At 41.9% G+C, this 72,089-nt stretch overlaps 1 protein-coding gene across 1 annotated transcript; it reads right to left on the bottom strand.

Annotated features, from left to right (window-relative positions):
- Positions 1-32,868: 32,868 nt before the first annotated feature.
- LOC147881161 (HVA22-like protein k) lies at positions 32,869-59,498 on the bottom strand. Its single transcript, XM_087370004.1, has 8 exons — positions 59,362-59,498; positions 45,857-45,915; positions 45,398-45,495; positions 37,653-37,704; positions 37,250-37,313; positions 33,526-33,621; positions 33,298-33,370; positions 32,869-33,185 (listed from the first exon to the last, which is right to left on the bottom strand). Exons 1-8 carry the CDS (start codon positions 59,392-59,394, stop codon positions 33,073-33,075), a joined length of 588 nt encoding a protein of 195 aa, XP_087226130.1. The 5' UTR covers positions 59,395-59,498; the 3' UTR covers positions 32,869-33,072.
- Positions 59,499-72,089: the final 12,591 nt, after the last annotated feature.

Here is a 72,089-nt window from a genome sequence, read left to right as displayed (position 1 = left end):
TCTAGATTATGAATCCATGTCTCATTCGTGGTCTCGTACTGATTTTTCAAGACCGTCCATGCCTCCTCCGTTGTGGTGACATGTTGAATTGATGCCACGACAGAATCACTAACACTGCAGACAATATAACACATCGCATTTGCATTTCTTCTTGTCCACGCGAGAATCTCATCTGCAGTTGGTACTATTTGTTGTCCTGCATTGGCTGGATTCGCGGTCTCGAAACTGGCCTCACGTCCACCCCAGTAGTAGTGTCCCAAAGCTCATATGCGCTTAGGATGGTCTTCATCTTGAACTTCCATAGAGGATAGTTAGAGCCATCCAACTTTCTGCTTTCGCCAAACAATGGGATTCGCAATCTTATGGGCTGGGCCATCTCTCACAATCTGCTCGCAAACAGAAACACACTACCAAATCTTCTTGCTAGAATCCACGCTCTGATATCATGTAAGAAAATAATACGTCTGTGCTCAACAGATAACAGGATCTCATACGTAAGAGAGAAAACAAGATAGTATGGAGAATCAAAAATTTGATTACTATAGAACTGATATAATAGATGGCGCTGCCTCCCAGCCATGCGCTCCTGTGAAAGAAGCTTCGATGGCATGCTGGAAATAGTAGAAGACGGAGGCTGAATGCTAGGGAATAAGGGTTGTTGTAGCCAGTGATGAAATGGGCTTCACGAGCTTGCTCTTATATAGCCACCAGTCATAGTCGGTTAGGCTCAATGGGGTGGCCGACCTAGTCCACCCAAAACGGTCGACTGGGGGTCGGTCCCAAAATAGGCCACCGACCATATGATAGAACCAGTGCACAAAAACAGAGCAACAAACCTATGGTCGCCGTTCGATCCACAGCCATTCGAGATCATCTGAGGCTCCAAACGGGCCCCACAACCTGAGAGTGGGCTGCCTTGGGAAATGCTCTATCTACCCTCAGTGCGGTCAGTCAAGGGATGCCTTCCCGCACTTGCATGTAGCCTAGTTGGCGGTGTGCCAACTCTATCTGAAGCCGTCCAGCCATCAGGCCACACATGGCCCCCATCTGGTGTCCAAACTAGGGCCTACCGGATAACTGAGCTACTCAAATGCCTTTTCCTCGTATGGGGGGCTTACAAGTAGAGTTAGCTGGTTCCCACGTAGTTACACGAGAGTGGATCATTCACATCTAACATGTGTGTATACTACAATGGCTATAGTTGGAGTTTCTTTTACTTGGCAAGATCGCATATCTAATGAGGAAAAGCAACAATTCAAAAGCAACCTTTTTAAAGCAAGATTTTGAGGCATAATTTTTTGAAAGGGTTAAAGACTCTAAAGCAAATTTTTGAAAATTTTGTTTGGGAAATTTCATTGTAGGTAGTGCAGTCGAGTCAGGTGGCATCTTGCCAACTTTCCACACCACAAGTACATCCCCTCCACTACCTACACATCAAGTTGGTGATGTTGATTTATTTCTCAAATATATTTCTAAAGCTTATAGAGTAGATCTATTAAAAGACTTCTTAAATTTAAGAGTAGAAATAGTCTCTTGATAGGAAACTTGAGTTTTTGGTCAGTATTGGTCAAGGAAATAATAGAGTTAAGATTAGACAGAGGGGATATTTCTTTTATATATGCACAACCTTTTAATTTTATAGGGAAACTTTACACTATTGTGGGATTTGAGAGTGCTCTCAGTAGAAGCAAGAACGGAAGAGGGAGAGAGAGAGAAACAAAGAGCCACACAAGTTTTGGTGGGTGCAGAACCACCCTAATCTTCTTTTTCATTCATTTATATATGTGTTTGAGTATTGTACATAACCGGGGTAAAGGCACAGTGACCTTTAACCCCCACAACCTCCCACTTAAAGGACAATGTGCCTTTAAGGGAGAACAACCAGTGAGCATACTATCCAATGCCCATCAATACATGACAATACTCAAACGACTGACTAGGTAGACTCTTCGTCAGCATATCTGCAAGGTTATCATCTGTATAAACCTTGAAAAGCTCTATGTGCTTGTCCTCAAGTACCTCCCTGATGAAATGGTACTTGACCTCAATGTGTTTGGTCTTTGCATGAAAGACCGGATTTCGTGCTAGCTAAATAGCACTCATGGAATCACTATGCAATGTCGGTACACCTGTATGAATCCCCAAATCTCCCACTAGCTGATCAAGCCATATAGCCTCCTTGTAACCCTTTGTGGCTGCAACATACTCAGCCTCTGTGGTAGACAAAGCAATGCACTTCTGTGTGCAAGACATCCACGACACTGCACCACCTGTAAAGGTGAACACATAACCAAAAGTGGATCTCCTACTATCCACATGCCTTACATAGTTTGAATCTATGTACCCAAGTACACGCATGTCTCCTCTACCAAAGCAGATGCACATCTCCTTGGTACCCTTCATGTACCTCATGATGCACTTAACTGCCTCCCAATGCCTCTTTCCTGGATTAGCCATATACCAGCTAACAACTCCCACTACAAATGCAATGTCTGGTCTAGTAGCTATCATAGCATACATAAGACTCCCTACTGCTGATGCATAAGGAACCTTGGCCATCATGGCCCTTTCCTCATCTGATTTGGGACTATCTGTATGACTCAGTTTCACATATGGAGGCAATGGAGTACTCACTGCCTTCCCCCCCTCCATATTGAAATGCTGCAATACTTTTGTAACATACTCTTTTTGTGAAAGCCAAAGGAGTTTCCTACTCCTATCACGTGTGATGCGCACACCAAGAATATGACCTGCAAGTCCCAAGTCCTTCATATCAAAGACCTCATGCAACTTGGCCTTTAATACATCTAGCTCATAAGTATTCTTGCTAGCCAATAGCATATCATCCACATATAGTGCCAAGATTATAAGGCTATTACCCTTAGCCCTTTTAGTATAGAGGCAATGATCAATTTCACTCCTTCTAAAACCCTAGGATCGAATGAAGGCATCAAACTTCTGATACCATTCTCTAGGCGCTTGCTTAAGACCATAGAGACTCTTCTTCAGCTTGCAAACTAAATGCTCTTTGCCCTTTTCTTCAAAGCCTTCTGGCTGCACCATGTAAATTTCCTCATGCAAATCCCCATGCAAGAAAGCTGTCTTGATGTCCATCTGCATAAGCTCCATATCCTCTGATGCCACTAGTCCAAGCTTGCATCTAAGTGTGGTCATCTTCACAACTGGAGAGAATATCTCATCAAAGTCCACACCATTCTCTTGCTTGAACCCTTTAGCGACCAAACGGGCCTTGTACCTAGGCACATCATCACCTGTGACCTTCATTTTGTAGACCCATTTACATGGCAATGCTTTCTTTCCATGTGGCAAAGAAACCAAGTCCCAAGTCTTATTCTTCATAAGTGAACTCATCTTTGATTGCATAGCATACTCCCACTTGCGTTGATCCTCGTGCATCATAACCTCTCTGTAGCAAGAAGGCTCCCCGTAATCATTAAGCATCACATATTCTACCCCTGGAACAAACCTATTAGGCGGTCTAGACACTCTAGATGATCTTCTCAAGGGCATTTCAGCTTGCTGTCCCACTTGCATATATGTCACATTTGGCTCATCATTTCCACCAATAGATGATCCATCATCTACCCTTGATTGTATACATGTGGGAGTACTTGGTTGCTGTCTATCAACATATGCAGGTGGATTCACATCCTGGAAAGTGTTTCTCCTCATTTCCACATCCCTCATGGGTGCCTTATGCATCTTGTTCTCATTGAAGACTACATCATGTCTACATATGATCTTCTTTGCTTCTGGATCCCAGAGACGATAGCCCAGAAAGATGCATTTCCTAGTCTTAAGATCTAGCTTCTTTCGAAGCTCTTTTGGCACATGTGCATATGCCTCACACCCAAATATATGCAAATGAGAGTAAGAGGGCTTCTTGCCACTCCATGCCTCTTCAGGAATACCACCATCCAAACTCTTACTAGGTGATCTATTGATCACATGCACTGCAGTCTTCATTGCCTCAACCCAAAAACCACTAGAAAGACTTGCATTGGAAAGCATGCATTGCAACCTTTCTTGAATGCTACGGTTCATCTTTTCTGTAACTAGATTTTGCTCTGGAGTACGAGGGGATGTGAGCTCCCTCTTAATCCCACATGTATCACACAAATGTTGAAAGTCATGAGAGAGATACTCTCCACCATTGTCAGTTCGTAGGCATTTAAGCATTCTACCTGACTGATTCTCAACCAAGGCCAGCCATTTTTGAAATACCTGGAACACATCACTCTTCCGAGCTATAGCATAAGCCCACACTTTCCTAGTTGCATCATCAATGAATGTCACATAGTATTCAACCCCACCTAATGACCGTGTAGGCATGGGACCACATACGTCTGAATGCACCAAATCAAGATTTTCAAACTCTTTCTTTCCCCTTCTTTTATGGGCTGATTTAGTCTGCTTCCCATAGAGACAGTGCTCACAAAATTCAAAATCAAAGAAACTCAAATGCAGTACATAACCCAAACAGCATAAGAGTTTCATCCCATTTTGGCTCATATGGCCCAATAGGCAATGCCATAAATAAGTGCTTGGCTACTCGGTTATTGCAACAACATGATCAAATACCCCTGATACATGTAAGGGATACAAAGTCCCACACTTGGCCACCCTAGCCAAAAGCATAGAGCCCTTCTGAATTTTCCAACTCTGAAAGCCAAAAGTGGTGTGAAAACTAGCATCATCTAATTGACCCACTGAAATAAGACTCTTGGTCAACTTAGGCACATGTCTCACATGTTTCAAAATAAATGCAGACCCATTTGCAAAAGAAAACTTTATGTCACCTGTTCCAACTATGTCACATGCATAGTCATTTCCAAGATGCACACAACCTGTCTTTCCATTGTCATAAGTGGAGAACCATTCCCTATGGGGAATAACATGGAATGAAGCACCAGAATCCAAAATCCAATCCTGGGAATATGCATCATCTGAAGTGGTAAGCAACTCTACAGATAAACTAGACATGAAGAGAACATAATTGTCACTATCATGTGTAACTGCATTGATCTCGTCAATCTTCACTTTTCCTTTGTCCTCCCTTGGACTCTCTTCCTTCTTATTTGCACCCCAATTTGCATTCTTTTTTTTTATCCTTTTGCTCTCTTTTCAGCTTGTAGCAATCCTTTTTCATATGACCCTTCTTGCCACAGTGGTAACACTCAATGTTCCGTGCCCTGGATTTGCTATGAGACTTCCCTCTTTCTTGGGACTTCCCCTAAACTGTGATCTGCCCCTTTGCACATTAAGGCTGGACCCTTCTTGTTGCCATCCATAGACTTCGATCTAATCTCCTCGGCCAACAAGCTACCCACAACATCATCAAATTTTAGTACTCCACTAGGTGCAAAGTTACTAACAGCTGTACGGAAGGTATCGCATGAGGATGGCAATGAACATAAGAGAAATATTGCCTTAGTCTCCGCATCAAAATTCATCTTCTGAGCCTGAAGCTGGCTGAAAATAATATTGAATTCATTCAAGTGAGAAGCAATGGAGACCCCTTCCTTCATCTGCAGCTCAAACAACCTCTTCATGAGGTAAACTTTATTAGAGGCAGTTTCCTTTTCATAAGTGGCACACAGTTTCTTCCATAAATCTTCCATAGTCTGCTCATTTACTACTGTGAAATAAACTGACTCTGCAAGATGAAGTCTAATAGTAGATTTTGCTAATGCATCCAACTCATTCCAATCATCCTCAGACATATTTGCAGGCTTAGCTTCAATCCCTACCAAGGGTTTAATCTACTTCTTTTGAATAAGCACATCCCTTATTTGTTCTTTCCACAAAGAAAAGTTTGTCCCATCAAACTTTTTAATGCTAAAAAACTCCTTTTCAGACATGGAAGAGGATACCATGATGCAAATGAAACAAAATCCCAAATGCTAGTATCTGCAAGAGAGAATCACACCAAATACCAAGTGCACCCAAATGTGTATGCCACAATAGAGTGAAATATCACCAAAACTCATGTCTCAAAGCATCTGACTCATGTGCATATACTATGCATCCATATGAGCAAATCTGGCCTAAAAGAAAATGCCAACTGCAATGGCAATCCAAAATGCATCAGTGCATCACCTGCAATGTGTCAAAGCTATCCCTCAGCATAAAATAGCATCCATGTGCAAAGTGTCCATAAAAATAGCATCCCACAAGGCAATTTGGGCCTATCAGTGCATCCAATAAGAACCGCAATGCATCCAAATGGCCTGTAAATCATCCACTGCATCCCAATGCACACCACAAATGAGCGCACACTGCTCAAACTGCAACCAAAGTGATTTGCATAAGGTATGCTCAAGAAATCATAGTCCTATGATAATGACTGCTACTGAAATAGAACTTGAGAAGCGTCAAAACATGGGTGCCATTGCATAATCGAACTCAACAAGAAAATTTGCAAATATCTCTCTTCTGTCGGAACTCCAAAATCCCAACCGATGAGTGAGAAATGGGAGTCAACACTTATCCATTGCCGTGTGGCATAAATCTAAGGTTTCAAAACCTTAGAATGAAAAATGCATAACAAAGAGACGAAATTGAATACACAGAGATCTATAACTCTGAAAATCCTCCACCGAATCACGTAAGAACTGACAGGTGGGGGTTTTTAGGCATCTAAAACGCAATGGGATAGACGGTTTTGGAAACCGTGGTCTCAATCACTGGGTCCAATACACAGATTGAAAAACGTTTTTGGAAACAGAGCTGTTTATAAACTCCATCGGAGTGCGAATGAGAGCAACATAGAAGTTTTAGGACCTCCTGAGTCCACTGGAACTGACAAATCTGCAAATGGTTGCTCCAAACTTGAGTTTCAACACCCAAGCAGAAAAACGCAGAAATTGACACAGTGAGTCAGATTTCCAATGAAATGATCCCAGATTCAAGAATGAAGGTGTTTCCAAGCTCTTGAAGTGAAGTGGACACCAAAAGCGAGTAATAGTTGCCTCTACAAGTTAACATGGAGTCTCTATCATCGAACGGAACAGGGACAAGATCAAAAAACGACTTTTTTTTTTAAAACACTTAACAGTCTCTCAAAACCACTTTGCAAAACCAAAATGACTTTTCCAAAGGTTCCTCCAAGGTCTCTACACACTTGGATGCAAGTAAAGTCACCCACAAAGCTTCCCACAGAGCTTCTCCTTCCTCCCACAGAGCTGCTGAGCTTCAAGCATTCAGGCACGCTCAGCTAGATCACCCTGGCTCTGATACCAGTTGAGAGTGCTCTCAACGGAAGCAAGAATGGAAGAGGGAGAGAGAGAAATAGAGAGTCACACAAGTTTTGGTGGGTGTAGAACCTGTAGAACCACCCTAATCTTTTTTTCATTCATTTATATATGTGTTAGAGTATTGTACATAACCAGGGTAAAGGCATAGTGACCTTTAACCCCCATAGGATTAGCTGATAATAATTGGAGAAAAAAGACTCTTCAAGAACAAAGGGAGGGAAGGCTATTCCAAATTTATGCATGGTGTTATTAGACTGTTCACTTTGAAAATTATGCAAGCATTGAATCACATAAATTGATTAAACAAGGGATCTAAGGTGAAAGAGAACTTTGGATGTTAGACATGCATGAATTCCCAACAAGGATGAATAGCTACTCTCTTTCTCTCTCACAATGTGTGTGTGTGCCTATGTACTATGATGGCTATAGTTAGAGTTTCTTTTCCTTGGCAAGATCGTATGTCTATTGAGGAAAATAGATTTCTAAAGCTTTGAGTAGATTTATTAAAAGGCTTCTCAAATTTAGCAGTTTAAATAGTCTCTTGATAGGACACTTAGTTTTGGTCAAGGAAATAATAGAGTTAAGATTAGGCAAAGGGGATATTTCTTTGATATATGCACAATGTTTTGATCTTATAGGGAAACTTTGCACTTTTGTGGGACTAGCTAATAATGATTGGAGAAAAAAGAGTCTTAAAGAAGACAGGGAGGGAAGGCTATCTCAAATTTATGTGTGGTGATATTAGAGTGTTCACTTGGAAAATTATGCAACCATTAAATCACATAAACCATAAAACAAGGGCTCTTAGGTGAAAGAGAAGTTTGAATGTTAAACGTGCATGAATTCCCAACAAGGATGAATAGGTACTCTCTTTCTCTATCTCGAGTCTCAATGTGTGCATGTGTCTACATACTATGATGGCTATAGTTAGAGTTTATATTCCTTGGCAAGATCGTACGTCTATTTAGGAAAAGCTAAAATTCAAAAGGTGGTCATTGATTTTATACAGCCTACACACCAGATTGAATGAAAGTTCAGTGTTGAAAGCAAAAATTATTTTAAAATCTCCTAAAGAAAAAAAGTTCAAAGCACTTTTTTAAAAAAAGTATTCTGATAGAGGATCTTAAAGGCTTCTCAAGCTCAAGTTCTTTTCTTTATGGGTACCAATGAACACACACACACACACACACACACACACACACACACACACACACACACACACACATACACACACACACATTCTTGATAGGTAGGGGACCTTAGAACTAACCAAATGAAAGTTGTGTTGAAAGTCAATAGAGTAAATTTTAAAAAGGCTTTCAAATAATCTCTTGGATTTATTTTACAAATCCATTCTTCATGGGTAGGGGACCTTAAAGTGTTGAAATTTTACATTGTGCAAACTTTTAAAGAACTCTTTTCTTGAAGGGTAGAGGTCACAACACACATTTTAATATGCATGCACACATGTATCAATGACACGCACACAATTGTAGGTGCTTCTATCCAAGCACTCCCTTTGTGAACTAAAGCATGCTTTTGGGCCTTCCTTCCCTAGCGATTATATGTTGGCATAATGCATAGTGCCCAGAGTATTTGTATATTAGGCTCAACATAAAATTGTTGACACACACCTATTAGTGCAGTCACTCTCTTTATCTCTCTCAATGTGTGTGTGTGTGTGTGTGTGTACTACAATAGTTGTAGTTAGAGTTTCTTTTACTTGGAAAGATCATATGTCTTATGAGAAAAAGTAACGATTCGAAAGCTAGTCATCATGTTTTTACAGTTTACACACACACGCACGAATAGCTATGCCTACATGCATACATAATTTTTTAAAGGCTTCTCAAATTATCTCTTGAATTTGTTGTGTGTGTGTGTGTACTATGATGGCTATAAATGGAGTTTCTTTTAAGGCATACTTTTTCCAAAGATGGAAAGAGTTTAAAGCAGTATGTTTAAAAATGGTCCATAGTTGGGCTTCTTGCGAGGACGCTATGAAAAACAACGATTTGTTGATTTGGAGCTTGCTAATCACTCCCATATTATGTCGTAGAGGTTTGCACTAGAAGGTCTGTAATGACTCAGAGCGATTAGGCATGGCGATTAGTCACCTAGTATATTCGTTAAGCCACCAAAGTAAAAGAGAGCCTCGGGCATCGCAACACTTTGCATAGTGTAGATACAACATTTTGCATCTCCTTTCCACTGATTGTTTACGAGTTCTCCCACAAAGGTGAGTCGAGAACGTTGAGATCGGTTTACCTCTTCCTATATCCAAGCTTAGAGACCTTCAAAAACTCTGCTGGCCTAACTACAAGAGAAAACTCTACTTAGAGCTCTCCGCTTCGATTTGCTTAGAGCTCTCCCCTTGCCTGACTTTCGATTTACTGACTACAAGAGAAAACTTTGCTTAGAGCTCTCCACTTGGGTAGACCATACTACTGTCTTAGGCCTTATTCTGCCTCCTATGAGGCTTGTGATAATAAGATAGGCCTGGGAGAATTTTACAAACTAAGTTTATTTGGTGGTGTAGTGGCACTCGGGCTATATGAAATCAGATATCCAGGTTTGGATCATTCGTGCTAGTAACATTCCGAGTAACTACAAAGTTGATGCATGATTTGTGAGATAATCCTTGAAGTTTTCTTTTTCTACAACTTCCTTAGGCATAATAGGTTTCATTTATACATAAATATTCAATTTCTTATATTATTGCTCATCACATGGTCGCACTAACATTATTGCTCATCCCCCTCATGATCAGTGTTTTGCTAGAGGTGCATTAATTCGAGCCTCATGATTTGTAGCAACAATGGGTACCACCACCTTGTCACACATTATTGCCCATCCCTCATATGATCAGTGTTTGCTAGAGGCAATTGATTCGAGCCTCAATATTTGTGACAACATTGGGTTCACCTCCAATTCGATTTAGTGACAACATCGGGTTCACCTCCAATTCGATTTTGTGACAATATTGGGTTCACTTCCAATTCGATTTAATGAGCATCCTTCTCTACTCTTTAGTTCTACTCATCTCCCTTATGATTGATGTTTTGCTCGAGGTGTTTCAACTCAAGCCTCAGGATTGTGGTAGAAAAGGTGAAAGACAAAAGTGATCGACAATTGCCATAATCATCCTTTCCCATGACTCTCTCTCCCTCTCTCTCTCTCTCTCTCTCACCCCCCCCCCAACACACACATGCACACTTACAAAATATTAATATAATATATTATATTATATTATATTATATAAAATCTCTCTCTCTCTCTCTCTCTCTCTCTCTCTCTCTCTCTCTCTCTTTTATATCTCTCTCTAAAAACCACACACACACACACACATACACCTTCCTTAGGCACAATAGGTTTCATTTATACATAAATATATAATTTTGTACATGATTACTCATCACCTAGTCACACTAACATTATTGCTCATCCCCCTCATGATCAATGTTTTGCTAGAAGTGTGTTGATTTTAGCCGCATGATTTGTAGCAACAATGGGTACCACCACCTTGTCACACATTGTTGCCCATCCCTCATATGATCAGTGTTTGCTAGAGGCAGTTGATTCGAGCCTCAAGATTTGTGACAACTTTGGGCTCACCTCCAATTCAATTTAGTGAATGTCCTCCTCTACTTAGTTTTGCTCATCTCCCTCATGATTGATGTTTTGCTCGAGGTATGTCAACTCAAGCCTTAGGATTGTGGTAGAATGGGTGAAAGACAAAAGTGATCCGACAGTTGCCAAAATCATCCTTTCCCATGACTCTCTCTCTCTCTCTCTACCCCCCCCACACACACATGCACACACACAAACATATTCATATAATATAAGTTAATATATAATATATAATATTATATTAGATAGAATCTCTCTCTCTCTCTCTTTGACATCTTTCTTTAAACAACACACATCGTGACTCGTGCATGTGTGCATGTATTTATATATGTATATATGTATGTATGTATGTATATGTGTGTGTGTGTGTGTGTGTGTGTGTGTGTGTGTGTGTGTGTGTGTGTGTGTGTGTGTGTGTGTGTGTGTGTGTGTGTGTGTGTGTGTGTGTATGTGTGTGTGTGTGTGTGTGTGCGCGTGCGTGTGTGTGTGTGTGTGTGTGTGTGTATGTATGTATGTATGTATATATATATATATATATGTATGTATGTATGTATGTATGTATGTATGTATGTATGTATGTATGTATGTATGTATGTATGTATGTATGTATATATATATATATATATATATATATATATATATATGTGTATGTATATATGTATATATATATATATATATATGTATGTATATATGTATGTGTGTGTGTGTGTGTGTGTGTGTGTGTGTGTGTGTGTGTGTGTGTGTGTGTATGTAGGTAGGTACGTACGTACTTACGTATGTGTGTATGTGTGTGTGTGGAAAAAAAAAGGAGATTTTATATTATCTTTGAGTAAAACGTTGTAACCTTGGAAAGGTCTAACAGCTTACAAAAAAATAAAAGTAGAAGATAGACAAGATGCATCCTCAGGATTTCATGTGTAAACAAGATGGAACTTGAAAAGAAAAACTGGTGGCCTCTTACATTGAGTCCTGCACTATGCACAGGAGTAGTAGCAACAGCAAATAGTAGGAACACCCTATGCAGGATCACGAGATATCTCTTAAAAAATATGAGACCAAGGCTATGATGAGGGGGTAGCAGCTTCTTGACTTTCGTAGATGGGTGTTGTGTGGAAGGGCTGGCAACAATAGAGATGGGGTCAGCTGAGGGAGGCCTCCTTTGGAGAAAATGGGGCAGCTTGTCATGTTCTTCAAAGATAAAACACCTACTCTTGTGTTTTGAAATGGTAGCATTCAACCTTGTGTGTTCCAAATTGTAAGCCTCTATCTAAAATTCAAGTCTTCTTTTTTCCTGTCCCTCCAGGAAGCAAACAAGGCTTCAGTACACAGTTCTTTATAATTAAACTGAAAATTATTTCTAGAGATCCAGATACACCATAGAGCATGTGTCCTTATTTGTAACCAAGTCTCATGCCTGGTTTTGCATGCATCCCCTAGTAGTATAGCTTTCCAATTAATTGGCTCTCCACATTCTATCTAGATGAACTTCCAAACTCTTTTGGCATGAGGACAAGCTACAAACAAGTAAAAAATATCCTCCAAAGGGCCAAGGCATTTTTTACACTTCCCATCTCCCTTCCCTATTCTAAGTCCTCAGGCATTTGTCCATATTGCATTGTGTAGAATGAGCCAGGAGAGACTAGACATCTTCTCTGGCACCTGTTTAACCTAGAGTTTGTCAAATCTTTCATACCATTTACCTCTACTATCCTGCAGATTCCATCTAGCATTAAGAGTTCTAAAAAGACCATCCATATCAGTAGATGGGGTGGGTATAGGAAGGATAGAAGAGCTTCCTACCCAACTAAATTCTTTATGGAAGATTAAAACAAAACTCCCCTTCCATCTGACATCTACTTGCCATAGTTCCAACCCACTCAAAATAAGGGCTTGGCTTTGATTAGATAAAGCAAATTCCCTTTTGATCTCATGCCATGTCTTCCATCTGAACTGATCTCTATTCCACAACTAGCCCCATGTGTGCAATCCTTTCTTAAAAAGGGTGTTTGCCAAAGTAAACTGATCCATCAGTTAATTGAGAGTTCCTAAAAATTACTGAAACCCAAATTGAGTCATTAACCATAAAAGCACCTTTGCCAGGGAATTGTAAAAAAGCTTTTATATCCTCAAAAGCTCCCCAAATGGATTGCCACATTGAGCTCCCTTTGACTTTGCAGGGTTCAGGATTACATACACCATAAACTAGGGGATAATTTGTCTACTTGGGAGCTTCCTACCCAACTAAATTCTTTAGGTTCCCTTCTGATCTCATGCCAAGCCTTCTATCTGAACAGATCTCTATTCCAAAACTAGCCCCATGTGTGCAATCCTTTCTTAAAAAGGGTGTTTGCCAAAGTAAATTGATCATCTGTTAACTGAGAGTTCCTAAAAATTGCTGAAACCCAAATTGAGTCATTAGCCATAAAAGCACCTTTGCCAAGGAATTGTAAAAAAGCTTTTATATCCTCAAAAGCTCCCTAAATGGATTGCCACAGTGAGCTCCCTTTGGCTTTGTAGGGTTCAGGATTACAGATAGTAAAACTAGGGGATAATTCTTCCACTTGGGAGCCCCAAATGGCCTAATGTGTTTCATATTTCTTAGGTCAAGCTCAATCACACTCTGGGTTTAAAATATCTTTAATTACCCAAGTAGCTTAGAGCTTTTTGGCTATAATTGAGATATCTCTATCACTCCTAGCCCTCCGTTTTTTCTAGGTTTAGTACACTAGCTCTAAGATATCTAAAGATATCTTGGAGCTACCTCCCCACATGTGTGTGTGTGTGTGTGTGTGTAAATATAAATATATATGTAATTATTTTTTTATTTTTATAAATATATGTTTATAACTAAATAAACAGTAAATAAAAAAATATTTTATAATCTCCTCTCTCTCTCTCTCTCTCTCTCTCTCTCTCTCTCTCTCTCTCTCTCTCTCTCTCTCTCTCTCTCTCTCTCTCTCTCTCTCTCTCTCTCTCTCCTAGGCCTAGTATCCTGATTCTTATCCCTCGTGCCACCCTTGTTGACTCGCTAACCTGGCCGTGCCACCCTCATTGACCTACTGACGTAGTTTCACTTCCCTTGATGACTTGGCTCTGCACTTGCCCGATCTACCATATGTGATTTCTACTGCATGTTGTGTTGTCTACCTCTGCCCTTGCCCTGCTTAGCCTACACTCATTTGCTCCTAGCCTACACTCATCCCTAGTCTATGACAGTTTGGGGACGAGTGTAGGCTAAGCAATGATAATTTGCTCCTAGCCTACGCTCGTCCCTAGTCTATGCCTCCCCAATCCGTGCTGGATACATGGTGCAAAGCCTACCCTTGTCCGTGCCTTCATGCATTTACTTGACATTGGGCCAGTAGCCGCTTCCCACCCACAACCACGGTGCATTTATTCACCCAAGTAGTCTACTTCCTACAAACTATAGGGCTTCCACATTGCGCCATGTGGCATCAAGTCCCATTTGGTCTACTCTGCAGCTCTTCCATGTCATGCCGTGTGGTGGTAGATCTCGCCCCATGCATTTCTCATAGCTTTTTCCATGCCCCCCCCTCTCCTCCTCTATCTAAACCTCCAAATAACTGCCACATTGGTAGGTTTGGTAAAGATTGCCACATGTCAACTACTTGTGCCTCCCATCATCCTTAATATATAGTACAAGTAGCATGTCCCATCTACGACAGGTTAGAGACCCACTTCGTTGGGTCTCAGGTTTGGGATCCTTAGGTTACTTGAAGTTCAAGGACTAAAATTTCAGCTTTTAAATTGCAAATCCTTGTATTTGAATGCTTTTACAAAATTATCGAATTGGATCGTTAGCATTGCCTTTAGTGAGGGAAAATATTTTCAGTAACATTGCATCTCTCTCTCTCTCTCTCTCTCTCTCTCTCTCTCTCTCTCTCTCTCTCTCTCTCTCTCTCTCTCTCTGTGTGAAAGTTTACAAATCTCAACATTTGTATGCTTGCAAATTTTTAAGCCAAATCCCAATGAATCCCTAACAATGCCTCTATTTGGATAAAAAATATTTTATACCAATACTCTCTCTCTCTCTCTCTCTCTCTCTCTCTCTCTCTCTCTCTCTATATATATATATATATATATATATATATATAGATTGTGTGTGTATGTACACAGGCACGCACACGTGTGTGTGTGTTTGGAATCACCCACTATATGATGATCTCTTATACCAACAACATAACAACTAAACTTTCACAAACACAACAAACATACTAATATCTAAATGCAAGCAACATACTTTAACAAAAAATGTGTTCTATGAATAAGTATACTTCAAACAATACATCTGAGAGTAATGTATGAATATTCCAGAATATAATATGTGCATAAGTTTCCCAGAGACGAAAAAGGGTCCCTATGGGCTCCATGTGGGGAGGCTCTTGACTTTCTCAATATTTTAAGAGTCTTGAGCATCTTTTGATGGGACACATGGCAAGAGTAGCCAAAAAGGACATGGATGGTGACATATGGGCTTATGTGATTGATGGGGAAAGGAATCTACAAGCAAAATTTATAAATGGATGAAGGAGGGTAACAAAATCTCTATAAAAGGAGCCCTCCTCTCCCTTGTTCAACATCTCTCTTTCACCATTGAGCCTCTGGTCTCCTCAAGCTCTTCCATGAGCTCTCTCTCTCTCTCTCTCTCTCTCTCTCTCTCTCTCTCTCTCTCTCGCTCTCTCTCTCTCTCTCTCTTATAGATATCCTCTTATGTAGACTCTTGAATCCATCTCTCTCTAGTTTATTCTCTTTCTATGACTAGTCTCGGAGCTCCCGCTCCCTCTTGTATGTATGAAACCTCTTTTTCTCCCTTGCATGTATAGTATATGGAGTTGCATTTGAATAGAGTCTCATTCTATCTGAAATCAAGGTCACTTCAGATTACCTCCCTTGAGTCCTCTCCTTCCACTGTTCTTTTCTTCCTTTCAAAGTCTTCAAAGTGCTTCTTACTCGGCTGCTCATTGTGCGCACATGGTCCACCCATTTCCCAAGCCATGAAGGGCATTCTTTTGCCTCTCCTAGGCGACCTCTATGGGCTTTGGATCGTTGATAAAGTCTATGCATGGAGGGAGTATTCTCCCAAGTCGGCACTAGTAGAAGGACTGTGTGGTTTTCATGATTGTTTGACCCCCTATTAGTTTTTTGCTCATAACTTTTTGCTCGGTGGTCCGATTTTGATGAAAGTCATATTAGTGCAAAGCTCTCTTTAAGGCACATTACGTTGTGTTATTATATCTTGTATTTGATTCAAACCCAAAAAGTTATGAGTCCATGTGTTAGACAGTCTGTGTTTATGATAATTTTTACTCCCGTCCAGTAAACTGCCCATATCTTTCTGACCACTTCTCTGTTTCCTACGAAACTTATATCAGACGAAGCCCATGTCAAGGCACATCTCTAAATGTGTTTGAATATTCAATATCATGTCTTTGCTGGAAGTTATGGGCCTCTGTGTCTGTTGATAATTTGCAGAGTGTTTTGAGCTACTTATAGAGGTCTCTATGAAGGTGGGGCAATGTTTCCCCGGAACCCCGACCCATCCGACCCAATCAGCCCCTTCAAACTCCTTGATATATATTAGTTCATGTCATGTTGAGCTATAAGATCTTCTTTCAATAATGTATCGCTCTTCTCTTTGGTGGAGACTGGCTCGCTGAGATTATGGCCTCCGCTGATCCTTTTCATCTCCCTATGCTTGAGTACAACATCACTTGGGATGTTACCATCTTCATTCTCATCTAAGGGAGGAAAGTATGGTGTGGTCTCTTGGCATAAAAGCTTCTTTTTAATGTCCCTTTTCCAGTGATAAATATTTCTCTCACTCAATTCAAAAGTAGTAGGAAGTAAAGAGGTGCATGAAGTTTATTACCCCCAACTTCATGTCACATCTTTTGGTGGAGACACGGGGTACATTTGGTATTGGATTCATCCCACCTTACTAAATGATCTCGGATGTAATGGATTACATGTTGTGCCTAGTATAGGCATGTGTTTTTTTATGTGATAAAGAGGATGCCTGGAAGAACTCTGTTAGAAGAGATTTGCAACCCGTTTAAGAGAACTAGAAGATTGTGAAGGTGATGCTCAAGCTATTTGCATGATCATCATGATCATATACTTTATGTTTGCACTCTTGAATATGTTACTGAATCGAGAATGCCATCAGCAAGCACAATGATAGATTGGGGATTTTTTCATGCACTAGCAACTTGGTGTGAAGAAGAGTTGAGTCTTTGGGTGGTTTTTGACTATAACAGTGGAGTGGTGATTCTCCATGCTTTCAACTTCTTTTGCTATGCAAATGATGAAGAGTATAATATCTTGAAGCTGCTATGTGCAGTTCCAATTGTGAGAAGGGTGATTATTGAATGCATGTTTACACAATGTTTTCAAGGTGCAAGTTGGTCACTTATTTTTAAAAATTTGATTGACGATCACATTGTGGAGGGTTTTCAACAAGTGGTTATGCATAATAAGTTGGTCTTGGTATACTAAGGCTCTATGGGATCTTGTTTGGATCTTGCTTGGGATATTATTTAGATCTTGCTGTTTCCTTTTTGTGTTTCATCATGGTGAAGATTCCAGTGTTTCGAGGGACCCAAGGGGAAGACTCAGAGTCTTATCTTTGAGATTTTGTTCGAGGATGCCGGCTTTCTGGATGGTCCATGAAGGATCGGATGGAGATTTTGCCTAATTTTCTTAAAGGTGTAGCCTTGAGTTGGAATGACGCCTTGCCGGACTCTACCAAGGAGGACTAGGACCAAGTTATGGCTAATGAAGTAGAGATTTAGGATAGTGGAGTCACCAAATACTTTGACGTTGCAGTTAGACCAATACTATGAAGGAGAGGGTGAGATGGTCTCTGTGTTGGCAATCCATTGATATGAAACTTTATGGACAAAGTATGAAAGGGCAGCTTTGTGAGTTATGGCATCTGCATCATCAGCACCTCAAAGTCTCTTAGGGATGGAGCACTTAAAGATGAGCAAATTTTTGATGGCTTTGGAGCCTCATCTTTGCTCAAAAGTAATGAGTAAAGATCCAACAACATACGTGGAGGCACTTCGCATTGCGACCAAGAAAGAAGCTTCTCTACAGATTGAATACTCTTTTGTGTCTTCAACAACTTCAACTTCTAAGGTGGAGGTGATGGGCACTCCTTAGGTACCAAAGTCCTCTGAGTTAGATCATAATATCTCCCAATTGATGGTAGAGTATGTTGATTTGAAATTGCATTTGGTTAATGCACGATAACTTAGAGCACCCAAGAGTGAGGATAGGCCTTGAGATAAGAGTAGGGTCACTTGCTAGGAATGTAATGAAAAAGGTCACTATCGCCCTGAGTATCCTAGATTGAGAAAGAAAGAAGAAAAACAAGTATCCTTGATAGAAGCTTCTTCAAGGATGAGGAAAGAGAGGTAATGATGGCTAAACGGGGTTGTGGTAAAGCAAAAGAAGAAGAAAACAAGGAAGAAGTAGATGAGGAACATCAAGAAGAGGAATGCTATAGTAAGAAAAAGAAGGCATCTAGAAGGAGAATTAGCCAGTCAGACTTTCCTTTAGGACAAGGCATTGGAAGCTATGACTTATTGTCTGACCTTAAAGAAAAGGAAGCTCATATCACCTTTGGATAATTACTTGCTTTGTCTCCAAAACTATAGAAAGAATGGGGAAAGCTAGCAAGCACAAGGGTGTCAAAGAAGAAAAAGAAGAAAAGTGCCAACCCTATTGTCCAAAAGGTAGATATAGATGTTGGGGATGATGTGCCTGTGGTTGATGTGATCACTGATGGTCAAGTGATTTCTAATGTTTACATTGATGGAGGTGCATCGATTAATGTCATGAGTGAGAAGACCATGATAGATGCTGATTTAAAATACTCTAGTACTGCCTCTCCTTATCACATCAAATTGGCCTGACAACTCTAGGGTAAAGATCTTGGGAGTTGTGAAGAATCTAGAAGTGGATGTATGTGGAATTTTTGTGCCGACTACTTTTCAGGTGATCCCCACCAACCCAGATGCACGCGTCTATCCATTGATTTTGGGAAGGCCTTGGCTACGCAAGGTGAAGGCTATTCAAAAGTGGGATACTAGAGAATTGATTTTGTAGGGAAATGATAAGAAGGTGTGCTACAACATCAGAAGCCACAAACATGAAGTTTTCAAGGAGGAGTCTTCAACATCAGAGAGTTCGAGCTCTGACTTTAACCGATGAAGAAGAAGAGACAAGGTGCAGCTCTGAGGAGACTAGCTCAGAGGGTGAGGTGGAAGGAGTGGCCTTTGGTCTTTTCCTTAGTGCTGATTGGGATGAGTTAGGAGGGAACAAGGTGGTGGTACAAGAAGATCCTATAGAGACACTTCATGTGGAGGATGTGGAGCACACTAAATGACACCAACACAATGAAGAGCTTCTTGGTGATTCTCTATCAAGTAGTGAGAAGCTCTAGTACTTGGATATGCTAGATGATTTCCCATATCTCTTTGTAATAAGCTATTCATAGGTTCGACCAGTCTTTCTTGTGGAGCACAAGATTGAGTTGAAGCCAGAAAGCAAGCCAATTGTGCAATGCTTATGGCGATTGGGGGTGATCCAAGCTAAGGCACTAAAGAAAAAGGTAACACAACTACTTCAGGCTGGATTCATCTTTCCTATTGATGATTCAAAATGGATATCTCCTGTAGTTGTCACACTAAAGAAAGGAAATAAGTGGCAGGTTTGTGTGGACTTTTGTTCTTTGAATGCATGCACTAAGAGGGATCATTTTCCTTTGCCATTCCAAGATGAAATACTAGACCAAGTAGCAGGGCATGAGATGTATTCTGTATGTGATGGGTATTTTGGATACTTTCAAATTTGCATTCGGGAGGAAGATCAAAAGAAGACATCATTTGTCACACCTTGGGGAGTTTTTGCTTATAGAGTGATGCCTTTTGGGTTGACCAATGCACTAGCTACATTTCAAAGGTTCATGAGTCAAGTGCTTAAGCCTTACTTGGCAAAATTCATAAGGGTGTTTTTGGACAATTTTTGCATTTATTCTCGACGCATAGATCATATGGAGAAGTCAAATATGGCCTTAGCCAAGATTGATGTAGCAAAAGGGTGTCTAAATCCTAGCAAGTGTCATTTGGCTCAAACAAAAGGAGTCTTGATGGGGCATATTGTGTCTGAAGAAGGCTTGCGAAATGGATTCTGATAAGGTTCAAGAAATTATGTCATTGCCAAGTCCTGACAGTTGGTGTTCGCAAGATTCTAGGAAAGAGCAAGTATAATCAACGCTTTTGTGAGACGATTTCATAGAGATAGTGCATCCCATGAACTTGTTGACAAGAAAAGGAGTTTCTTTCCAATGGGGTGTGGAGCAACAAGAGTCTTTTTAGCAACTTAAGGCGGTCATGAGTAAGGGCCCAATATTGAAGCCCCCTAATTGGTTTCAAGACTTTTATGTAAATCCAAGTGTATCTTTGCATTTAGTTGGTGCTGTATTGCTACAAAAAGGAGAGGCAGGTAGAATGCAACCCATCTATTATGCTAGCCGACAGCTTACAAAGGTGGAAACAAGGTATGAAGAAATGGAGCAGTAAGCTCTCTCTTTGGTGTTTCCAGTCATAAAATTTCGCTCCTATTTATTACCTCGACCATTTTTCTTTCTTACCTCTCATTCTATATTAGCATATCTAGTTCACAAGCCTAATCTTGGGGGAAGATTTGCAAAATGGTTGTCAGAGCTTCAAGAGTCCTCTTTCTCTTTTGTCACTGAAAATACCACTAGGTCCACTATGGCAAATTTGCTCACAAGACAAGAGGATGTAAGAGAAGAAAAGAAATATAAGGAGGACATTAATGATGAAAGGGAGACACCACCAATAGCTTTTGTCTTGTATTTTGATGGGGCTTTTAGTCCCTCATGCCAACAAAGAGTCGGGGGGATGGTCTTGATGAATTCTGAATGTCAAGATGTATGGCAACAGGACAAAAGCTTCCAGTTATCACAACTAATAATGCAACTAAGTATAATTCTTTGATTCCTGGTTTGGAGGGTTGTATTCAAAGTCAAGTTAAAGAATTGGAAGTAATAGGAGATTCTCAGCTTATTATATAAAGCAAATGCAAGGGTTTTACAAGACAAGAGTTCCTCATTTGAAGGAGCTTATAACCAGAAGGCTATGGCACTATGTAGTCAATTTGATTTTTGTAAGTTTATTCATATAAACAGAAAAGAAAATCAAAGGGCAGATGAGTTAGCTACTCAAGCCATTGCAGTACAACATGGGAGGGTGGTTTCTTTGGTAGACATTGGATGGCAAGAACTACAAAATGTTCAGCAATATGTGGAAGAAGGCATGTTTCCTCAAGGGTTAACTCCACAACAAAAGTAGAGATTGGTAAGAAAGGCTTGCCCCTATACTATTGTTGATGACTTTCTTTATAAATTGGGAAAAGATAAGGTGCTCCATCGGTTGGTCCATCCCATGGAAACTAGGAGAATCCTAGAAATGTGTCATAAATTATTCGGTCATTTTGCTTCAGTAAGCACAGCTAGGAGAATTCTTAATGTAGGTTACTTTTGGCCATGCCTCCATGAGGATGTATATGAATGGTGTCGAAGTTGTACAGTATGCCAAAAGTTTGGAAGGAGACAATTAATTCCTAGGCCCTTGAAGCCTATTCCAGCATATGGACCTTTTGAGAGGTGGGGGTTGGATTTTGTCGAACCACTCCCTCACTCATCTCAAGGCAAGCATTATTTATTGGTGGCCACATATTATGCGACTCGGTGGGTAGAGGCCAAAGCCACAGTCAATAGCAAGCCAAGCATAGTTGCAAATTTTCTCTTTGATCAAATTTGTTCACGCTTTGGTTGTCCCTTGGAAATTCTCACTGATGGAGGAACCTCATTTAGAAATAAATTAATTGAAGATATGGTGCATAAGCTAAAGATAAATCATAGCATGTCCACGCCATACTATCCATGGATTATTGTGCAATTCAATGGGAAAGCTTGTAGACATAAAGAAAAGGCACTGGGATAGGCACTTGGCAGAAGTTTTATGGGCTTATAGAACCACACACAAGCTAGCTATTGGGTTTACACCATTCTAATTAGTGTATGGGATAGAAGCCATTTTGCCCATTGAATTGGAGATACATAGTCTTTGCACTCCTGTTGCAAGAATAGAAGGACAAGAGGATGCCTATGCTCAATGCTTGTTTTAGCTAGAAGCCTTGGATGAATGCAGATTACAGGCCTTACAAAGCTTGAAAGCTTCTCAAAAAAGGCACAAGGCCCATTTTGGCACCAAATTATGCAAGAAGAAGGATATTGCAGAAGAAGATTTGATAGCCATTTGGACAAGCGACTAGACAAAAAGTTTATTGACCAATGTGAGGGACCATATTGAGTCAAGAATAAGTTCACCAATGGAACCTATCAGCTTGACGATTTTGATAGCATGGTGATACTCGGACACACCAATGAGTATTGCCTTAAATTCTTCTATGCTTGACCACCTTGAGGGCAAGCAAACCCTCTCTATTACTAGAGAAGATCTCCTAGGTGGAAAAAATGTGACGCCAAAAATTAATATATTTTATTTTGCATTGGTATTGTTTTTCTCTATGTTTGAGAAGAGTTTTAGTATCAAGTGATAGCCTAGCGGCTCTCACTTAGCAATTATTTTTATTTTCTAAGATATTGTATGGGATTGAGAGGATGAGTGGAATGGATCATTGTAAATACCATGTGTATGAATGATAAATACCTTGGTATGGGTTGAGAGCTATTTGTGTATGGGATATTATGGGGTTTTAGAAAATACGAAGAGTGAGTCATATAAAGAGGTGGGTCTCATGTTCATGTGTTCCAATAATATAAGAGAGATCACATGCCAAGCATGTGGAAGGCATGTGGAGGAGTGTGTAAGAGTGTGGAGTCAAGAGGAATCCTTTCTAGAATTCCTATGTGGAATAAGGAGGATGTGGACATATGGAAAAGAAAGGGTCCCTATGGGCTCCATGTGGGGAGACCCTTGACTATCTCAATTTTTAAATAGACTTAAGCATCTTTTTATGGGACACATGGCAAGAGTAGCCAAAAAGGACATGGATGGTGACATATGGGCTTACATGATTGATGGGGAAAGGAATCTATAGGCATCAATTCTAAATGGGTGAATGAGGGTGACAAATTCTCTATAAAAGGAGCCCTCCTCTCCCTTGTTCAACATCTCTCTTCCACCATTGAGCCTCACTGCTGTAGCTCTAGTCTCCTCAAGCCTCTTCCATGAGCTCTCTCTCTCTCTCTCTCTCTCTCTCTCTCTTATAGATATCCTCTTATGTACACTCTTGAGTCCATATCTCTCTAGTTTATTCTCTTTCTATGAGTAGTCTCAGAGCTCCTGCTTCCTCTTGTATGTATGAAACCTCTTTTTCTCCCTTGTGTGTATAGTATATGGAGTTGCATTTGAGTAGAGTCTCACTCTATTCGAAATGAAGGTCACTTCAGATTACCTACCATGAGTCTTCTTTCCTTCCATTGTTCTTTTATTCCTTTTAAAGTCTTCAAAGTGCTTCTTACTCGGCCACTCATTGTGCGCACATGGTCCACCCATTTCCTGAGCCACGAAGGGCACTCTTTCCTCTCTCCTAAGTGACCTCTATGGGCTCTGGATCGTTGATAAAGTCTATGCATGGAGGGAGTATTCTCCCAAGTCGACACTAGTAGGAGTGTGGTTTTCATGACTATTTGACCCCTTGTCAGTGTTTTGCTCATAACTTTTTGATCGGTGGTCCGATTTTGACGAAAGTTATATCAGTGTAAAGCTCTCTTTAAGACAATTACATTGTGTTATTATATTTTGTATTTGATTCAAACCCAAAAAGTTATGAGTCTCTGTGTTAGATAGTCTATGTTTATGATAGTTTTTGTATTTGATTCAAACCCAAAAAGTTATGAGTCTCTGTGTTAGATAGTCTATGTTTATGATAGTTTTTACCCCTGTCCAGTAAACTGCCCATATCTTTCCAACCGCTTCTCTGTTTCTTTTATGAAACTTATATCAGAGTGAACCCATTTCAAGGAGCATGTTTAAATGTGTTTGAATCTTTAATATCATGTCTTTGCTGGAAGTTATAGGCCTCTGTGTTTGTTGATAGTTTGCAGAGTGTTTTGAGCTACGTGTAGAGGTCTCTATGAAGGAGGTACAATGTTTCCCTGAAACCTACCCATCCGACCCAATCAGACCCTTCAAACTCCTTGATATATATCAGTTCATGTCATGTTGAGCTGCAAGATCTTCTTTCAACAATGTATCGCTCTTCTCTTTGGTGCAGACTGGATCACTGAGATTATGGCCTCCACTGATGCTTTCCATCTCCCTATGCTTCAGTACAACATCACTTGGGATGTTACCGTCTTCATTCTCATTTAAGAGAGGAAAGTATAGTGTGGTCTCTTGGCATAAAGGCTTCTTTTTAATGTCCCTTTCCTAGTGATAGAAAACTGGTTGCCCTTCATGAAACCGATATCATGGTTATGGATGCTAAACCCATCTCCTATTTTCTATAAATAAATAATCATGAAGAAAAGGTCCACGATATTCTTATGGACACTCAACGAGTTGATAACCCCAAAAAATGCCATTATATCCAAGGGGATTTTTGTGTGTGTGTGTGTGTGTGTGTGTGTGTGTGTGTGTGTGTGTGTGTGTGTGTGTGTGTGTGTGTGTGTGTGTGTGTGTGTGTGTGTGTGTGTGTGTGTGTGTGTGTGTGTGTGTATTTTCAGATAGAGATGTCGAAAAGAGAGAGAGAGTTTTTCAAAGAGAGATGTTGGAGAGAGAGAGAGAGAGAGAGTCATGGGAAACGATGATCATGGCAACTGTCAGTCACTTTTGCCTTACACCTCTTCTACCACAATCCTAAGGCTTGAGCTGACACACCTTTAGCAAAATATCAATCATGAGGGAGATGAATAGAACTATGTCGAAGCAGAGGAGGACACCCACTAAATTAAATCAGAGGTGAACCCAAAGCTATCATAAATCTTGAGGCTTGTATTAACATGCCTTAGCAAATAGGGATCATATGAGGAATGAGCGCTAACGTTAGAAAATGTGTGACAAGGTGATGGTACCCATAGCTACCACAAAACTTGAGGCTCAAATTTAAACACATCTAGCAAAACACAGATCATGAGGGGGATGAGCAATAATGTCAATGTGATGAGCAATAATGTAAGAAAATGTATACATATATATAAATGAAACCCATTGTGTCTAAGGAAGTCTAAAATTATGAAAGGTTGTCAAGAAGTAGATACAGACCTCTAAAATTTATGGTGTGGTGACATGACACATCACTAATTTTACATCCTTTTAATTGATTGAGTCAATACCCGCTCGAGGCATGTTTGGTATTTCACTTGAAGGCATTACAACAATGCAGCCACAACCAATGGAGGCTATATGGTTTTGAGCTTAGAATTGCCCTCCCCCATGGATAAGCCAAATTTGATAAGCTAGGCTAAATCAAGCATGGTGAGGGAGTGAAAATACAAGATCTATATCGATATTTATGGAAATGCAATGTGCTAGATGATGAAGGCACTTACAATTGGGAATGTGTTGGTGGTGTAGGATATTAGCATATAAGGCTTGCCAACAACACGAGCTCTGACCATGACACATTTGATTCATGAATATGGTGATGTGGGCAGAATTTCACTTCTTACCATTGGGCATAACAAATCTCTCTCTCTCTCTCTCTCTTTCTCTCTCTCTCTCTCACTCTCTCTCTCTCTCTTTCTCTCTCTCTCTTTGTGTGTGGAGAAAACCCATCTATCTAAAAATGAAGGTTGACCATCTACACATCATCTATAATGTCTTGTAACCAAGATTGAGTGTGTTAACCTCTTTTGCTAGCTGTGATCCTCCTACTATTTGAATGTTTGAGTAAAATACAATACCAGCAATAGATAGATGAGCCCAAAAAATTTGTTGGGTTTCTTTAAATTAGGGTTTGGATTGTTGAAATTTGCACTTGGCAACTATGGAAAAATGTACAATTTTTTCAATTAAGTGGAACCTAATCTCAATCCAATATGCCCTAAAGAAATATTAAATTCAAAAAGCACGATGCATGGGTAAATTAGTGAAGCCACTTTTCCTTTTCCAAGGAGTAGATCCTCATGTAGTTGCTTGATTCAATGCCCACTTGAGGTGGATCTAATGTCCACATGATGAAATTAAAACAGAGTAGCCATGACAATAATCTAGGCGACAAATATTTGAGCTTAGAACTGCCCTTTCCTAGGGGATAATCCAGCCCTATTAGACTAGGATAAATCAAGCATTGTAAAGGAGAGAGAACCCATAGTTGCCACAAATCTTGAGGCTCGAATCAACACACCTCTAGCAAAACACCAATCATGAGGGAAATGAGCAATAACATCAAAAAATGTGTGAGCAGGGTTTAAGGCAATAATGTAAGAAAATGAACATTTATGTATAAATGGAACCATTTTGCCTAAGGAAGTCTAAAATGAAGAAAGATTGTCAAGGAGTAGATATATTCTATTTGATGACAAGCCCCTAGAATTTATGATATGGTGAGAGGACACATCACTAAGTTTACATCCTTTTAATTACTTGAGTCGATACCCACCCTAAGTGTGTAATTGCCCTTCCCTAAAGAGTAAGCCAACATTGATAAGCTAGGCTAAATCAAGCATGGCAAGGGAGCGAAAATACAAGATTTATACCAATATTTATGGAAATGCAATATACTGGATGATGAAGGCAATTACAATTAGGAATGTGTTGTTGGTGTAGGAGATTAGGATACAAGGCTTGCCAACAACATGAGCTCTGACCATGACACATTTTACTCATGAATATGGTCATATGGGCATAATTTCACCTTTACCATCGGGCATAGTCTAAGCCTCTCTCTCTCTCTCTCTCTCTCTCTCTCTCTCTCTCTCTCTCTCGCTCTCTCTCTCTCTCTCTCTCTCTCTCTCTCTCTCTCTCTCTCTCAAATCCCATCTATCTAAAAATTTAATGTTGACCATCTATACATCTCCTATAGTGTCTTGTAATGAAAATTGACTGCGCTAGCATCTTCTACTAGCTATGATCCTCCTCTTATTTGAATGTTTGAGCAAAATAAAATATCTATAGGAAGATGGGCCCCAAAAAATTACTAGGTTTCTTCAAATTAGGATTTGAACTATTTAGCAACTATGGAAAAACTCACAATTGGTGGAACCCAATCTCAATTCAATGTGCATAAGGAAGTATAAAATTTTAAAAGCATGATGCATGGTAAATTAATTAAGCTATTTTTTCTCTACCAAGGAATAGCTCCTTATGTAGTTGCTTGATTCAATATCCACTTTGGAAGATCCAGTTTTCCACATGATGAAATTAAAATAGAGTAGCTGCGACAATAATCTTGGCTACAAAGTTTTTTATCTTAGAACTGCCCTATCCTAGGTGACAATCCCACATTATTAGACTAGGCTAAATCAAGCATTGTAAAGGAGAGAGAACCCATGATCTAGGAAAAATTTATGGAAATGTAGTATATGAGATGATGGAAGCACCTACATTTGATGATCCCACCTTGAGACCCAACAAAGCCGGTCTGTACCCACCATCAAAGATGGTTCATGCTACTCGTCTTCATAATATGCCCCACTTGGCCTATCCTGTGATGTGTCTTGCACCTCCAAATAGCATGCATATAGATTATTGCACGGTTGGAAATTAGGCATAGAACTATAAACACACCAATTGATTATAACAAGCATTGCAAGAGGAGGCATGCAAAGAGGCATGGGAAACATATGTCCAAAAGCATTGCTCCTCCTCTAATAATGCCAATTACCATGGATTACTATGTTTGTAGTCCCATATCTAGTTTTTTGTTGTTAAATAACCTCTATGTACGTTGTTCAGAAAGCACAAGAAACATTATGGGATAAGCAAAAAGGCATTATATTAATAGAGAGGGAAAATACTTTACATTTAAGCTATGGTTGCATCTATATATTCATTCAAACTTGTCGGGGAAAGCATGCTTCACCAAAAGAGATAATCTCTCAAACCAATTGCTATCTCGATCGTGGTTTAGGAAATACATTTTCCTTGGTTTTAAGAACTAGCACGGTGGTTGCACAAGGATATACATATGTGGCATGCCAATGGACATATGTGGCATGTCTATATGGCCCATGCCCCTAGAGGGGACCCCTCAAGGGCCATATCAACATAAAAGAGGACCCTTAATAGAATACAAGATAAGATACACAAATGGACCACCACTAGACTAGCGCAATAAGATTAGTGAACTTGCTAAGGAGGATAAAACCAAACAAGGAAATCCATGAGAGAGAAGACACAAGATGTGGCAACACTCAATAATATATTCCAATGTGCGTAATAAGCTTCTTATATATAGAGAGCCTTTTGAATAGTCAAACCATGTGGGATCCTCTCATCCACATCTCTCCTTGTGGATATCCTTAATCCACATCTCCACATCATGTAGTCCACATCCTAGGTTGGCTACTTTGATTCTTTCCTATACCAAACCTTAGCCTCTAATTATGTGCTCATGGCACCACAACTCTCAACACCTCCCCTTGGTGCCATAATCCTTTGGCTATTGCAAGGTGGTCAGATGTGAGTTACAAGATCAAATCCTCCCCTAGGTGCTTGTACATAGCTACTCTCATGTGGTCAGGTTTGATTTACAAAATATAGGCAAGGTTGGCAAGGTTTTTGTTTCTCAATACATGTTGTTCCTGTCATTCTGCTCATGGCTTGATGATGACTCCACGTAGTTGACTTGCAGGTTCTTCAATCTGCAATCTTCTTCCTTGTGTCCTAGCTTCTTGCAATGGTGACACTTTGGTTTGTTCTTTATTCTGCAGTCACTTTGATAGTGAGCCATCCTTTTGCAATGGTAGCACTTTGTTGATGTTTTACTGAATAGTGCTTGTTCTTCATTATAGCTGTTGCGTGTTGATGTCAATGTCGATGTCGATGCCTTTAACACTCTTTCTTTTTCAAGAAGAGAGGATATACATTCCTCAAACTTTGGATCTGGCAAATTTTTTAAAGTGGCTGTTAGTGCACTGAGGTACTGCAAGGGGTCGATGAGGAAGACTGGCAATACAAGAATACTAGCTAAGAATAGAGAATTTTCAAGCTATATGCACATGAGCAATGGTAGAGAATGAAGCTAACCTATTATTCTATTGCAGCACCTATGTACACATTAGAATGAAGTTCTATTACAACCTCTTATTCTCTACAATATTTTTGAGTGTCTCGTAAGGAAATAATCATCGAAAACTTAAAGATTTAGAAAACAAACAGCGTGAGTGTTTCACGGATTTCATAATCTAGCACGGCTATTTAGTGTCCCAACAAGAGATTAATACGATAAGGAGCATGTGAATCCCACAAGAGATTGGTGACTCTGCCCCTTGAAGAGATCACACCTAGCATTCTATCAAGCAACCCCTAGCAACCACCAATAGATTGAGGCCAACGTCCATCAAACGCTTGCACATAAGCACAAAAAATATAGCATGGACACACCCAGATGTACCACAAGGCATGCAAGCCCATGATTGCGCCCATACTATACATGCACACTATCATGTGCACGGATTGTATCTCACATGTGCTTAGGCGCACATGACTAGCTTTCATAGCCTGGGGAGGCTAGAGACTAGGTAGGCGATTCTCAGGTTGGGTTGCAAGGGCAATGGACAAGTTAAGAGTTCTATTTTTAGCAGCCCTGGTCCAGACCCTATACAAGGGGCCCAGGGGTTCAAGTTTCATTCACGCAAGTCAAAGAAGGTCTAGCTCTTCCTTGCTAGTCTAGATCCTGGATCGTGTTGCGGACGTGCACCTACTTTCTAGCGTAGCTCAGATTCCCAACGCAATCCTGAGGCCCTATGGGTGCCTTTTGGTGGTATGGGATGCCAGGAGATTGTGGATTGGTTGGATGTAGATGTTCGTACTAGCAACTCACCGTGTGGCTCAAGGGGGATCCTCTAATTCTATGGGTCATGGACCCATGAGCATCATGGTTGGGTGGTGAGCATGCCTGCACCTCTCTTTGTGGTTCTATGATCAGTGGTTTGTGTTGGTATGCAAGTTCAGATTTCTAGGAGCGATCGTGGTTGTGTCACTTGGTATCAGAGCCCTTCCTGGATGGCGAATTCTAGAGGTAATTGCAAATTTTGTTTGGATCTTTTGGGTAAGTGTAAATTTCGTTTTTCGCACAAGAGCACTGGAAAAGCAATTGTTTCGTCAAGAGGTGGGGAAGTTGAGATCTCCATGTGAGGCAGGATGCGTTTGGGTGAATTAGTGGCTAATTGGGAAGTTAATTAGGATTTCAGTGGAGAGACATGCAAAATTGTAGAAGAAGGGCAAGCGAAATTTATTGGGAACATTTGGAAGCTGATTTTTATTGGTAGGAGACGTTTGATAGGGAGAAGAGCACTCGAGTGAGGATTTCTTTTACGAAATCTCAAAGGTGCGTGGACATGCTTACACTTAGACCGAGAGATGAGGAAAATCTTTGTGAGTTGATGGAGAAGGCAAAAAGCAACTTTGCTTTCCTGCCAAGAAAACCCTAAAAGAAAGCCACTAGATTTGGCTAGCCATGCTTTCTAAAAGCTAGGGCACCAATTGAAATAAAAGCCTATGGCTTTTTTGTTAAAGGGGGAAACCTTATTTTGTTGGCAACCACATGCGCCAAAGCATTTCCTAGCTTGGAATTCCGCTTGCATATATCTCCCTACCTCTCGCCATCCCATCGCACCAATTGCGCCTTATCTTCTACAATCTGTTGCTGCTAGTTGGCCGTACACTTCACCGTTTGGCAGAAGTCTTGGAGTTTGTTAGACCCGAGGCTGATCCACTAGCAAAGAGTGGCACTTGGCGCAAAAATTTTGGTGTAGTTTCCAAGGATTCGACCAGTCGAGTGATTCTATAGCAGTTTGCCTTCACTTTCTACGCCATATCAACTCTCTTTATTCTGAATCCCTTCCACGTCTTGCAATTTACATTTTCTTTTCCCTTTTGGATATTTCTTTATCGGTTTACCTCATGGCTGATGCAAGGAATCTCCATAAGGCGGACCAAAACATAACTAATTCCAATCAAGCCTCCCCTATGTCTAAACGGGATATGGAAGTGGACAACTATGATGTTTGTGAGGATCTCGTAACAAAGGACGCTTTCAACCAATTCCTCAAGGATTGGATGAAAAGTTTGCGCTCCTAAATTCAAACCATGACTAGTTGTTCCAACAAATTGTTGCCATGCAGTCCCAGCTTCAGACCCTCACCCGCATGGATGCGATTACTTCTGTTCTTGGCACAAATATTGCCCTGGCACAATTCTTGGGGGAGCAAAAGGATCACAAGAAAGAGGTTGTCGATACCTAGCTTCATAAATGGAAGGTCCACTTCAATTTTCATCCATGCCACACGACAAGCCCATTCAGTCAGCAGTTGGATATCTAGCCGAAAAGGCTCTACTCTGGTGGAAAGAATTTAGGCCTCAACCATCCACCTGGGTTGAGTTCAAAGAAACCTTTAGAACTAGGTTTCTAAAAATGGAAGATGATTATGACATCATGGCCAAGTTTAAGGCCTTGGAAGATGATTATGACATCATGACCAAACAAAGCCTCATTTTTGAGACCTATCTCTAGAAATTATGTGACCTTCAAACCAACGCTACAAAGATGGATCTTATGACCCTTTCGGGTTTTTTTGTGGCCAGCTTACCCAATTCCTATAGGTTAAGTTGAGAACAATAAGATCTCAACACTAAAGGAGGCCACACATTTCGCGTAGTTACTCGTCAAGAACTTATAGAGGTTGAAGATTTAACCTTTATACTGCACGAGCCTAAGAGAATTCTTGGCCTTCGTGAACATCAAGCTAGAAAAAGGACAATCACGGAGTAGAAGATTAAGTGGAAGGATCGTGTTGAGGAGGATTCTACATGGTAGACATTGACTAACCTTCAGAGAGAGTTTCCGGACTTTCTTTTGAACTCAGGAGTGAGTTCTTAGAGGAAGGGGAGTATGTCATGTGCACGGATTGTATCTGACTGTGCTTGGGGAGTCTAGTGGCTAGGCAAGTGATTCTCAAGTTGGGTTGCAAGGGCAATAGACGAGTTAGAGTTCCAACTATTTTTAGCGGCCAACCTGGATCGAGTTGCGGACGCACACCTGCTTTCTAGCGTAGCCTGGATTCCCAACACAGTCCTAAGGCCCTATGGGCGCCTTCTTGTGGTATGGGACGCCACAAGTTGTGGACTGGTTGGATGTAGATGTTTGTACCAGCAGCCCAGCCTGTGGTCTGGAACCTGGATCGAGTTGCGGACGCACACCTGCTTTCTAGCGTAGCCTGGATTCCCAACACGGTCCTAAGGCCCTATGGGCCGTAGTCCTGAGGCCCTATGGGCACCTTCTTGTGGTATGGGACGCCACAAGTTGTGGACTGGTTGGATGTAGATGTTTGTACCAGCAGCCCAGCCTGTGGGATGCTTGGATTCTACAAGTCCTAGACTCGTGAGCATCACGGTTGGGTGGTGAGCATGCTTGCGCCTCTCTTTGTGGTTCTATGATCGGTGATTGTGCTTGTGTGCAGGTCCGGATTTCCAAGAGCGATCATGGTCGTGTCACACCCCCCACAGAGCGCACATGCATGCACACTAAAATGCAAGCAGCAAAAGAAAAGAGAAGCCCTTTCGGACATTAACACAGAGTAGTCGAGTCATGCTTTGTGGAAGCACTCTGAAATTGGAGGCTTGTCTTGTACGATCTATTAACATCTCCTAGTTTTGCAGTACGTAAAAGCGGGGAATATAATACAGGTTTAACTCTCCAAAAAATTTGGAAAAAGTTGAAAAACTTTTGTTACTTCCTCTAAAGGCTACATCTGTTGATGATCGATATACATATGTTTATTAACGAAGATATTGCCTAGAAGGCTGACAACCATCTGTAGAAAAGTACCATTTCTGCCTCTGTTTTTTGCCCCTATGGAAATTAGCTAATTTTTCAGGCCATGTCTTCCTCCCCTGTCCACAGAGAAGTGGGACTGACTCTATTCACGATCAGACGCATTGTGCATTGAGCTTGTACTGCTTGTTCCGGAGCCAGGAATGCCCCCATCAGGACTTTTTAGAGATCGGCAGACATCTCCTGCTGCTGTGAAGACTGTTAAAACAAGAACAACCTTTCAGTTGAGGACAAGCATCTTGATGTTGCACCATTATATAGTCACCTTATGGATGGTTTCCAAAATGTGAGGAGGACAACAGGAGCTTACCATACTGAGCCAGCTTGTGGATCACTACTTTGATGAAGTTTAACTCTTGCCCGTGGGCAACAAAAAAATTGTTCTGCACACTCAAATGATCAGGCAAACACTGAGATACAATTGAATTCTAAAACGGTAAGTGTTTTTTCGCGAGTATGTTATATTACACACTGTTACTTCACGGAAAAATTTATGTTAGCATTACTGCCAGGTTGAAATGATAAATGATAAACCTACTATATCACTGCGAGTTCCAATCACAATGGCATCCAGGACAGCTTGATATCTTAGCAGAAGTGGACGCAGACACCTTGTCAGAATATGGCGGGCTCCCTGGAAATTGAACAGAAGTTATGCATTTCCGGGAAATGCACAGCAACACTATATTTTCGTAGGAACATAGAAAGCACTTGGACTGCTCAAAATCACAAATCATTCAACATATAACTTAAAATCAGGAAACTGCTTTATGTATGATCTAAAGTTTATGATATAGAGAAAAGTATTGCAAAACCATACATTAACAGAACTCTAAAATGTACTACTTCTGAAGGACATGGCACTAGAGGGGTTGACCAACACATATGCTGTGCCCTGCACAGGCAAAAACATGGCTATTTTGTGTATTTTGTTGCTATGTAGTGTTTCTGTTAGGCTTTCCTTTCCCGGTCCTTACATTAATAATAATGGGTCTAGAGAATTCCGAAAGTTGTAAAATGCCAAAATAGAGTAAGACTTCTGGGGTCTCACTACGTACAAATGTCAAAAATAGCATGTTTAGATGCGAAAATCTTTGCCCCAAAAAAAATCACAGGGAGAAGGGACCAGGTTTTATTTCTTCTTCTTTTTTTGGGGGGGGGAGGGGGGTGGTTGTTGTTTCGAGAGGGCGAGGGGGAGGATTGTTTAAATGTGAGAACTGATCTGAATAAGATCTCTGACATAAAACTCCAATTTCAGGACTGGTCCTTTTCTGAACTGCTCCATTTGAAAGACCTTTTTCTTTATTGACTTTCTCTCCATACATATAGTGAGCCCTCCTAGCCAATGCCATAGATTCCTCAGGATTAGTCACATGCTCAAGTTCATCATCTGAATCAGGGGTTGTTCCAAGGATAGTGGGTCTCTTCTCTTCTTGAAGCTGGCTTCTCTTAAGACGATCAAAGCCTTTGTTGATAATCGCAGATAGATGTTGCAGCCTTTGATCCATTCTTTGATTGTTGAGCTTGATTTCATTACTCAATTCCCTGAATTCCTGAAGCATAGGGCCCCAACAACTTTGAATTAACTGCTCCTGACTTGATTGAATCTGATCTTTGATGGATAGCTTCCATCGAACCCTGATCGTTGCCCTCAGGCTCTTTCCTTCGAAGTGAAGCTTCAGCCTGCTTCAGTCTTAAACTGATGGCTGATTACTCTTTCAGATATTATGTAGGTACTCTAAAATAAATTGGGGTTGCTTTTGCACTCCTTGGGAGCTGCCATGCGCCCTCCTAAAGAAGATGTACTAGAGGGTTTCTTGTGTCCCATAGACCTTTTGGTAACCAGTGGACGTTAATAGATTTTCTTTCTTTCTTTCTTTCTCTGCTATACCGATCCCAATCCCAACAATGCAATACCACCAGCTCTAGCTAAATCTTCAAATGCTTCATCTCCGTGAATCATTCAATACTTGCCTTCTGGACTGGTTTCCAGACTTCTTTGTAGGCATGAGGAATACAAAACTCACTCCACAATTCAAAAATTTCCCAAACCTTAGAACATATACTGGTTTCAAAAAAGCGTTAAGCAGAGAATAGAACAAAGAAGTCCCAAAATTGCTGGAGATCAGCTGGGATTTAGAGAAATTATCAGTTGCACCTAGCAGAAAGCGGTTTTGCTCCAAATTTGGGGCAAATCAGCTCCGATTGCACTGTCCCACTTAGTAGGTCTTGTCACTGAATTTGGGGCAAATCTCCACGAAATCGCAGCACATTTGTGATTCTGGCTTTCAGCTTTCAAGGACCAAATATGGCTCCAATTCCAAGAATTTTTGCAATGATCACTTAGGGCTTTGATGCAGTAGGTCATCCCGATCACAATGATGCAGGAAACATTCAAACCTGATAACATTGAATTTTCTACCTATTTATGGGCTGGCACGTGGCATCCATAGATTGGAACATCTTTCCATGACAGAAATTTGCATAGATGTGTGCCATTGGGCTCACAGACATGTGCTCCAAATTTCAGACAAAATGGATTGATTTTCCCACATTTTCTCACGAACTGATACCAATGAAATAGAACCAGCCCTAACTCTGGCTCTCTCTTTATTCTTTCAGAGCAGTAGATAACCTCAGACTAAACAAACTCAAGCATTAGAGCAGAAATAACCGAATCAAGCAGGGAGTTCCACCCTAGCATGAGGCCTAGGCTAGAGCAGCAGCTTTATTCTTTAGTTTAGTATAGAGTTGCAATTCTGAAGTAAACAGGGAGTACCTCTTCAGAATTGGGGAAAATGTAAGTCATGGACTGGACCTACCGCAGAGACTCGTGACGGGCTGCATGAGGACAAATGTGTTAATTCCTTATTGAATTGCAGCTTGAGGAACGAGCTCTGCTGTAAAAATCATACGTTGGTGATAGATGATCAGTTGTGTACAAATGGAAAAGTGCCACGTGGCAAGTCCGACATAGCCTAGATTATGCTGCACTGACCATACAGCCAATTAACTAGCCAAACTAAACTGGCCCCTTTGTTACACTAAGAGGATTATCAGCCACTCTGGGACTGAGACTCGGCCCAGACTCATACACGAGGCAGCAGTGGGAAATCTTCCACGATGGGCAGTTTGAGAGGGCACACCTATATCCCGAGGGAGTGTGCATGTACACACACACACACACACACACAGTGATTCTATTAAAGTTTGTTGGAAACCCAATAGCATCTATAAGACAAAAAAAAAGTCTCGGTTAGAACTGCAGCTCCAAAAACAGAAGAGACCATCTTGGGTAGGAATCAGCACCACGCTACTCCACAACCTAACCATGCAAAGCCTTGACCTGTACAAGAGAGGGAAGCACAAGAAGGCAACCCCAAACAGGGTGTCCTTCAACAGAGGATAGGCTGTATCACGAGATATAACACATGACGTAGGGAGCTCACCACCTAACCATAGGTCCTAATGCAAGAACCACCCCCGAACCTGAGGGCTGGTCTGCCCCCATGGGGAGACAGCCCACTTGGCAGTAAGTTACCTGTATTCCATACACAAGAGCCCGCAACCAAGAGCTCAATACTCCTACGCCCATGAGCTCTACACTTGGAAAAGCACGCCACTCCTAGGCCCATCAAGTCTACACTTGGGAGAGACACTATCCAAGAACCCAGAACAATGACTCCTCTGCTCATATTTACTTTGTGTATACGTAAGCCTACTGTCCAAGAAAAGCCCATCCCCTTGGGAAGTGGACCTCATCCATGCTAGCTCTGGTCTAAGCCTTGGATATTACCAAACCCTAGCTAGACTATGCTCATATCCCTAGAGTAGTACGGATTCTAAATACATCTGCCCTCAACACTAAGCCTAACGCTTGCAGGATTGGACGGACGGTCCCTAGCTTTTCAAGGGTTAACTTGTCTAATACTTAATACACCTGCGCTTATACATAGTTAGCTAGGGATGTAGCAAACAGCTGCTCCGAACCACATGAAAATTACAACCAGAACAATTAAAATAGATGAGTATGTCTAAATGAGAGAGCATGTGTGCATGCATGCGAGTGCGTGCATGGATGGTTGGTGAGAGAGAGAGAGTTATTTCTTTGTATGATAATATGAGTCTCCTCAATAAACAATATAATATGTTTGAATTATCTACAGGAGCTATCAGCAATAAAATTTGACGTCCACCTAGAAGCTGGAAACCTTCCTTGATACATTGGAAAAAGAAAAATATCAAAACGTCTACAAACTTACACCACTAAGGGGAAGCTGAAGCCAGACCAAGAACAAAAGCTTGGCATGATAATACCCTGGTAACCTACAGAACGAACAAGGTATAAGGATGCTGCGTTCATCCATGCATCAAATTTACAAAGAAGCTCCACAAATGGCCGAAGCAAAGCCCAAACTTGACACAGTAATTTTATAGCTCAAGAAATGTCAAAGCTCCAATAAACAAACTCCAACCTGCATGATGGAAATTAAAGACAGATTCAAGCTTTCTCAAGCATAAAACTAGAGCATTATCAGGATGAACTACGGCATTCACAAATGGCCTTGCAAGATTCAAATGCGGCAACATCAGGTCATTATACAAATTGCTTCCAAGTCAGAATAATCACTAAGAAAATCACATAGAAGGTAAGCATTCAATTACCAGGACAAAATTTTGTCTGAAAAGGTCTCCGCAGCATTAAAACATCCATATACTGCACCAGAATAGATCCTTGAAAATCTCTCTCTCTCTCTCTCTCTCTCTCTCTCTCTCTCTCTCTCTCTCTCACCATGAACCTCCATTTCTATTCTCTCATTTATTTAGTATTATCTAAGTGCACACAAGTAGCAAGAGATAGACTATCCTCACTCTCTCTCCTGCTCACTAACTGCAAACTGCAAGATGATGCACTCAATACACAAAGTGATGCTGTGGATGTGAGTGAGAGAATCAGAGGAAGAGAATATAACTGAAATGTATGAATGCCAAATGGGGGAATACAACTGTATGGAGGGGCTGAAACCAGACTACCTACAGGAGGTGAATCCTCACTAGATCCCTGTAGAAGCTGAGGCGCCCTGCTGGTCTGCTGCGGGGAAGCCTGACTACTGCTGCACTGAAGGCTTGGAAGGCCTGGGGTGGGGGATGAGAAATGAAGGCCAAAGGGCCTGCTTTTATAGGCCCCCCTTGGGTCTCAAACTGAACGACCAGGCATATTTCTGCCCACTGACCAGACTGCTCTTGTTCATCGACCTCCTGCTACTAAGACCTGCTGATGTAATCACTGATGTGACACTCTGCTGACATGGTGCCCTGCTTGATGTACGATTTGCTGATCTGGCTACTGCTTGTGTGGCAGTCCACGTGGCTGCTGCATGCTGACTGGGCAGCCTACATGGCAGTCTTCCCCTTCTGCTGAAACTCGAACTAGTATATGAAAGTGGCCTGGTTTGTGGTATACCTGGCTGAAAAATCCTGATCTGGATACCTGATTCATGAATCCAGAAATGTTTGCTAAGCGCATGAATCCCAATCTGCAGGTACTAAATTCCTGAATCGTGTGCTAACTTCTGGTAAGGATATTTGTTGTAGGTTAGTACTCCAAGATGATACCCCGTGTGGTTTTCCTCCGTGCATATAGGTGATAGGGACTGAGGAAGACTGGGTTTGAGAGAGGCATCCTGGTCTTGGTGTAACCATGTTGCCTATCCTAGTACTGTATCATGTTGTAATATTGTGTCTTGCTGGCGCCGGTCTCGAACCCCTTGAATGTTTGATATCAAAGGTCGAGACAGAACACCCTTAATCCAATACATGATCTTGAACCCATGGTCTAGGATTTTGACATCCAAGCCTTGGTGCTGATATTTTGGTCGGACTTTGAACTGGTGCCACCATCGTGCTCCCAAGATGATGTCCGCTGCTTGAGTAGGTGCGACCCTGAGTGGCCAACTGTATACCCACTGTTGAAACAATTGGTGTGGCTCCTCCAATCGTAAGCTTCTAGTAATGCGGACAATCTTCCTTAACATGGCCCGGCACATGACAATGGAAGCATCGGTTCTCTTTGGCATAGAGTGCTCATGTCGCTTTATCCAAGTACCCGCCATAGCCATTCCTATCCTTCGCCATCCAGCTCTTCTTCTACTGCCCATGCCCACCATCGCCTGTGTGGTATCCTGGGACGTCTTACTGTTGACCTACTTGGATCCTTGAACCTTGTGCATGAACTCAAAATTCTGAGCAAGCTCATAAGCACACTCATAATCCCGTGGCCTAACACTTCTCACATACCACTAGATGTCTATACGCAGCCCATGGAGAAATTGGCTCAGCTTCTGACTATCCTCCAACTGCAAGTAAATTTATTGGCATAATGATTCACAGACTCGGTGTCCCCTTGGCATAGCTTGTAGAATTGACTCTGGACCTTGTCCGAGTACTGCGGTGGCAAGAACCGTGATCGAAGATCTTTCACGAAATCCGTCCAACTATAGAAAGGTGTCTCCTCATCTACATCATAGTGGTCCTTCTGCCACTTAAGCCACTACATGACCGCCTCGCCTGTGAGGTGCATGGAGGTTAGGATGAACCATTCGTTGTCCTTTGTAGGCATCATTGAAAAATAGCATTCAAACTGATTGAGCCACCGAGTCAACAATAAAGGTTCCTGCTTACCATCGTACCATGTGAAGTGGAGCTTCCCCAAGGAGGACTTGGCCGGAGGCGGACGTCACCCCCGCTGGTCCGAGTACAGAAATGAGAAGCTGCCGGTCTCGTTCTTCCTCCTCTTCTCGAGCGGTACATTCTCGAAGCTCCTTGGCCCCCTGAGCCTCGCGGTCCCGGACTTCCTTGGCTTCCCGACCCTCTAGATTGTGTTCGTCTTTTGCTTCCCGAGCTGCCCTTTCATCTTCTTGAGCTTCCTGATCGCATTCTTCTTTTGTTTCGCAAGCCTCCATATCGCGTTCTTCTTTTGCTTCCCGAGCCTCCCGATCATGTTCTTCTTTTGCCTCTCGAGCTAGCCTTTCGCGCTCTCAGGTGACCTGCTCACTATCTTCCCGCATCTCTTGAAGCTGGGTCATGCAGGTGAAGAGAGCCTCGGAATTTTGTTGTTGCATCTGCATCATAACCTACAACATGGCTGTCGTGGGAGACATGAAAGTGTCTGTAGGTACTAGGATTCTCCGGTTTTGGGGTGGTGGTGGTGGTTGAGGCACTGAACCCTCCCCCCTGTGTTTGACTGCTCACTCGTGCTCATGGTGTCCTTACCGGACCTTGTCAGGACCATAAACGATGGGGAGCTGTCCCTCCCTGACTTGAACCTCTTGATTCCTGGGAAAAAAAAATTTCCCCTCTTTACTGCACGCTTTGGTGTAAAGACCTCTCGGTGAAGACCGGATCTAGCCCGATGCATGATGGAGTAAGGGAGGCAGCGGCTAATGGAGTATGGTACTACCACTAGTCCTGGGAAAAAAAAATCCCCCTCTTTACTACACGCTTTGGTGTAAAGACCTATACACATACGATATGATTCATCCTTCTTCTTAACCAATAACACAGGAAATGGAGAACTGCTTGGTCGAATCAGGCCTTTTTGCAACATATCTTCAATTTGTTTTTCTACCTCCTCCATTTCTATCATGTTCAACCTGTATGGGGCTCTACATGGAGGAGAAGCTCCTGGCTCTAAGTCTATGGCATGATCATCTTCTCTCTCCATAGGCAATTCGAATGAGTCATCTCTTGAAAATCGATCCTCATAAGCTCTAAGGAACTCATTTCTCTTCTGATCTTCTTTTGAGATATGAAGATCTCGTGAATCCCGTACTACACGTCCCGATCCCCTACGATCCTTATGTTTTCATCCTTATGTAAAAAGCAACAATGATGAGTATGAGGATGAATAGCAGGGTTAAAATCATACCGCCATGGTTTACCTAGAATCATGTCAACGTCTTGTAAAGGGGCTACTAGAAAATCCCTTCGATCTCTATATTTTTGTATACGAAAAGGAATATTCCATACTATGGATGTATCTTCTTCATTGTGTCCCCTAAAAGCTCCTGAAAGCGACATGTTTTTTACAGGTTCTGGTTTAAGATGGAGTAATTTTGCCAATCTATCACTTACTAAGTCATAATTACATCCATCATCTAGGAGAACCACTATTCTCTGTCCATTCACAAATCCATACACCTTAAAAAGATCATGAGGCCCAAAGGTATTGGCTGAATGGACAGCATTCACTATTGGCTCAATAGTCACAGTAGATTTCGAGGGTGACAAGGTAGAAGCCTCATTGTCCTTCTTGGATGCCTTGGCTTTCCCTTTTACCGAATTCGTCTTGGCAATCTTAGCCAAGAGAACGGGACACTTATGCCATACGTGCCCTGGCTTATGTTTCTTACACCCGAAACATTTTCCTTCCTTAATCAACTTCCTCTTCTCTTCGTCAGTCATAGAAGGAAATGGCACCCATCCACGACGTGATTGGCTGTTCACATTCCTTACAAGAGCTTTACCCTTCCCTTTATTATTCTTAAACCGGTTTGGTTTCCTAAAAGTGGGTATATTGTTGGTCTTAGATGATGACCCATCCTCCTTATTGAAGGGTTTACGAGGATTCAATTTCCTCTCGGCTATTTCAGCCAGCTTAGTGAGGTCCTTAAGCATGGTCGGGTTAAACATTTCAACCTCGTACCTTACTTTTGGGCTTAAAGCTGCTAAATACTTCTTTCTCCTATCTTCCTCACTCTTTTCGGATAACTCTAGAGAGAGTTTCCAAAATTTAGTTGTAAAATCAGCATTACTCTCATTATCAAACTGCCTAAACCTCTCCCAACGAAAGGTTAGGTTCTCTTCATGCCTCGGTGGCATGAAAGTGGCTTTCAGTTGCTCCACGAATTTAGCCCATTCATGAATAGGCTCTTTTCCTGTTTGTGACAAGGACCACCACATTAGAGCATCCTTCTGCAGATGCAATGTGGCAAGAGCAAGCTTCAAGCTCATGTATGACTACTGAGGTTGTCCCTGTAGTGTGCTAGTCTCAAGCTCCTCGATGACTACTGAGGTTTTTGAAACTGTTGTCGAGCCACTTGGTGCAGCTCAAGCTCTGGTAATGCGGGCAATCTTCCTTAATATGGTCTAGCACATGACAATGGAAGCATTGGTTCTGTTTGGCATAGAGTGCTCGTGTCGCATTATCCAAGTACTCGCCATTCCCACCATCACCTGGTGTGGAATCCTGGGACTTCTTACCGTTGACCTACTTGGATCCTTGACCCTTGTGCATGAACTCAAAATTCTGAGCAAGCTCGTAAGCATACTCATAAAATATCATGGCCCAAAACTTCTCACATACCACTGGATGTCTGTACACAGCCCATGGAGAAATTTGCTCATCTTCTGATTGTCCTCCATCTGCAATTGTATAAACACTTGAGTAAATTTATTGACATAATGATTCACTGACTCAATGTCCCCTGGCGTAGCTCGTAGAATTGATTGTGGTGGCAAGAACTGTGATCAAAGATCTTTCACGAATTCCGTCCAGCTATAGAAAGGTGTCTCCTCATCTGCATCATAGTGGTCCTTCTGCCACTTGAGCCACCAGGTGACAGCCTCACCTGTGAGGTGCATGGATGCTAGGATGCACCGTTCGTTGTCCTTCGTAGACATCATTGAAAAATGCTTTTAAACTGATTAAGCCACGAAGTCAACACTAAGGGTTCTTCTTACCATCGTACCATGTGAAGTGGAGCTTCCCCCGAATGGCTTAGCCGGAGGTGGAATTCGTTCCATTTCTCCACCCGTTGGTCGGAGTAGAGAAATGAGAAGCTGCCGGTCCCATTCTTCCTTCTCTTCTCGAGCAATATGTTCTCGGAGCTCCTTGGCCACCTCAACCTCACGGTCTCGAAGTTCCTTCGCTTCCTGAGCCTCTTGATTGTATTCATCTTTTGCTTCCCGAGATTCGTGGTCCGTTCTTCTTTTGCTTCTCAAGCCTCTCGATTGCATTCTTCTTTTGCTTCCCGAGCCTCCCGATTGCAATCTTCTTTTGCCTCCCGAGCTAGCCTTTTGCACTCTCTGGTGGTCTGCTCACAATTCTGTGGTGGCGGTGGTTGAGGCACTGAACTCTCCCCCCTGTGTTGGACTGCTCACTGGTACTCATGGTGTCCTTACCCGATCTTGTCTAGACCATAAACGATGGGGGCTGTCCCTAACTGACCTGAACCTCTTGATTCTTGGAAAAAAGATTCCCCCTCTTTACTGCACGCCGTAAGGTGTAAAGACCTACCGGTGAAGACGAGATCTGGCACAATGCGCTATGGAGTAAGGGAGGGAGCGGCTAATGGAGTATGGTACTACCACTAGTCCGAGGTAGGGACGAAATACAAAAGAATAGATACCCCTACACAGCCCTCTGTCTCAGGAAAGAATCTGAAGCTCTGATACCAATGTAGCGGCAGATAGACTATCCTCACTTCTCTCCTGCTCACTAACTGCAAACTGCAAGATGATGCACTCAATATGTGAGTGAGAGAATCAGAGGGAGAGAATATAACTGAAATGTATGAATGCCCAAAGGGCTGAATACAACTGTATGGAGGGGCTGAAAACCTCAGCTGCAAAACTGGAACGAAACTAGACTACCTAGAGGAGGTGAATCCTCACTAGATCCCTGAAGAGGCTGAGGTGCCCTGCTGGTCTGCTGCAGGGAAGCCTGACTACTGCTGCACTGAAGGCTTCGAAGGCCTGAGGTGGGCGATGAGAAATGAAGGCCAAGGGGGCTGCTTTTATAGACCCCCCTTGGGCTTCAAAGTGACCGACCAGGCATATTTCTGCCCACCGACCAGACTGCTCTTGTTCACCGACCTGCTGCTGCTGACGTGGCAGCCGACTTGCTGATGTCAACGCTGATGTGGTGCTCTGCTGATGTGGCACCATGCTGACGCCACTGCTCTACGATTTGCTGATCTGGCTGCTGCTTGTGTGGCAATCCACGTGGCAGCCGGCTGTCGTGGCTGCCTGCATGGCAGTCCACGTGGCTGCTGCTGCGTGCTGACTGGGCAGTCCATGTGGCAGTCCAGCATGCCACGGGCTGAGGATGCCCGTGACAACACATTTACTCATCACCTCTGTCGGCAAGACTTCAGAGACCGCATGGCCATCTTCTTCAACAAGTTTGAGAGAGAATTCGAAGAGGGCACAGCAAGACACTGGAGAACATAATCCTACTTTGTGGATTTCAAGTAAACATCTTGACATCATACCTCGTGTCCCCTAATCAAGATATTGCAAGAGTTACAGCTGTTAGGGGAGACTATCTGGGCAGTAATACCTTATGAGAGAGTATTGCGCCGAGACTGTACAGCAGCAGGATGGTATCGTTAGAACCACAGGGGTCAAACAAGGTTGGCCTTACTCTCACACAAATCAAGGAGCTGTCCAAGTTTATTGACACTCTTGACGCAAAGGAGTGACTTTTGCCTAAACAGTGTTGCCAATCTGCTTTACCATCTGCTGATGGCTTCAGATAGTATCTTTATGCCCTCCAAGATTTATCTAATCAAAGAGATTCGAAGGTCAAACTTGGTATAACCAAGATTACATCTTTGACAATTTCAAGCGCACAGACATTTTCATACAGCACGGAGAACCTGTTGAGATGGTCTCGTCCTTAGCTCCTTCATATCGACAGCCACACGATAGATTTACCAAGGAGACTGTTTTTCTGTTACCACACTACGGTGTGTGTACTAGAGAGTGATGATGTTAGATGTATTCTATATGTATGCCGGTCAATAGCATTCCTGAGTATCAAGGCAAAACAATCAACCTATATTTTTCTCTAGCACCCTCCTATTGGCCACAAATCTTTATCATAATACCGACCCAAGGGGGGGCGGCAGGGGGGGGGGGGATATCTCTATAGCTTTATGCTTGTCACCATGACCACATGAATGTAATGCTATCTGCATTGTGGGTTGATATACAAAAGTCGCACAATTTGCTCCAACAAAATTAGTCAAATAGGACTTTTAATAAGCTTAAAATTTGCTTCACGTTTGCTGTGCACTATATGATTCCCAAAGACCCTATTACCAAGGGGTCTACTTGGGTAGTATGGCCATACAAAGAGAGAGATTAAAAAAGTATATGATTCCGATATTTACCCTCAGGCATTAATTATCTGAAGAGAAGATAATCTATTAATTCCAGTACGGTGTATCCAGAAAGGACCAGAACGTATTTCGATGTAGCACTCATTATCCAAGGGGAAGATGAAATGAAGGAAGTAGCATACACGGCATTAATTCCAGTAAGGCCTATCCAGAAGGGATCGGAAAGTATTTACCCTCATATATAGCATCAATTATCCAAGGGGAAGATAGCTTATAGCATCAAACCTGTCCAATAAAGCAGCCAGTGCTCTTGCTCCACAGTATCCTTCAGCTCAATAGCCTTGAATGAGGAGTAAACTGGAAAAGCTAATCCACCTACAACACTGCTAAAACATAAATGCAGAAGAAAAAGCTTTAACATTCACAATTAACCCATTTGCAAACACAGCAGTATTGTTCTGAAGGAGCAAGTCTGATAGGCAAGCAAATACAGAGCCTAAGAGGTATATTGACCTAAATTTGACACAAATACATTAACCTTCCTATTTGTAGAAACAAAGAGAATCTTTGTGGAAAACAAAATTAGAAAATTTCGTATGCACGCACTGATTTACATAGTTTCGCTATTCTTGCCAGCTACAACACTAAAAACAACCATCTTCAAAATAGGTCAACTTCGACTGCCTTAATGAACAAGGATGACAGTTTTTTGTAAGCGGTAGGGTAAAAATTTTGAAAACATACCATGCTGATCGAGCGAGAACTCTCGATCCTAATGGAGAGAAAAGCAAACGAATAGCTATCTACATCAAAAAAATGCCAAGTATTAGATGAATACAAAAATGTTTACAGTCGTGGAATGTGCCCAATCAAAAATCAGTCCCGCAAAGCACTCAATCTCTAGATAAATTGAGGAAGGGCCCAAGTGCATATACAAAATCCAAACTCGAGATGAACGTTTTGAATCTTGCAAGGTAAAATTATCAGCTGCATCACATAACAGGGACATCCCATTCACAGCAACAATGCTTGACAGCCAATCCAACCCATGAATGAACATATCCACATATCCATACCACTACAACCATGGGTATCCATGTATACAAAGGTCTGACAGAGCTCTATACTCTGACTTGAATACATTCATAATATAACAAACCTCAGCAACTACTACTTGAGCATAGCTAGCTTGCACAAGAAACTAATACGAAACCATTCTGATAGCATTTTATATTATTCGCTCCAAACTGCATACAATATGGATCACCATGGGCCGGCTCAAGACCTCACCCCATAATTGCAAATTGAAGCTGGACGCAAGGTTACAACCACATGGCACCATAGGAACTTGTTGACACTGCACTCTATGACACATGTGAGGTACAGACAAAGATCACAACATGCATGAAATCTGGGGGAGATATTGTTGTCTTTTCACTCATGGATACGAGGATATGAGTAGTCATTGACTACCCCGACCAAAGGTGCGCAGCACTTTTCATACATGAGGTCACGCAACTCAGATCAAAACTGATGCAGGGCATGGCCCCTAACAACACGTCACTGACAGCTTCTTCACAAGTAAGAAGTGACTAGGAAACAGTGAGACCAGAACCTTGAGTCTCCAACACACCAAGTCAATAGGAGACTGGACAGGCTGGGACAGGTGGTGTAGAATTGTGCCTGTCGTGGTGCAGGTCCAGGCCAGAAAGGAGCGTGGAAACAGGTCAGGGCCTGGGCCAGTGTCTGCCTGCCACGGGCCTGCAAGGTCTCAAGAAAAGTCTCCCCCACAGGTCGGTTTTACAGACCAGGGGATGGCTGGCTGGGTCAGTCCAAACAGGCTTCCAGTCGGCCAGTTATTGGGGGCTCTCAGCCCTTATAAAAAAAGGGGAGCCCTTGGGGCTCATTCCACCGCAGCAGCAATCCAAGAGCAGTTTGGGGCAGCAGAGAAGCACATATCTGGGCCTACATCCAGGAGGTCCAGTGAGAGCTGAAGTGCTGCAGACGTAGCTGAGGAAGGGGCTGCAGCCAAGGCTGTCTTCCAGGGCAGCAAGCTGCAGGAATCAAGGCACAGTGACAAAGTCTATTGAAGCTCGACGAAGAGCACATGATCTAGAAGTGCCACGGAGGTAAGAGGACAACATTTTGGTTGGGATAGAGGACCACACTCTGGTGGGACTCTAGACCTGTTTTTTATTGTGTCCATTGGACGGAAATATATCTTTTGTTGGTTCTATATCTCTCATGGAGCATTTTCTATTTACTAGCTTGTACATGTATGTCGAGCACACAAAGTAAAGAAGTTTTGGATTCCACTCCTAACACCACTGTGTGAGCTCCTGGGCTATTTTATCTATCTTCCGCTTCGTATACCCAATGTTATGGTTACTTCTAACAGTGCAAACTGCACACAACAGCCGCCTCCTTGGTAGGTAGAGCACACTATACCAGCAAAATAACAGCCCCCTCAACATCTCAAAGCCTTCACAAGTTTCGCCTCAATTCTACACTCCCTTGGTCCGTGGCCAACCTAGTCATCTGATATCATGTGAGAGTGGTGCAGTGCAGAAGCATACATGAGAGAGAGAGAGAGAGAGAGAGAGAGAGAGAGAGAGAGAGTAAACACAAGAATGAGGCAATGGCAACTATATGTACAGCGAGGGAATCATTCAACAAAGGAGGAGAGATGCTCCAGAGATACTACAGAAAGGAGGAGAGCAGGGCTATTTATAGCCTGCCAAGTGGCCGACCCAAGGGGTCAGTAAAGCAACCAGCTCTAGTTGGTTGGCCTGACCTGCAGGTCAGTTGACCCGACTAGGGTTAGGCCCTGGAATGGCCTCCATGTGGCCCTCTAACTTGGGCCTCCGTATAGCCTTGGACAAGGCCTCTACCCACAGGGAAACCTATCCTGAATAGGGCAGGCACACCCACAAATAAGCCCTCACTCACTACGAGATGCACATTACTCCAATAGTTAGATGAACTCAAGGGTACTTAATACAAACATGCAAGTTATCTAGTCTAGCATTGAAACTTAGACACAAAGGCATGACATTTTTAAGACGTTTAGTCAATCCCTAAAAATGACTTCCCCCAATAATGACTTTCACAGAATGTAAGGGGAGCGCTCTCTCTCTCTCTCTCTCTCTCTCTCTCTTTTTCTCTTTGTGACACGTTTAGGATACGTCTGCAAATTCTAAACTTTTTAGCTAAGGGTTTTTAGACGTTTAGTCAATCCCTAAAAATGATGTCCCCTCCCTCCCTTCCAATACAATATGGACACTCCGTTTTCTCCCCTCATGAGGTCAACCATTTCATTGGCAAGGATTTCTTACAGCTACACACATTCCAAACTTGGGTGTGACCGAGCAAGCTTCCAGTAAAGCTCAGCTTCTACAGGGATCATTGCTTGCATATTACATAGGAGGGGTTCATTGACCCACCAGGATACACGCAGATCCACTTACCCCACTCACTGAGGATCTCTATTGGGCAGTTTCGGGTCTCTTCACATAGACTTCGTATCAAGAGCGGCTTGCAAGAGGGCCTACCCACGGAGAGGTGCATATGCACATTGTGTGACACACATGAGGTTGAGACGGAGAAGCATTTCATCTTCAGGTGCCCTGTTTACTATGAGGTTCGAGGGCACCTCTACTGACAATTCGGGAACCCTGGGGTTTTGTCTCATTTTCTCTCCTATCCAGACCAGAGATGCCTGGCCACTTTCATTCATGAGGCAGTCAGGCACCGCGAGAGGCTACTTCGATCACGGAGACAGGAGCAGACCTCTCTCTTGACAGACCCCTCATAGAGCTCCATCACGAAGTTCTTGCCAGACCACATGCACCCCCATAGGGCGAGACCTCGACATGATCGTGACCCATAGCCAACGACTCGACAGCTCAAACAGAGGGTTGACACACAGATTGCACTTGGTGATATCCCCTCTCTGTTCAGAGTCGGAGCCCGACTGACATGGGTTATTGTAGCCCTTGTTAGACGCAGAGTTATGACCAGGAGACGTCACAGGGCCACACCTGTGAGCGGCCAACAGCACCCTATCGTCGCGTTCATGCTGCCTCGCCCACCTTGATGTCCTTATGATGATGTTGATGTTGATGTTGATGTTGATGATGATGAAGATGAAGATGACACTGCTGAGATTGATATGTAGTCGACCACTGACATGACTATGTTGTACTTAGTACTTAGTACTACTATTTTGCATTTGCATTGGTGTGGATGCTCGTTTAGTAGCTCCACCCTCACAGCTTTCATAAACTTTCTTCCTTTCTTACTTTTCTTTCTCTCTCGAGCAATTTCACGGTCGCCCACTAGTGGCTCCACCCCTTAGCTCATAGTATCTGTTTCTTTCAATCTCATAGACCCTTTGGTCTTCCAAAGACTTAATAAAGTCTCTCTCTCTCTCTCTCTCTCTCTCTCTCTCTCTCTCTCTCTCTCTCTCTCTCTCTCTCTTCCAGCCAGACCATATAGACCCCCCCTATGGGTCCTAGGCATGATCGAGACCCAAAGCTAGTGGCACGGCAGCTCAAGCAAAGGGTTGTTGCACAGATTACACTTGGGGACATTCCCTCAATGTCCGAAGTGGGTGTGAGACCCGCACAGATTCATGTCGCCCTTGTTAAGTGTAGAGCCATGACCACGAGACAGCAGAGGATTGCACCCACAGGGAGCTGGCAGCATTCTATATCTGATTTCATGCTATCCCTCCCTCCCTCGAGGAGGGAAGGGACCACGCTGACCTTGGAGCACATTTCACTTTGTATTATGATGATAGATGCTCCACTGCTAATAATGATGGTGATGTTGTAGTTGACTACTTTTTATGTGACTATGTAGGATACCGTTTTTTGGATGAGTTTTTCCCTTTTGTGTCACTGTGTCCCATAGGCCCGCGATGTTAGAGACTCACTGTGCCCACCTGTGAGCCCCCGTTTTGAGGGGACAAGGGGCAGTGAGAGGTAGGAGGGATGGGAAAGAGAGACCCAGACAGACATCATAGGCAACCAGCACACAGGCTGGTTGCTGTCTGCAAACTGCAGAAATTAAGGGGGGGGGGCCTGTGCCTCCCTGGAAGCATCAAACAGTCTCATGGACTGGCTGCACAGGGCTCCCTTTTATAGGGGCCTGTGGCAGGGCCAGTCGGCCCAACCAGGGCCACCGACCAGGGCCGACCCTGGTCGGATTTCCAGATTGTTCTGGTTGGCCACCAGTCAGGGGACCGACCCTGCTGGTCGGCCAGTCCAGAAGGCCTGGGCAGTGCCTATAAAAGGTCCACACATTCCAGCATCCAGTGCAGGACAGAAAGCCTCAGTCATAGGCTGTGATGTGCACTCAGAGCTGGTCTCTTCTGACAGAGAGAGTTCCTTCAGTTCTCCTCAGCACTTGGCTGAGTTTTGTATTGCTCCCCTGGAGCCAGTTTTCTGCCCACCATCCGGTGGATGAATATATTCTCTCTCTGTCTAAGTTATCTCTGAGTGAGTGTTTATTGCATCTATGATCAGTTATCTGAGTTGAGTGTCAAGAAGAGCGGGAGAGATCTTGGCTGGAGGTTTGAGTGATTCATTCCTTTCTATTTTTCAACATGGTATCAGAGCTATAGGCTCTCGACTCTTCCTCATCAAAGCATTCTCTGAAGGAAGGAGTCCCTTGGCAGTAAGGCGACTCTGTTTTCAGCTCAGGTCAGTTCATTTATTTCTGTTGCAGTTATTCAGTTCTGCTATTCACCAAGATGGATCAGCGTTCAGAAGCCTCTACATCCATTGCTCGTCCTTCCTCCTTCTCCAGTCATCTTCCTTCTTCATTTATCCCCAATTTCGGTGAAGCTGGAAAGCTCGATGGAACGAACTTTCCAATCTGGAAAGTCAAGATCCGAAGCCATCTGTTGGCACGGAGGTTGTGGAAGATTGTGAATGGGACCGAAGAGAAGCCAGTGGATCTTGTGGAAAAAAGAGGTGAAGTTTTAGTTGAAGCAGATGCGGATGAACTCTGTGCATGGGAGGAGAGGGATGCTCAAGCCTTAGCAATACTTATAGACACGACAGCAGATGCTGTGATTCCTCATATCCAGTTGGCAGAGACATCTTCAGAGGCGTGGACTATACTGAAGGAGCTGTATAAAACCGATAATACAGCTCGTATCATTACAGTTCAGCATCAGCTTTATAATCTTGATATGAATGAGGGTGATAGTGTGCATGATCATCTGACAAAGGTGAAAGTTGTGCGGGACCAGTTCGCAGCGGTTGGTCAGAAGGTGGACACAAGTCAATTGGCATTGCTCACACTCCACAAATTGCCACGGAGTTTCAAAAGTTTTGTGACTACGGTCATTGCGGGTCAACGGACTAAGCCAATCACCTTTGAGGAGCTTGGTCCACTCCTGCTTCAAGAGGAGGCTCGAGAGAAACTCTTTACGCAAACCGACGAGAAGGCATTAGTTGCCAAAGACAAGCCTGGAAAAGGCAAGCCAAAGGATTCCAAGAAATCAGAGGACGCTGAACGCAAGAAGAAAATGAAGTGCTTTTACTGTGAAAAGCTTGGTCACTCCACCAAAGAATGCCGAAAGAAGAAGGCGGATCAAAAGCGGAAGAGAGAAGCCAAGAACAAAGAAGAGCCTAAGAATGATTCTGCCAATGTTACAACTGGACAGTTATTTTTACTCAGTGAACATTGTTCAGCATATGCAGTCAGTGTAGGTAAAGAGGGTTGGTATGTCTACAGTGGTGCTTCCAAGCACATGTCCAACAGAAGGGCTTGGTTCAAAACCATGGAAAGTACACACCCGGGTTCCAAAGTTCCTGTCGGGGATAGCCGGACATGTCCTGTGAAGGGCATCGGTAGCATTCCTTTCATTACAACGGCAGGTGAGAAGAAGGATATCTCTGGAGTACTTTATGTACCCGATCTTTGCAAGAATTTACTGTCTGTAAGTCAGATGGACAAAAACAACATGGCAGTTCTCTTTCAAGATGACAAGGTCACCATAACATCCAAAGGCAATGGGCAGCTGGTGGCTCAAGGCGTTGAAGAGAATGGACTGTACCGTCTCAATGCAATGTTGGTTCATGAAGACAACGGAAAGTCCAAACTTTGGCATGAGCGATTCGGTCATGTCAGCTATGGAATCTTGGCTGAAATGTCAAAGTCGAAGATGGTGGATGGACTTCCACCAATTACAGGCAAGCATGATGTCTGTAGGGCTTGTCTAGAAGGCAAGTAGCACAGGGATAAGTTCCCACAAGAGGCCTCGTTTCAGGCCAGCAAACCAGTTGGTTCACGCCGACATTTGTGGTCCAATGTCTACAGCATCGTGGGCAGGATCCAGGTACTCACTTCTCTTTGTGGATGATTTCAGTAGAATAACCTCAGTATATTGTTTGGCTAAAAAGTCTCAGGCTTTCGAGAAATTCAAAGACTGGAAGGCCAGAGTTGAAAAGGAGACAGGGGAGGATGTCAAAGCATTCCGCACAGACAGGGGGGGAGAATTCACCTCAAGTGAGTTCAACACATTTTGTCGCAAGCATGGGATCAAGCGACAACTCACCACGGCACATACTTCTCAACAAAACGGGGTAGCCGAGAGGAAGCATAGAACCACCACACAGACGGGGCTTGCTATGCTCCGCGGGAGGAATCTTTCTAAAGCCTATTGGAGTGAAGCTATCAATACAGCCGCACACATTCTCAATCGGACCAAGATGAAGGCCGTCAAGGACAAGACTCCATATGAGGCATTTTATGGTAAGAAGCCCTCTATCTCTCATCTTCGCATTTTTGGTTCTAACGCATGGGTGCATGTGCACAAGGAAGACAGGACCAAGCTTGATTCCCGAAGCAGACAATGTATCTTTGTTGGGTATAGTGAAGAATCCAAGGCCTACCGCCTCTTCGACCCCGTAAAGAAGCAAATACTCATCAGTCAGGATGTTGTCTTCGCGGAAAAGGAACCTGAACCCCAAGAGGAGCCTCAGATTGAGGAGGAGGAGATTGTTCAACCCCCAAACCCACCCCGTCCCAGGTTGACCATCCAAGAGGTGACAAAATCAAAAGCTGATGTTCCACAAGATACTCAGGAAGAGCAGGATGTTCCAGAAGAAGTTCCCGTTCCTCCTCCCACAGAGAAGCAGAAAAGGTTGCCCCAATGGTACCTACGGACATTGGAAGAGTCTCGGATCACCGCCTTACCTGAGAGTAGCAGTTCCGGATTGCGTCCGTCTCAACATCTTCAAAAGGCCCCATTCGTGAATTTTGCTTTGGTGGCTCAGCTTGATGAGCCAAGGACCTTCGAGGAGGCGAAGGACAATCCAAAATGGCAAGCTACCATGAAGGCAGAGATGGATGCTATCCTGAAGAACAATACATGGGACTTAGTGGCCAGGCCCTTGCGACGGAAAGTTATCGGCACTAAGTGGGTATACAAACTTAAATACAAATCCGACGGCAGCTTGGATAAGTATAAAGCAAGGTTGGTGGTGAAAGGTTTTGCTCAAACTGAAGGCATGGATTTTGATGAAACTTTTGCTCCCACTGCCCACATGGTTACTATCCGGACAGTGATTGCTCTTGCTGCCCATTTCCAGTGGCCTATTTTTCAAATGGATGTGAAGTCTGCATTCCTTAATGGAACCCTGGAGGAGGAGGTATACGTGGAGCAGCCACCGGGCTTTCAAGATCCAGGGTCCCCATTAAAGGTATGCAGGTTGAAGAAGGCGTTATACGGGCTGAAACAGGCCCCCAGAGCTTGGTACCAAAGGATTGATATATTCTTTCAGAAGATAGGGCTCAATCGGAGTCCTTCTGAGGCAAACCTTTACTTGTTCATTGAGAAGGGATTGCAACTGGTACTCATCCTCTATGTTGATGATCTTATCTTGACAGGTGATCATGTCAAGAAGATTTCACAGGTTAAGGAACTACTCATGTCTGAGTTTGAGATGACTGACCTTGGGTTATTACATTACTTCCTTGGGATTGAAGTAAAGCAGGCCAAAGACAAGATCTTCATTTCACAGGAGAAATATTGCAGAGAAATTCTGAAGAGATTTCAGATGGAGGATTGTAGAGCAGCATTAACTCCCATGAAGGTCGGGCTCAAGCTAAGTGTTCACGACACATCTCAGCCAGTTGATACTCCATTGCATCTACGATTGGTAGGAAGTTTGCTTTACCTTACCAATACTCAACCTGATATTTGTTATGCAGTTGGGCTATTATGCCAGTTCTCTGCTTTTCCCAAGAAGAGTCATTGGGATGCAGGTTTACGGGTGCTGAGGTATCTGAAGGGTACTTGCACCTATGGGATCACCTACACCAAAGGCATCGAACTAGGCGGGTTCTGTGACACTGATTGGGCAGGTGATGCTGACACAAGAAGATCGACAACAAGATATTGTTTCTTACTTGCATCTGGTGCCATCTCTTGGCTAAGTAAGAAGCAACCCACAGTGGCCCTCTCATCTACAGAGGCAGAGTACAGAGCTGCCTGTACAGCAGCTTGTGAGACACTGTGGTTGAGGTGGATTCTGGAGGACATGGACGTGTGTCAGGAGAATGCGACAGTGCTGATGTGTGACAATCAGAGTTGCATAGCTATGGCTAAGAATCCAGTGTACCATGCGCAGACCAAGCACATCGAAGTTCATTACCATTTTGTTCGAGAGCTCATCATCGACAACGTGATCGAGCTTATCTACTGCCCGATTGCCGACAACTTGTCCGACCTCTTCACGAAGGCACTCCCTCGAGAACAGATGGAGCACCTCATCAAACGCATAGGGATTGGCCCACAATTGTGACATTGAGGGGGGGTGTTAGAGACTCACTGTACCCACCTGTAAGCCCCCGTTTTGAGGGGACAAGGGGCAGTGAGAGGTAGGAGGGATGGGAAAGAGAGACCCAGACAGACATCATAGGCAACCAGCACACGGGCTGGTTGCTGTCTGCAAACTGCAGAAATTAAGGAGGAGGGGGGGGGGGGGCTGTGCCTCCCTGGAAGCATCAAACAGTCTCATGGACTGGCTGCACAGGGCTCCCTTTTATAGGGGTCTGTGGCAGGGCCAGTCAGCCCAACCAGGGCCACCGACCAGGGCCGACCCTGGTCGGATTTCCAGATTGTTCTGGTCGGCCACCAGTCAGGGGACCGACCCTGCTGGTCGGCCAGTCCAGAAGGCCTGGGCAGTGCCTATAAAAGGCCCACACTTTCCTCCATTCCAGAATCCAGTGCAGGACAGAAAGCCTCGGTCATAGGCTGTGCTGTGCACTCAGAGCTGGTCTCTTCTGACAGAGAGAGTTCCTTCAGTTCTCCTCAGCGCTTGGCTGAGTTTTGTATTGCTCCCCTGGAGCCAGTTTTCTGCCCACCATCCCGTGGATGAATATATTCTCTCTCTATCTAAGTTATCTCTGAGTGAGTGTTTATTGCATCTGTGATCAGTTATCTGAGTTGAGTGTCAAGAAGAGCGGGAGAGATCTTGGCTGGAGGTTTGAGTGATTCATTCCTTTCTATTTTTCAACACGCGAGGCCTCCTGTGGATCTCTCTCTCTCTCTCTCTCTCTCTCTCTCTCTCTCTCTCTCTCCGTTTTTTTGCACCGCCAGCAAAGGAAACGGCGCCAGCAGCCCACGTTCGTTAGCAATTCGGGTTGCAGTTCATCACCAGCAACAGTTAGCGTTCAAGGTCCGCCGATCACCTAGGTCATCTAGGTCGGCGGGGGGGGGGGGCAGGGGGGGTGTCAACGTCAGTTCACGCAGGTCAGGTCGGGAGGGCGCAGCAGCAGCCCAACCCAACTCCAAGCTGAGCTGAGCCCCTGGCTCAGTCTGGGGTGTTAGAGACAGCAAAAGGGCCCCCAGCTTATTCACAAGCTGCCATGGAACTCCTAAAGGTGAAGTCCTTTGGCACAACCCCTATCAGTAAACCCTCCTACTCTGACATCACAGCAACAGCCAGCCCATACGCATTACATTACAAGCGAAGATTAGCTCAGACCCACAGGAATAGATATATTTTATACAGCAAGAAATAAGGAGCTCAGACTCATGGTTGCAGCCCTCGGGGGAAAAGTAAAGCAGATGGAGAACAATAGCAAACAAGAAATACTACAGATACAAAGTGAAGCAGCACCTACACCACAGTTGATGACCAAAGTCCAGGACATGGTTACCAATCAGGTCAATTCGATAAAAGAGGAAACCTCAGCAGCAATGGACAATAAAATCAACAAAAGCGAAGTATATGGAGAAGTACAAGAGCAGGAAAAAAGGGCTGCTGACGCCGGATGCCTATGCATTGGAGGAGATTGGCATGAAGGGAGCCTGGCAGAAAAAATTGATAACATTATAGCAGCAATCCCTCAGATTGAGTGGGACTTAAAGGACATATCCATCATTGCTAATATTGGGATACAAGCTAAACTGATAGGAGAGCAAGAACCAAGATTCTTATGCAAACCAATAAACTGAGAGGTACCAAGTTATGGATCTCAGAGGAGCTCACCCTCAAGATGAAATCCATAGAACTGAACAAAGCGAAGGACGCTCGCAAAGAAGGAAAATGGGTTGTCTACAAAGATGGAATCAAAGACTTCAAATCCAAACCCAAGGACTCTGAAACTTAAACTGATGTAATACAGGCCGATTATCTTACGTAGTATACTCTAGCTAATTATAATAACTTTGGAGTGGTACAAGAGACCCTCAGTCTATAACTGATGTTGGTGTTTATCCTTTTTGTGTGTGTGCTTTGTCTCATAGTCCCGCGAGGGCTTTTGGAGACCTCTCTCTCTCTCTCTCTCTCTCTCTCTCTCTCTCTCTCTCTCTCTCTCTCTCTCTCCTGTTAGCTATGTCCTATTGTGGAAGCGTTACTGACACGAGACACAACTCATTGCTTTCAACTGTGAGTGTGTCTGGGGGAATATTGGGTTGCAACTACCCCTCACTCCGCAAAGAGTATTTGTTGTTTATTACTATTTGCCAATAGGCTCTCTTGCTTCCTGTGCTGCTTGGTCCCATGCCTTCTCTGCTCAATCCCGCTCTTCTCTCATCTGCTACAGTTGCAACATTCGGGTGAAGAGATTTTCTCACTGTTGTTGCTGCATTTGCGTCATAGCTTGCATCATTGCTACCATCGAATCATGGATGCCTCTAGTGACATGGGTGCTCTTGGTCGAGGTGCTCATTGTTAATTTGCTGAAGACTAAGCACCCTGCCTAAACTATCCCTCACAAGCTCAGGCAAGAAAAACCCAAGCTTTGATACCAATGTAATAGACAAGAGCTCTCTCTCTCTCTCTCTCTCTCTCTCTCTCTCTCTCTCTCTTGCCTGATAGGTATGTACTACTGCAGAAGCATGCGAAGACACAACTCACGTGCTTTCAACTCCGTATGATTGAGGGGATGCACAGTTGGGTTGCAACTGCCCCCCTTTCCACACAATGTTTTTGCTGTTTATTACTATTTGCCAATAGGCTGGTATCCAATGCTGTAGAGTTAGGAAACCCCTTTTTTAATAGTTTTCCTCCCCCTGCTGGCTGACTGGTCTGTGGACCAGCCTACTGGATCTGCTGGCCCGACGTGCTGCCACATCACCAACCTGTGCTGATGTCAGGCTACCGCTATACTGTTGCTGACATCAGCACCTGCTGCTGCTGCCATGCTGACGTGCTGTCCTGTCAGCCCCGTGGCTTCTGCATAGGGCTGCCACATAGCCAGCCATGGCTGGACCTTAGATGTCCATGACACACAAAGTGTAAAGGTACAAAGGTCATGAGGCATTTTAATAGCAGTTGACAAAAACAAACTCAATCTCTAACAAATTTTGAAATTACTTCACTAACCTGACCATAAGGAATCAGGGTTAGCTTAAGTAGTTATAAGCACTTAGATTCAGCCCTACGTTAACTCCCTGAACCTTATTCTAGTCAATTTTCTTAAAAAACAGTGGTGTCTTAGATAAGGTGGAAGATTGCTTTTCGTTGGGCTGGTTCACAGTTTTGGCCATATCTGATTGCATGCCCACAAATAACGCATGAAAGACTATATATAAAAAGCTTATTCGATACCAGACTGAACAAAAAAACATGAGGTAAAGCATATTCGGTCTTAGTGTATTGAGTCAACCATTCGCAAAGCTTGAAATGATAAATTTTAACAACCTTGCACCCGAAAGGATGGCACAGCATAAACTAATGACCGCTTTCATATTCATATTCACACAAACAAACATGAACCAATTATTAAGTGTTGCTTATGCAAAGATAAAGGGCATACTAAAACATGCTGTTAACGTCCAAAAATTGCAAGATACACAGAGAGATTTTCCATTTTGCATCCAACTGTCCTAAGTTTTTAACATCCCTGGAGCTACACATGCTAGCATTAGAAAACAAAGCTAACCAATTGCAGCGCTTCACCCAATTCTTAATGGTTATGCTTCTTTTTTCCCCTCCCAACAAACATCTAGTACAACTCTCCAAAGGCCATGGCAGACTCTGTAACAAAGGTTAGCACTGAAAGAGCGACCCATCTTATTGCTTAATCACATTCGACTTCATGAAGAAGACATTTGTAGATTTTGTTTTTCGCGCTGCGCCAAAATAGATCAGCTTTGGATAACCTTACGGCAACGATGCTGCCTACAACCTTTGCTTAAAACCATTCTCGGTGCCACTATACTTCCTATGATTCCTTCAATCGTTCCTTTCTGTTCCCCTAGTGTTTCAAATCGAGCTGCTCATCAAAAGTCTACAGAGCATTGTCAAGAGATAGAGCGGCAGCGATCGCTAGATATGCCTAGGGCAAATTGTCGCGTGCTAGGCCGTGACTTTAATTCCTTGACTTCTGAAGTTAAAGTATGTTACATTCCTAAGCGCTTTACTACGTTAGACAGTTTCTTTAGTCTAGTTTCAAAATTGCGTGCTGATATTGTTGCACCGCCGGGACCACACTGTGCAGAACACACGGTCCAAGTCCAAAACTCTAGCTGAATGGATTGCAGATTTTCGGAGATTCAACTTCCTCGCTAACCGTAAGTCAAGTTCGGGTTTTCTTCAAATCCACAATGACGACCGCAAAACGAAAGCACGAATTCAAACTTTGATCGACTTGGAAATATGGGATGGCAGTGGTTGAGAGGTGGAGTCTAAATTAGTCAACAATGATGATGCGATGGCGGGAGCAAATATGCACAAGAAATCGAAGATGCAATGGAGAAAAAGAGGCAAAAGAAAACTCACCTCAGAAACGAGGGAAGAGGAGGGAAGGGCCATAGGAGGGGAGCGAGGATCTGAGGGAGGCAGGGAGCTGCATGGATGAAGCAATTGAGCCAGGGCAACAATTGTGGTGCGGTCACACCAGCTCTTATACAGTTTTTGCGCACGGCTTTTCTAAACCTTAGCTTTCATTACACTTTTTCAAGAGTTTCATTCTTTACTCCCTCTCTCATTCATTCGATTTTACTTTTACCTTCCTTTGCTCTCTATTCTATGCTTGCATGCCCTTGGAGCGCCCGCACTCACCGCCAGTACATGGGCGGTTTCCCCCTCCCCGCCTGATGCCCCCCTGCAAGAAATGGGGTGAGCAGTGTGTAAAGACCATCAATGTTCCACCACCATTAGAAAGGTAGTCACTCTCATTTAGGAGGCCATTCTAAGCATACTCAAAAAGGCAATCTGCCTCGAAACACATTGGGTACAAATACTTGAGGGCATGAATACCCTCGTCACTACCTCTTGGTTAATTGGGAAGGGCGAAATGAGAGCAAAAACAAGGACCTTAGTAGAAAGAGGTAAAGGAGAGTTCTTTACACATCATCCTAAGAATAGTAGATTCAAATTGCAATGGTTTTCAAAAAAAACGAGTAGCACTAGCAAGAGGTTGGAACAAGAGGTAGTTAGCGATTATTAATTATAGGGGTGAACAAGAATAAGACCCAAAAGCTTTCTTGAAATATAAACTTTATGAGCTTTAGCTTTTACTAATGGACCTACTTCCAATTGTAGAGATGCCCCTTCCCAAAAGTAAAATCCCAAAATAATGGTTAATAGGAATATATTTCAGGGGAAAATCTAAGGTTTAAATTGCCCGCTTAGAAGGACAATATCTATACTTACACATAGTTGGGAAAAAGAGGAAGATTCCCTAATGCATCTTCAACCTAGGGGTGGTTGCACACTTCTCTTTGTTGGAGCATGTTTCTTCAAACACACTTTTCAGTAGTCTACTTTTTGCTTTACATTGGGCCTAAGCTCAAGATACACCAGCCCAGCCTTGCCTTTCATCATATCTCCAAGGAAGGACTTTCACTTTGTACTTTTGTATGTAGTTGCCACTTTATTAAGCTTCTATTTTGTCCCTCTTTATTTAAACTCTCAACCTATACATTATTATCCATGCCTATGCATCCTTTCTTTTCTATATAATCTACACAACAAAATTTCTTGTGCATGAAATTCTTGGTACTTTCTCTTGACAATGAATAGGCTTTATCTTTTATAAAGGTCGCTTTTAGAGCTTTATGTCTAAACATTATCCTTTGTGCAAAAATGAATTTTTACAAATAGACAAGCTCTCAAATACTTTGTGTATGATTATTTTGTGAAGTACATTTCTCCATAAATTGTTCAATGTTTAAGTCGGTAGCCTAGTACTAAATTTTGATTATTATGTTATCACATGTAGCCATGTGCTACATATCAAGCATTGATCCAAACAATGTAGTTCTTTTGCTTTCTTTTTCTTCCTACTTGTGTTGCGTTCACGTAATTGTTCTCAAAAATTATGCACTAGACAATCTAATATCTCCATCTCCATCTCCATCTTGAAGCCTTTGAGATTCTATGAATATGCATGCCTATTTATATTTATACCTATACTAGTTTTATAACCATAACTTCAAACTTGCACCTTGCCAACTTAAAAAGCCTCTTTTTTAATGCACAAGGGAGAAATTAAAAATAAAAAGTGGACCATCATGGATGCAAGCTTTCATGCAGAACACGAGTTCAAACTAAGTCCTTTCTCCCTAACCATTATACATTGGGAAATTTGTGCAGCCTAATATGTAAAAGCACATCAAGTTCATAATTTGTAACAAGTTACAAGAACAACTACGACTCTTGAATCCCTAGTTTTTAGGATGATGGATCCACTCACAGTAGGTACACATCGTCGTCACACCTGCCTATCCGTTTGCAGGGATGGGCATTGTGCTTTACACACGGAGGGGATGGACGGGGGGAAATCCAGGAACAAGTCCTACATTTGGTAGCAGGCTTGATGTAGCCTATATGATTGAACTCTTGTATTTTGCTCATAGGGTCTGTGGTGCAAGATGGATAGGGGAGTTTGGTTGCCCAAGATTTTGTCCACCCTACTCTTGCACATCTGCCCACCCTACTCTTGCACACGGTATTTTGTCCACCCTAGTCTTGCCCGCATCCATTGATATTTTGTAGCATGGCGTACACCTCCTCCCATGCCCTACCACCCAACTTTGGGTGGCCGGTGTGTAAAGACCATCAATGTTCCACCACCATTAGAAAGGTAGTCACTCTCATTTAGGAGGCCATTCTAAGCATACTCAAAAAGGCAATCTGCCTCGAAACACATTGGGTACAAATACTTGAGGGCATGAATACCCTCGTCACTACCTCTTGGTTAATTGGGAAGGGCGAAATGAGAGCAAAAACAAGAACCTTAGCAGAAAGAGGTAAAGGAGAGTTCTTTACACATCATCCTAAGAATAGTAGTCTCAAATTGCAATGGTTTTCAAAAAAAGCCCAAATGCACGAAAGTACTACCATGCAACAAGATAGTGCTAATTTTAAAGTCATAAGGTGGAGCAGGAACTACAAGAGGCACTTGCACTAGCACAACGAGTAGCACTAGCAAGAGGTTGGAACAAGAGGTAGTTAGCGATTATTAATTATAGGGGTGAACAAGAATAAGACCCAAAAGCTTTCTCAAAATAGAAACTTTATGAGCTTTAGCTTTTACTAATGGACCTACTTCCAATTGTAGAGATGCCCCTTCCCAAAAGTAAAATCCCAAAATAATGGTTAATAGGAATATATTTCAGGGGGAAATCCAAGGTTTAAATTGCCCCCTTAGAAGGAAAATATCTATACTTACACATAGTTGGGAAAAAGAGGAAGATTCCCTAATGCATCTTCAACCTAGGGGTGGTTGCACACTTTGCACACTTCTCTTTGTTGGAGCATGTTTCTTCAAACACACTTTTCAGTAGTCTGCCTTTTGCTTTACATTGGGCCTAAGCTCAAGATACACCAGCTCAGCCTTGCCTTTCATCATATCTCCAAGGAAGGACTTTCACTTTGTACTTTTGTATGTAGTTGCCACTTTATTAAGCTTCTATTTTGTCCCTCTTTATTTAAACTCTCAACCTATACATTATTATCCATGCCTATGCATCCTTTCTTTTCTATATAATCTACACAACAAAATTTCTTGTGCATGAAATTCTTGGTACTTTCTCTTGACAATGAATAGGCTTTATCTTTTATGAAGGTTGCTTTTAGAGCTTTATGTCTAAACATTATCCTTTGTGCAAAAATGAATTTTTACAAATAGACAAGCTCTCAAATACTTTGTGTATGATTATTTTGTGAAGGACATTTCTCCATAAATTGTTCAATGTTTAAGTCGGTAGCCTAGTACTAAATTTTGATTATTATGTTATCACATGTAGCCATGTGCTACATGTCAAGCATTGATCCAAACAATGTAGTTCTTTTGCTTTCTTTTTCTTCCTACTTGTGTTGCGTTCACGTAATTGTTTTCGAAAACTATGCACTAGACAATCTAATATCTCCATCTGCATCTTGAAGCCTTTGAGATTCTATGAATATGCATGCCTATTTATATTTATACCTATACTAGTTTTATAACCATAACTTCAAACTTGCACTTTGCCAACTTAAAAAGCCTCTTTTTTAATGCACAAGGGAGAAATTAAAAATAAAAAGTGGAGCATCATGGATGCAAGCTTTCATGTAGAATACAAGTTCAAACTAAGTTCTTTCTCCCTAACCATTATACATTGGGAAATTTGTGCAGTCTAATATGTAAAAGCACATCAAGTTCATAGTTTGTAACAAGTTACAAGAACAACTACTACTCCCGACTATCATGGTCCCAAAGATGTGACTATAAACTCAATTTTTCAATACCGTATGCATGTATGTTGCTTCCAACAAAAAGTGCCAGCATTTGGCTTCCATTAACTTTGTAATAAATCACTACCCATGGCATTTGTAAAGGGGCTTGGGTCTTGATGGACCTATGTTGTGTTACATGTTGATAATTCTATTCATTTATATTTTCCTTCTATTTTTCCATTTTTCTATGATAAAATTGCTTAAATAAGTGTTGAGTTTGTTGTTGTATGCTCCTTGCTAGTATTATGTAAAATCCCACGTACATTGGCATAAAAATATTGCTATAAAATCAAATATATGAAACTTGTTCTAAGCGTGACCATCATTATCACTACGACTCCCCAGAATGTAAGTTAGTAACAATCTGTATCATTGCCCTAGCACCTAAATCACCGAATGTTGCATGCACACTCCTTATGGGTGCATGTCCTACACATGAGGGCGATTGGCCAATTCCATTTAAGACTACATGCTCATATATCTTTCCCTTGTATGGCATGCAAAAGCACATGGAGACCACTCATGGGCCCTTGATACAATGAGCACTAGCTACCCTATAATTTGATGTAAGTAAATAAGAGCTAGAAACCCAAAGAATTGCACTACCACTATACAATTGTGCTACTACTACAACTATACTACCCATGCAAATGCTTATGGAGAACACTCATGGGCCCTTGATACAACAACCACTAGTTACTCTATAATGTAATGTAACTAAATGAGAGCTAGAAGACCAAGAACTATACTACCAACTCTAAGGAATCTTATTAAAGTGTATATTGATTTTTCACGTGTTGAGGAGGTCTTCTAGTATTAGAAATTAGTCTTTATCTTTTACATAAGTCTAATATATATATGATGATGCAATGTAGATCATTCAACAAGTTAAGCCTATCAAGCCCACGATACTCCATGTGACAATGTTGCTTTTTATATGATATAGCACATAATAAAAATACATGCCTCCCAAAACTAAGGCACATATTGAATTTCTCATAATTGAGATTAATAGTAGCAAAAATGTATATACATATATATATATAGATATATACATATACATATATATATATATATAGACACACACACACACACACACACACACACTTACATTTACATACACACACAAACACACACACACACACACACCTGGCTCTCTCTCTCTCTCTCTCTCCTCTCTCTCTCTCTCTCTCTCTCTCTCTCTCTCTCTCTCTCTCCCCGTCTCACTGCCATAGCCCATTAAACCCATCTTGCCACAACTCATCATAGTTGTTGTCACCATAGTCTGTCTCACCACCCACAACACTGAATCAGTTCATTTCATCCAAGCTCAGTTTGGCTTCAACCCACAGCTCAGTTTGGCTCAACCTAGCAGTTTGGTTCAATTGAGGTTCAGTCAATCATTTCTTAATCCAGTTTAGTTTCAACTTAGTCCATTGACCCCAAATTGGGCTGAACCCTTGGCCCAACTTGGAGGTTAGGACTAGCATTGGGGTAGGCAGTGACTAGCATTGGGGTAGGCAGTTTAAACAAGCTAGCATGGAGCCTACCAAGAAGTCATTTGCCACTTCAACCTCGACCTCAACTAGTAGGATCTCTTACTCGACTGTTGTAGCTTTTGCCCCGACTCCTCGTGCAAAGACATACCACCCAATGAAGACCACCTGAAATCCACAAGAGCACATCTATTACCTAAAGATTAAAGTTTAAGAGCTCAAGCTTCGGCTTGAAATTCTAGAAAGGAGGGTTCATGATATGGAGGGTAACGAAAAGGAAGAAGTCATCCATGAGGCAATACAAAAATGTAATGCATCTCCACCAACACTACAACTAGTTTCTTGCAAGACATGCTCACCACTCAAGTGAAACTATGAAGCAAGAGATGATTGTTAATGTGAATAGCGAAGTGAACAAAGTTGATCTTTACAAGGAAGTGAAAGAACAAAGAATCTAGGGTGAATAATATAATGATCTTATGCATTGGGGGTTTGAAAGATGGATGCCTTCATGATGATGAAGAGAAAGACATAGATGATATAATCACATGCCTTAAGAAGGAAATACTGCAAGTTGATTTAGAATGGAACGAGAATGATATAAGCAATATCTATCAAACTGGCACTCAAGCACTAGTCTACTTTAGAGGGAGGGCAACGAGGGTTAAGATCATGAGACAAATACATAAGTTGAAGGTCACAAAGATTTGGATATCAGAGGAGCTCACGCTGACCCAGCTCAAACAAAGAAAGAGTGAACTTGCCAAAGTAAAGGAAGCACGCAAAGCAAGCAAATGGGTAGTTTATTGAGATGGGCAAGCACTGATTAGGGATTTCAAATCTAAACCCAAAGACTCTCAGTCTTAAATTGGTGTTATCAAGGCAATAAAGCAAACATCAACCCCAAGAAAGAGATATTCAACATCAACATTAGGAAAAAAGGGAGCTCATTTTGGGGCCCTGTAAGAAATTCACTATTTTCTCTTTTCTCTCTCTACAAAAGCAAGAAAATATGGATACTTGCGTGAGAAATGTCAGTGTGAAAAGGAATAAATATATTCTTTCACATGCTTTACATTCAATGTTCATATAAGAGCAACATTTATTTTCTGTGCAGAATTTGGTGATTCTGACACCGCAGGCACGTCCGGAACGGCCAAAACCCCAAGAACGGCACTGGAAACGCTAGAATCGGACATCCGGAGGCCCGGAAACGGCCAAAAAAGGCCGTAAAACGCGATTTGCAGCAAAATGCGATTTCCAGTGCCGCTCTTGGGGTTTTGGCCGTTCCGGACGCGCCTGCGGTGTCAGAATCACCAAATTCTGCACAGAAAATAAATGTTTTAAAGATTCAAATCAGATCACCTCATTAATGTGACATGCTTCTATGAACATATAGTACTATTTCTTTTTCTTATTTTCATCTTCTTTTGTTGAATTTTCAACGTTACGTTGGCCCACTCCTAATTGGTTGAGAGCCTATTTTCTCTCTCTTCTAAAAGGCCCCAAAATGAGCTCCCTTTTTTCCTAATGTAATAAAGCAAACATGACGAGGCAAAATGAATCGCCATAAATAAATGGAGAAAACTAGATTTCTTACATCAAGGAATTGTAAGGGTTTGACACTTATTGAGGGAGAAATATGCTAAAATAAAGTCAAGACAAAACTACAGAGCTAGTGAGCTCCACATAGTCCTTCCACCTTGATAAGAGAGAGAGAGAAGTGTTGCTAGTCTCTTGCAAGTGCAAGAGTGAGAGAATTTCTTCTCAAAATGCCTAAGTTGAGAAATGCATGAGTTTCTTAGTTGGCAAATAATGTTTACCTTGGTGCTTGAGAATCCCTATGCTATGAGACTTTGTAGACTTGAGTTGAGATGAGAGCATTAGTCAAGAGGTGAGTCTTTTCTAAAATCAAAGATGTTGGTAGTTTGTTTCTAAGAGGAACACACTTGGCTTGTGTGTAGTATGTTTCTAAAAGAAACACACCTAGGAAGTGTCTCTTGAAAATGTGTTATGGTGGGGAGAGTAGGTTGATTGAGTACTGGTGGTGATAGCCTAGGAAAGGGACCTATTGATACAAATCCAATTACATTGAGGAGAGTGCATAGGGATAGGCACCCACAAATATATAGCTATCCTTGGACTGGGATATTACATTTTTGGCACCATTGGTAAAGAAAAATGCAAGTCATTGGATGAAATTTGGGTTGGGAAGCTTTCTTTCCTAGAACATTAGGGTAGCATTTTTATTTTGTTTTTGATTTTGTCCTATGCTAGTATGTTTCCTTGTCTGCACAATAGGTGGATATAAAGGAGTAGCTATTCTCATGCATAAGGCAAATTTCTCTATCTAGACTTACATTGTGTGAATTGTTTAGTCCAAGACTAACATTGTGCATGTCTCCCTGGTTTTTACATTTTTTCTTTCATGGATCACTTTTTCTCCTTTTCAAAAATTTATGCTCCATCATCTATATTTATTGAAATAGTAAAAGATAACCAAAGCATTTTTGGTCTATGTGCTATGATTTTGAGTTTGTTGTGAGAATTTGGTATAAAATATTAGCACCTTGATCGGTTGGTCAATCTTTTCTCTTCTTTTTTTTTTCTGGGGCTTTAAGAGGGCTAGAAAAACAAAGGAAACCTTGTGAGTGGTCCCCAAGACTTGAGCAATTCATAGGAGACGTATTAGGTGTGGTACTCTAAAAAGCTAGTGAGAAAAGGCAACTTTGGTTGGACACCACCTTGAGTTGTCAGGTCTAAATGTTAGGTTGGACATTCAAATCCACTAAGATCTCTTGCTTATGAATCCATGCAATTTTTCTTGTGAAACTTGCATATACTTGTCAACATTTTTCTTTTGTCCTGCCATCACCTCCTTGTTTTGGCTTACTCCTAATTGACACCTTCATGATCTATAGTGTGCAACTACTCTCCTTTAGCCTAGAAGAGTTGAGAATTCTTTTATGGACATATTCCTCTTTAAAAATCATGATGCTTATTCAATGATGGGTGCTTCTTTATGTTGTTTTTATCTCAACATCAAAGTTAGCTCATATAATAGAGATCCATTTTACATGTTTGACATGCTTAATGGTTTTCAGGTACTCCACAAGACCTTATACTTGTATAGCTCACAATGAGACCTCTAAACACATTTCAAACCATTGCATACCTTGATCGACTATACAATATTGTTTGATTAATGAGAGAAAAAATAGGTCACCAAGAGGGGCTCTTTATCATCTATGTAGCTTAGACGTGAGGGAGAAGAGAAGTGTTGGTAAGCATAGGTTGCTAGATGGTTTCATTCACATGGTGTGTCTATTCATTAGCTCTTGACTCTTTTTTCTTGTGCATGATCGCATCATGAGATCTATTAGGTTGTCAAAGATGACCTATGGCAAGTCTAGTATGAGGATCCCCACCACAAACCACATGCCAACAAAATGGCTTTCTACAAAGAGGATTTTCTCCATCTAAATGAGAATGACTTCATTCAAGTAGTGGGGTATGTGTGGATCCACCTCTCCTATGTAGAGAGCTAGAGTGGGGAGATATTATGGGGGTGGAGGAGCGCTTACTCCCTTGAGCTTCCGACACTTCCAAATATTGTTTCATTTTGTAGTGTTAAGCTTGTTTGGCAAGCTAGAATATAGTAATTTGGTATTAATGAGAATGGAATCTATAGAATCTGCAAGGCTAGAAATGACTTAAATGCTTGCATTATGGAGATGTTTTCTCATAAATTAGCATTGCACCAACTTTGTGTGTGTCTGCATGTATTGTGTGCTTAGATAGAAAGAGATTGAGTGAAGTGAGAAGAAATTAGTCCAAAAATTTCTCAATGATAATCTAATGATTTGCATTGTCACTATATTTTAGATATAATTTTTTAAAGGTCGGTTAGTTCTTACATCATACAAATTCTATGGATCACCATAGTAACCTACTTGATTTTTAGTATTAAATTGTATTTTTTATTTAACATGGAAATAGATTCATATATGAAGATAGTGTGAACACAATTGTAACTATGATAAATTAATTCTTTTTGTTGCAATCATCAGACTTGCAAGAATTTCATTCTTGCAAATACCTTCCAAAAAGTGCTTGATTTTCAAGTGTTGAATTTCTTTGATAGACTAGAATATAATTGTTCAATTATTTTGAAATTAATGAAAAACAAATGTGTCTATGCAAAGATAGCAATGATTTATACGTTTGCACAAATTGGTGTTGCATGAATTTTGTGTGTGTTATGCTTCAATAGAAACAGGTTAAGGTGAGGAGGAGTTAAATGAGAATAAATTGTCCCAAAAGATTGTCTTGTAGGTTTCATTAAGAGTGTGTGTGTGTGTGTGTGTGTGTGAGAGAGAGAGAGAGAGAGAGAGAGAGAGAGAGAGAGGGAGAATGCATGCGTGCACATGCATGCATGTATATGCATTTATGTGTGTTTATGTGTGTGTGTCCTTTGACCTACTCAAATTGAACCTACTAATGCTAAGGAATCCATTGTCATTTTATTGCATCCCATTCTCTATTCAATTCTTCTTAAGTCATTAAGTGACTATATACAAGTCAATTGTAAGTAGGACCAACCCAAATATTTCAGCCATATAGGCGGATTCAAGTGATGACCAACTAGTAAGTATATGAAGAAATATGTTCTTTGATCCCAACTCATCCAATTAGAAGAAGAGACTTCCTATAACGCATGATTCTTGAACAAAAGTTACCTAAGGTATATTCCAAATGGCATCACCTGTTCTAAAAAGGGGAAGGAGATTTTGAAGAAGCGGTGGGAGGCTGATTTTGGCTATCATCGTTCATGTCAAATGGAAATTTGGGGAATTCTTGTAGATTTTTAGATGACGCCAGTGGTCACACTTAATTTTATACCTTCCAATATTTAATACAACCAAGAGGCCCCAACAGTGATGCTCTAATATGAGTCTAACACTATTAGAGAGTGAGGGGGAGAGTACATGACACAACCCTACAATGTACATCTCTATTGAAAAATGAAGGAAAATGCACTCACATACAATTAGGAATTATGATTCGGGTTGCTCCCAAGCCTACACCACTCTAGCCTTGCATGCTATTAATACCTAATATGTTGTGCATAGAGGCTTTTTTTTTAATAAATATTTTTATCCTCATCACAATATGTGCACATGGTGTCTACATGATGTTAAGATTTCTCTCTCAATAATCACAATATGGTCCACATGATATTCACAAAACATGACACAAGCATGGTGCATAATGGATGCAAGTACCCTTTTGAGTGATGGGAACACTAACTAGTCAATCATTGTTAAATAGGAGGGGGGGTTAGAATGTTCTTTTTTGGGTAAAGCTGAAGATCCCTATCTCCTCTAGCTTGTTAAATAAGAAAGAGCCTACATAAGTTCCCTAAGGGTTCCTAAACTAATTCTAAACATTAATCTAGACCTAATAAGCTAACTTTGAACCATTTTAGTTGGCACCAATATGCCAAATGGGTTCTTTAAACAAGCAATGGATTTCTTCTTTTAGTATCCCCAACCTCTTTGTTTGCATCAACTACACCAAAAAAGAGAGTCCTTGCACACATGTCACACATACTGACATCGCATACACTAAGAGAATCCTTGGTCACATATCACATATACTAACATCATATATTAAAGGTAGGACATGAATCCAAACCATGCTAATAGGGTGAAGGAAGACTTTAATTATATTTTATCAGATGGCTTTATTCATTGTGGATCATAGTGACTTGCTATTTCCAATTCTTGTGTGCTAAAAAGGGGTGGAAAAGTACACACATGAACTATCATAATATAAATGTCCAAAGTTCCTTGGTCCATCCCCAATATAACTTAATGATAAAACAAGCATTTCTATTCTTGATTAACAAAATGATCATGCAAGGTATACTAATTAAATGGATTTGATTGCTTTAAGAGCTTAATTTCACATAATGTCTAAGATAAATAGGTCCCATTTTGGCATATATTTCATCTCATGCATGTAGTTATAGCTTGAGACCCTTGAACATGAGTATTGTTAGGAGCAACGTGATAATAGATAAACAATGCGAGAAGTGAAAATACATAAAATACACAATATAGAAAGTGCACAGGATGGAAAAGAAAGAGAGGTAGTGATACACGTGGTTCACCCAACGTAGGCTACATCCACGGAGAAACAGCCAATCCTACTTTTTTTCTTATCTAGCAATAAGCAAGAAGATACAAGATAAAAGTAGTATATCCACTGATCTTGTGCTATGTGAGCTACACAACTTTTTACAATTTTGACCACACAATTCATGCACCAATTTTTGTATATTTTTGTTACCGGCCCCCTTGGAACCCTCTAGTGATAGCAATAGGGGAGACTTGCCCCCCCTACCCCCCCCATTCATAGAGTGGTTATAAACACAACTGGGTCCAAAAAACAACCTCTAAAAAAAGAATTAGAATCCACATACAACAATCTCCCACTTGGAGACTAATCATAGCAACTCCCACCATTACTATGCTCACTCAAATTCTTTGGATCTAGCTATCTTTCATATTGTACCTTATTCTTGAAGACCAATTGAAGCTACATAATATCTCAACTTCTCCCTAGTTATACCACCTTAGTCAACATGTCTGTAGGATTCTGGCTAGTGTGTATATTTTCCAGTTTCAACTATCCCATCCTTCAAAAAATTTTGGTTGAAATGATATCTGAGTTGTATATGTTTGGTTTTTGAATGGAAGGTTGAATTCTTTGCGAGATAAATAGCACTTTGACTATCACTATGCAAGCTATAATTTTCTTGCTTCTTCTCGAGTTCCTCCATAAACCTCTACAACCAAACCATCTCTTTACTAGCCTCTATAACTAACATATTCTACTTTTGTTGTTATAGAAAGTGTAATAACCTTTTATAACTTTGAAACCTAGCTTATATCTATTCCACCTACAGTGAAAACATACTTGACGGTGATCCTTCTTCCATCTTTATGATCTAGAATTAGCATATTATAGAGAAATGTATAAACCTTTAAAACATAATGCATGAGCTGTTGTACCTCTCAACTACCTAAGAATCCACTTTACAGCCATCTAGTATTCTTTACCTGGATTATTCATAAATCTACTTACAACTCCCATTGCATGTGCAATATTTGGCCTTGTGCATGCCATTGCATACATCAAGCTATGGAATCCTTGATAGATAGTCAATCTCCTCCTATGTCTTGGGACCAATCTCCTATAGTCAAGCTACCAATTGTTGATGCA

The sequence above is a fragment of the Dipteris shenzhenensis genome, chromosome 31, assembly GCF_047967505.1.
Source record: "Dipteris shenzhenensis isolate YYH24624 ecotype China chromosome 31, Dip_SZ_1.0, whole genome shotgun sequence".
NCBI classification, from domain to species: domain Eukaryota; kingdom Viridiplantae; phylum Streptophyta; class Polypodiopsida; order Gleicheniales; family Dipteridaceae; genus Dipteris; species Dipteris shenzhenensis.
Note: the sequence above shows the minus strand (reverse complement) of the source record. Positions and strands in the feature narration are given on the sequence as shown.

Coding starts and splice junctions, on each gene's coding strand:
- LOC147881161 (XM_087370004.1), bottom strand. CDS start 59,394: ATGGCCCTTCCCTCCTCTTCCCTCGTTTCTGAG. Junction 33,622..37,249: donor TTCAGCTTCCCCTTAGTGGT/GTAAGTTTGTAG, acceptor TTCAATTTCCAG/GGAGCCCGCCATATTCTGAC. Junction 33,371..33,525: donor TTGGAACTCGCAGTGATATA/GTAGGTTTATCA, acceptor TTGAGTGTGCAG/AACAATTTTTTTGTTGCCCA.